Source organism: Nicotiana sylvestris, chromosome 4 (assembly GCF_000393655.2).
Source record: "Nicotiana sylvestris chromosome 4, ASM39365v2, whole genome shotgun sequence".
NCBI classification, from domain to species: domain Eukaryota; kingdom Viridiplantae; phylum Streptophyta; class Magnoliopsida; order Solanales; family Solanaceae; genus Nicotiana; species Nicotiana sylvestris.
The window spans coordinates 153,352,882-153,424,814 of record NC_091060.1 but is presented as its reverse complement, the minus strand read 5'-3'; the positions used below and the strand labels follow the sequence as shown (position 1 = coordinate 153,424,814).

Here is a 71,933-nt window from a genome sequence, read left to right as displayed (position 1 = left end):
TTAGGATTTTAATTCAATTTAAAATTATGTACATATATAGTATAGTATAGTATATATATATATATATATATAGAGAGAGAGAGAGAGAGAGAGTATTGATTAAAAATAAAACGTCTCGACTTATATCAATTAATATGTTATAATTGATTCATCGACTTATAACCTAGTGATGAATGAATGTAATTCATTAACTCTGTTACAATACAAATAATGAATACAGTATCATGTACTATAACATGCTATATATGTAGTTAAAGTAGCACGAAGTGTGTGTGTTATATATATACACACACTAACATATACTATAACAAGTTATATAAACGTTATAATATTACAGTGAAGTGTCTCTCTCTCTCTCTGTGTGTGTGTGTGTGTGTGTCTATATGTATGTATGTGTGTGTGTGTGTTTCAATGTAATACTATAACGTTATATATATATATATATATATATATATATATATATATATATATATATATATATAACACGCTTCGTTTTACAATTTTAACTACATATATAGCATGTTAGAGTATATTTTAGTGTATTCATCCCTTGTATTACAAAAGTGTTAAAGGATCACATTTATATTATTTAGATAGTAAATACAAAAGTGATTTTTAATTTTGACCAATGTTGACCTGAAAAGAGACCAACTTTGGTCGTTAATTATCCAGAAATTAAATTTAAATCAGATTTATTTATATTTTATATAATATTTAAAATAATAATATAATTGTTAAACGTTAGAACTGGGTCCCAGATTAGCGACCAAAGTTGATCTTTATCTGCTTCCCCTTTAGTAAGAGACCAACTTTGGTCGCTAACTTTGAATTATATTTATTTATATTTTATATTTTTTTTAAAATAATATTATAATTATTAAAATTTTATAATTGGGTCCTAGATTAGAGACCAAAGTTGGTCTCTATCTGCTTCCTCTTTCGTGAGCGACCAACTTTGGTCACTAATTTTAAATTATATTTATTTATATTTATATTTTTTTAAATAATAATATAATTATTAAAGTTTTATAAGTGGCTCCCACTTTAGCAACCAGAGTTGGTCGCTAATTTCAGTATTTCTTTGACCAAGCAAGTCTGACCAGTCCGGTCAATATTTTGACCAAATTATCGACTAAAAAGCGACAAAAGTGTATTTAGAATAATTATTTAATTATTTTCTCCTAACAAAATATGATCGATGAGAATATGAAACGTACTAACAAAAATAAGTTGTTTAAAAGTTCAGGTAAATGTTTACACTAAGTAGAGTTTCTTTGGTAATTTGGAAAAGAAAGTAAAAGAAATTTATTGGAGTTGGTAAATTATATTTGAAATACATTGTGGTCAAAGTTAAAAAGAAAATGTGAAGTATTATATGATTATATCATATTCTCGTGGTATAGCATCGAGCGATTCTGAGAGGACGACAAAAGTAGCCACCACGGCGCGATGGGCGCAAAGATTTTTGAATAAAACTATCTAACCACTTTGATGTCAAGTCAAACGTAAATTGGGATGGAGGAAATAGTATTGATGAGTGAGGACGACATCCATGAAAATAGAGTAGTTAGCTTCTAAGCTCTCCTTTTTCCTACAAATACCTAAAAATCTTGTTGATTTTGGCAGCATCATTTCAGCTTCTACATCAATTTCTCTACATGTACGTTACTTAGCAGGATGGAATAAAACTTGATGCTACTCTCACCAATTTACTCATGAAAATTTTAGAACTATTAGTCATAAAGATATATACCTACAAATTGAAATTATACTCAAAGATAAATAGTTGACGGTTTGATGTGGATGGACGTATATAGAAACAAAGATAGAAGCAGCCGTTTCACTGTCATTTCGGGTCATGATTATAACTCATCAGCTGCTCTACCTTCATCCTTCCTTTACTCTGCAAATTCATTTCCCACACGCCCTTGTTTAATAGTGGAGTACTACTTTTATGTTGAGTATGAAAACATTTAGAGAAATTCATAAAAGTTATTTTTACATGCAAATTTATACACAAGATTCCGATGAATTTGATACCACAACATTAGATCCGCCCCTAATGATAGATATTCATTTTACAAAAAATATTTGTCATTAGAAAGTTATTTAGTGTTTGGTTACCCTTTACCATAATGTATTTTTCAAAGGCACATTTTACATCAAAATAAAAAAGACGAGTTTACTTATTTGTGGTCAGAAGTTATTTTCCTTATAGAGTAATTATTTATCTTTCTTACTTATATTATTATTACCAGTTACAACACTTTGACATTATTATTATTAATTTTATTATTTAAGCATTTCATAAAGAACTCTTCAATTTGCTAATATCATTATTAATTTTTAATTTACATTTTCCCCATGTTTTATACCAAATAGCCCAAGTACTATACCAAACGGATTCAAAATGTTAAAAGATTTCGCAAAAGATCATAAACCATGTTCACTCGTAAGTTTTAACTATCCATTGATTGAGAGTACTAAATTATACGGATTTACTATTCAGATTTGTATGCAAAAATAAAGAAAAAGCAAAGATGAAAAAGGAAAAGTGATAAAACCATATCTTTACCCAACCAACCAGCCAATGAAAGCGTAAAATAACAACTTTTCACTCATTTCGTCTATACAGTATATTTTGGAGCTTAATACTGTGCTTCTCCTCCTTCATACGTCTGTGTGTGTACACCTACCTGGCCACTGACACTTCACCCCACCCAATACACCTTTCTAAAATGACATGTTTACCCTCACATTTGTTTTTTTAGGTTTTAACTTTTCTCCAACTCACACTTCCAAGTAAAACACTTTTTACTGGAGGTGATTTCGTTCCCAGGCTTCAACTTAAAATCTCAAATTAAGGTTGCACCTTCACCGCAACCTTTGGTAATTAATTAATAGTACCTCATATTTTACTACTAGTACTAAGAAGGAATTTGTATTGTTTGACTCAAAAGATATTGGAACCTTTTAGAATAAATTAATCAAAAAAAGTGAAGGGGTAAATCTTAGTTAGACATAATAAATTCCAGATCAATGAGCTAACTGAATAAGTAGTACTACAGGGTAACCAATCTTATTGGAACTTTCATTGTGTCTCTCATTAATCAATTAATCAATGGGGGGTTGTTTTACATATCTTCCTTTGAAGATTGCTAAATTCTTCCCTTTGTTTTTAGGAAGATTGCAGAAGAGGGAAGTTATGAGAGAGGGAGAAGCCCCAGCCCCTCTAACCGGAGGTTTTTCCTTACTATATATAGTCATGGGACCTTTGCTATTTTCTTGGTCCAACGCTCTTACATTATGTTTGTCTCGGTCGTCCTCTAAACATCGTTTCTTCTAGCTCGATGGGTATCGAGAATGCTTGATGTGGAATAGGTCATGTCGTTTTTCACCGCCTTGCCGCCTGGACGGGACGTTGATCAACTTGACGGCAGCGGTCAAATTTTGACCAATACATGTATATCAATATCGTTACTTTAGTTGGTTTCAATGAGTTTAGTCTATAAACTTAGTAATTAAAAATGTAAAGAATTTTCTTTCTATGTATTTGGTGAAGAAGTATAATGCATATCATTCATTCACAGCTGGAAGAGACTAGGATAATAATTTGATTGTTAGTAATTTGTGTTCAAAACAAAAAATTCTACAAAATAAAACAAAAACAAAAATGCATAGGAAGAATAAAACTAAATCCAAATCCATTGAATTCACGGTGTGTCTTTAAGAAATTTAATCTTCTCCTAATACCCGAGGTTTAGGATTATTTCCTTTCAGGATAGAATGGATTACCTATACTGGTATAGCGGTAGCGGATTACCCACATTGATTTAGTGGTACTTCAACCCCAGTATGTCAACGAGCGCAATAAAATAGAACAAATCACACATGACACTTATATTTTGTTTTGGAAACAACGCAAAGAAAATGGAAGAAATTTCAAAATTTTCAATGTATGAAAAATAAGGCAAATCCTCTATATTTATAGAGAAGGGAGGGTGAGATAGAAAGGTGCAATTCAAAATATGCCTCCTTCATATCCCATTCACACGTTTTAGAAAGAAAAAAAACCCAACATTAATAACATTAGTAAACACAATCTTTGTATGAATTTCGAATTTCTTGATATTTTTTCCTAACTCAATAATAATCGTTTTAATAAGGAAAAATAAAACATTAGATCCTAAGGGTAGATTTGTCATTTCAATTTATTAGTGTAATAAATCTAGGGAATGATGAGTAGATTAGGAGTGCCCCTAGAGGTTCAAACTTTACATATTATACGCTTATATAAACGCAAAAGCATGGAAATGTTTTGCTTCTTCATAACGGCATACCCCTCCCTACCCCCCCCCCACTACCCTTTGTATTCTTCTGCTCTCTTTAGTTGCCTTTTTCAGTGAGACCAACTAGCAAACACCTTCTCTGCATATCTGCAGCATCTACATACTCTCCCCTCTCAGGCTCCTTATTTGAGTCTTTTCTACTCACTTCTCAGTGGGGTTTTAGGAGCACAAAATGGAGAAGAAACAAGGGTTTTTCTCAGCACTGAAAGATGAGGTAGTTAGGGGATTATCACCGGCTAAGTCCAGAGGAAGAAGCCCATCACCTTCGGGTTCGGGTTTGCTCAGAAGGCGGAAGGGAAGTCACGCTCCACCACCGGAAGTGTACATTTCAAGATCGGGTAGTCTCAGGCCATGTGTTGAGACATTGTCGCCTTTGATGGAGGGTCCGGATCCGAACGGGTCGGAGGTTGGGGACTCCAAGTCTGAGAGGTGGTGGATGAAAGGTCAGCTATGTCGGGCGCCTTCTGTTTCAACTTCTGGGTCGGGTTTACAACGGTCGGATCTGAGGTTGCTTCTTGGTGTCTTGGGTGCGCCGCTTGCCCCGGTGCATGTCAGCAACAATGACCCTTTGCCTCATCTCAGCATCAAAGACACTCCCATTGTTAGTATCTTTTGCTCGCTATTTCCTTATTAGTCCATTCTTACACATTTCTACATTTGGTAACAATTAATTTTACACTTTCAATTTCCAAATTAATTTTACATTTTCACTTTTAACCTTAATGAGAAATTTCTATAGTTACACATTTAAAAGTTTAAGTAGCAATTTAGATTACAAGTTTCAAAAGTTTTCATTTTTTTTTGTAAAATATCTTTTTATGCAGTAACAAAGTTTGGCATTTAAAGATAAATGTTTCTGTTTCTTATTTTTGTGTTGTGGGTGAGATATGACAAAAAAGGTGGTTGTCAGTGCTAAGCTGTAGGTTGTAAAATGGTTCAATTCCAACAATTGTTGTTTTCAGTTTTTTTCTAAATTAAGTAATTTTTTGGACTTCATTGAATTAATAACTGTATGAAACTGAGACATTTGGTGTATACTCTCCTGTCATTTTGTATTTTTACCGATTTTAGCTGTTTTGTTGGCTTCTCTTTGAATGCGTGATGGGGAAATTGATTGTGCCATTTTTGTTGGGGAGTCTGTATGTGAACATAAATTCTTTTAGATAAAGGAGGAGTTAATATTTTTATTAGCTACATCTTGCTACATCCACATTGAGTCCAAAAACAAGAATGGGCTCCATTGAGTTCTATCTTCTTTTCTTTCTTTTTTTAAAATTTTCATTTATGTGTTTTTGTGGGCTGGACTGACTATCTGGATGTAACCTCTTACCTTAGTTGGTGGACTATCAGTCTCTTCATTTAATGCAATGTGAGGATAATTGTGCATAGTATCGTGATGGTCTATGTTGCGCGGACTCTCCAAAACAGCTGCGGTACCCGTGTCGGATCCTTCGAAAATGCACTATTTTTGGAGGATCCGTCACGCACCCATCGACATTTTCAGAGAGTCCGAGCAACATAGGTGATGGTGGTCCTTGTTTGAGTTCTGCCGTTCTCATTTTTTTTGCCAATTGATTAAATATGTGTGACTATGAATTTATTTTGGATTTAGGCTTAGTTAATTGATGGACTGTGTGTTGCTTTAAATTTGCAGGAGACTTCTTCTGCTCAGTATATATTGCAGCAGTATACTGCGGCGTCTGGAGGACAGAAACTTCAAAACACGATTTATAATGCTTATGCGATGGGAAAGGTGAGGATGTTGGCATCAGATATTGAGACGGCAACGAAGGTAATAAAGAGCAGGAATTCAACTAAGACAGCTGAATCTGGGGGATTTGTGCTCTGGCAAATGAACCCTGACATGTGGTATGTGGAGCTTGCGCTTGGTAGCAGTAAGGTTCATGCTGGTTGCAATGGGAAACTTGTGTGGAGGCATACCCCTTGGCTCGGTGCACACGCTGCTAAGGGACCAGTTAGACCATTGCGACGTGCACTTCAGGTATATTTTGGAATACAGCTTCGTTACGTTCTTTTGTGGTCCCTTTAGTTTCAGTAAATGACCCCTGTCCCTAACTGTACTTGTAGGGACTTGATCCAAGAACTACTGCAAACATGTTTGCTAGTGCAAAATGCACTGGAGAAAAGAAGATTAATGGTGAGGATTGCTTCATCCTTAAACTTTGTGCTGATCCACATACATTGAAAGCCAGGAGTGAAGGACCAGCAGAGATCATTAGGCATGTCTTATTTGGGTATTTTAGCCAGAGAACAGGGCTTCTTGTACACTTGGAAGACTCACATTTGACCCGAATCCAAACAAATGGGGGCGATGCTGTTTATTGGGAGACGACAATCAATTCATTCCTTGAAGATTATAGGCCTGTCGAGGGGATCATGATTGCTCATTCTGGGCGATCAGTTGTTACTCTTTTCCGATTTGGTGAAACGGCTATGAGTCACACTAAGACCAGGATGGAAGAAGCATGGACAATTGAGGAAGTGGCATTCAATGTTCCGGGTCTATCAGAAGAGTGTTTTATTCCTCCTGCTGAGCTAAGATTTAGTTCAATTGGCGAAGCGTGTGAGCTTTCTCAGGGAGAAAGGGTAAAGACTACTGTGGCTGCCGCTGCAGCTGCAGCTTACCGAGCTAAGGTTGCTGCTCTGGATAAATCACGTGACGGCAATGTCAATAACATTGTATTGAAGATGAATTATTAGATCTGCTGCTAATTTCTTAAGAGTTTAGGTCTTGTTGGTATAAATAGGCTGACAGAACCAGGTAAAGTAGTAGTAAGCTAGGGGTCAGATGATTGAGGAATTTTGAGGTTTTATACAAGTGTATCTCAATCTGTAAATATTCATAGGATATCTTCTTGTTTCAATTAAGATTCCCTTTGTGGAATCAACTCTATCAATCTGCATTTCCGGCTAATAATGTAGGTCTTTTCTTTTTCCATTTTTTCTCCTTATGTGAAGACTTTGAATTGTAGTAACTCCATATCATGTACCATAGGTTGTTGAAAAATAGTATCCAGTAGCATGCGAATGTTAAAAGCTACATGGTGTTTGTCGCTGGCCCACGCTTAAGGTCTGAAACTCAATTCTTGTTCTTTTGGATAGTGATGATTAGTGCTGCTAAGAAAAGTATGGGCAATTTATAATTTTGCAGTAGGGTTGTTTGTAAACAAGCCATAATTATGAGTGATTATGGTAAGGGGGCACGCTTGCTGCTGGATCTTTTTTTGCATTTTAGCTGCAAAATTCTAGTAATTTTCCATTTTGCCTTTTGCTTCTGTTCTGTGTTGAGAATCTGGACAAAAGAAAGGAAGAATACAGTGTCTTTCTAGAGGTGATGATTGCATTACTTGAATGCAAATGGCGCCCAGTATGCATTGAAATTGGACCATAGGCTCACACGTATGCGCAGTCGCCATCATTCATTAAAGGCCTACTGAGGCAAATTTTTCCTTAAATAATTAGCATTAGAATGCTTGCATTAGGATACACGGTTAGGGTGTGACTCTTTCGGATCCTCCATAAACGCAATTAGCATTAGAATCTGAAAGTGAAAGCTTGCTAGACGATTAGGATATGTTTATACCATTTTATTTTAACAAGTTATTCACGATACTTGAACTTTTTAAGCTTGTTTTTTGTGACAATGAGCAAATATTTGGCCTCAAATTCCTACTTATTTAGACCAGTGGATGTAATGGCATAGACTAGTTATTTATGACAATGAATGGGAACTCAATATTTAGTTCAGTAATGTTAGGAGTAGAAAATAAATAATAATAGTAATTTTATAAACAGTAGATTCGCCCGACATCTGACCACCTCTTTTTCTTTTTTCGGCAGCGGTAAACCTTGAAGTAGACACATCACATGTTATTCTTTATTCCAAAAAGAAAAAGAGTAAAGGTGAATGAATAAGGAGTAATACTTCACTTTCCGCAGGCTGTAGTAATGTATATATGCTGATAACTGTGGGGCTGCAGCCTGCTGTGAACTTAAGATTTGCAGCTTAAAGCGGGGGCTGGACACTTGGAACCCTGAAATATAGGAGACGAGGAGAGAGTTTTAAGTAGGTTTGGAACTCGGAAAAAATACTCACTCTTCGTGTTACACCAACTTAATATAGTATAACATATCATATGTATATATTCACGTACACTGTCATCGTGTTACACCAACTTAATATATATATATATATAACATATACTGTCATCACCGAATCACATTATTTTACCATGTTCAATTGATATGTCGATTAACTATTTAAAACAAAATGACAACATAGATAGATGATCTTTAACTTTTGGCCTTTGGGCAGGTCACCTAACCATAAGTTTAAAAGTCAAAAAATTTGCAGATGACAAGTTCAGACCAGCTCTTTTCAAGGTCATTTGTGAACTTCACTGTAGAGCAACGATCCCAAAATTCTGGCTCTCTAGTGTACATGCGAACTTGAGAATCTTTTCGGTAACTGTGAGATGTCTTGGGCCTATCTTCATCTACTTGGACCCAAACAGAACCATCTACTTGGGGAGAAATTCAAAAATAACCACATTTATAAGCGGTCATCCAAAAATAGCCACAATTTCAAAAGTAATTGAAATTTAGCCACTTTACATGTTAAGATAAATCTGAACGAAAACAATGTTCAAAATCCGAAAAAATACTCCAGTATAATATACTGGAGTTGCAGCATAAATATACTGGAACTCCAATATAATATACCGGTGCAGTATATTATACTGGAACTTTCCGCGTGTTGGAGTTCCAGCATAATATGCTAGAAGTTCATACATAGGAGGTGTACCAATCTCCAGTATATTATGCTGGAACTTTCCGTGTTGAAGCAAAATAGTGGCTATTTTTTAATAACTTTGCAAAAGCTGGCTATTTTTGAATGACCAGTCTGAAAACTGGCTAGCCCGTACTATTTTTACTCTACTTGGTTTATGTCATGTTGCTTAACTTGCTATTGACCCGCGTAAATGCATTAACTTTTTTGGTAAAACTTAAAACTTCAAGTTATTCTCGTATTTCTGATATCTTTATATATATGTGCAAGTTGTAAAGTGTAAATAGTCATGAATAATCGCCTAGACAAGAAAGCTATTAGCTTTTCTTCCGTTGTTTACGTTCCGTGCATGCCAATAATGAAAGCTATACCTCAATCTAAAGTATTTGCAATTTTGTATGGTTTGGCGGTAAGTGAACTAGAACAGTCAGTTCCATTTTATCCACATTACCTGCGAAATTTTATCCTTATTTTTAATCTATTAGGACTTTCTTTATTGAAGGGAAAAAGACTCATAAAAGAAATAAATTTCCTTCATATGCCTTATCATTTTCTTGGCGGCAAAGTTTTGGTCATCTACAAATTGAGGATCTTTACTTCTCAAACAACAAAAATATCCACAATATAGTCATTAAGATTAAAGGAGTATGCTCGTTTCGTATATCTTCTTTCTTATCTGATTTATCGTCCACCAAGCTTTGTATTATTAGCTTCCGCATGCACCATATTATTTCGATACCAACAAGTAGAATCAGAGCCAATGGTTGAACGAGATTAAGACAGGATCAAGGCGCGGGTTCAAATCAAAGCACAACCAATTTGACGATAATAAAAATTCTCCAAAAAGTTTGAACGTGATGCTACATGTGGAAATAAATTACAATCACAAATATTCAAAACTCATGTTGCTGCATCATTATAGAAATAAAACTCTTTTTAACCCATGTTTGGGCCACTTTTAACCAATGACGGTTTCAACTCATGTTTATTTTTAATGCATGAGCTCCTTTTAACCAATGTCAGTTTTAACCCATACTTATTCTTAATGTGGGGGCTCTTTTTAACCGATTCTTGGGCTTCTTTCAACCAATACTAAGATTTTTCAACCTATACCTATTTTTAATCATGGCAAGTAGCAGTGATGAAGATTATGTGAAGAAAGTGGATCAAGTTTTGTTTAGATAATTCAGCCTAAGGGGAGAACTGTTATGATTTTGTCCTAAATTTTTAATTTATTAAGACTCTCTTTCTTGATGGAAGCGAAAAAGACTTCTGAAAAAAATAAATCTCCTTCATATGCATTATCCTTTTCTTGATGAAAAAATCTTGATCAGCTATAAATTGAGGATCTCTACTTCTCACAACAACAATACAACCTCCACAATATAGTCTTTTAAAGAGTTTTGTTTAGGGAAAAAATTTATTCTCTCAATAAGTTTTTTTACATTAGTAGATTGAAGTAGTTCACTTGACTAAATCATTTAAATTATAGTCTTTTTTGATATATTTGTTTTATGTCTGATTTATCGATATTGTATATGGGTAAAACCGGGGCTAGTGAGCACCCTAATTTTTTGGTGGGATCAGATGAAGCAAGGACATAACTATGTGAAATCGGGACCGAACCTAAGAACCTCTCGTACTAAGGCCCGAATGAAACGTTTACCATCGGGGCCATCGAGACAACGCCCCCGAATTCGGTAGGGCTCCAAGACCTCGGAAGGTACAACTAAACGGTTGTACACGACTAACGAAAGGCCATGATATCCGCGTCTAACTGGATATCACGGCTAGATCTCGGCCCGTATCGATTGCGGGTCAATGATTAACGAAAAAGAAGATATTTACCTTTATTAGAATTGTACTTAGGATAAAATTTCCCTACTATATAAAGGTGAAGTTTATTGCTCAATAGGTACATTGTAATACGTACATCAAGGCAATATACATTTATTTTCTCTACTTCTAAAGTTATTCAAATCTCTTATTTTTGCTCATAGTCCTTTATAAGTATTTGGCTTCGAACCGAGGGTAGACCAATCACTAAGTTCAGACCCGAGCTCGTACCTGACATCACAACTGGTTTGGTCATAATTATTTCTATCTTTAATTCACTTATTTAATGTTATTGATCATTGTCGCGCCCCCTTTTTTCCCTTTTTGACGGGGAAGTCCGGGTTTCGACATTCATGGGGAATAACTCGTTTCCTTTTGGGAATTGGGTATTTGAAGAGTCGCCACCTAACGAATTATGGTTCGTTAGGGCACCTAGAACGATTAACTCATGAACTAGTTTGAATTACCAGAGATTATAGTAAGGGCTCGAAATAACCTTGAGGGAAAAGGTGTTAGGCACCCCTCGCGGTCTACAACGGTGGGTCCGACTGGACTTAAACTATGTGAATTAGTCATTTTATAAGTAAACAATTTCAACACATATTCGCAAATAAAGGCATGTTTTCACATTCTAAACACATATATGATTCAGGTAATTGAGGCAAGGGAGAGGCTTGAACAACTTGCACATGTATATGTAAAGAAAATGATGTTTATAAAATTTAAACACATAGGAATTGGGAAAGGGAAGTCCTAGGTTAATTAGCATACATGATCACATCCATGCAATGCTCGGTAAGCACTCCTCAATGAGGGGCTACATGTGACATTAGCGCGTATTCATCATATCCTTTTACAACCCATTACCCTCCCCTTAGTGGTTATATAAGTGAGTTTAATTTACGACCTCTAAGTGTGCTGCTACCCGTCCCTTCCTTATAGTCCTGGAGGAATTTGGGACCTCTAAAGCTGGACAGTTCTAAACAGCCTAAGGTTCGTAAAAGGTAAAAATCTAGGCGTCAGGCAAGTAACACATAGGACAAGCAAATAAGGACAGGCAATTAGAAGACTCATATTTACCTCCGCATGTATATAGGCAATCAAACAGCACGTCTAAAATACAGATTTTCAAAAGAAGTTCAGAAATCCTAGGAATATGATATCTAGGTGACCATCACAAAACAGAATATGTAGCATTTATTTTTAAAAGAAAGTGGCAGGATCCTAACCAATTTGCCTACTGGTTTTATAGCTTATTAAGCCTCGATAGTTTCACATATAAACAGAACTGATTTCACAATTATTTAACGTCTTGCCTAAGTGCGTATATGCAGTCACAATTCTGGGAAGACATTTTGAAGTCTTTTATCCGATACGCATGCTTTCTATTAATTAACACAGCGTTGGAGGCTATTAAAGAAACGAGTGGGATAATTAATAAGACTGATTCAAGGCTTACAAGAGTGAGTTAAAATTAAACTGATTTTAGATCTTATAGGCATGATTACTATAATCAAAGCTGATTTTAAATCCTATAGGCATGATTTCTAAAGAGACAAATGTCGTAATGAGAACCGAACTTTATTTATTTTATTTCCTATAGACATGGTACCTAATCATGTAAAGTAAAGCAGACAGAATATATTTCAACCAAAGTAAACCCTATAGGTAGGTTGTCTAACACAGTACATGTAAATCAAAATAAATCCTATAGGCATGTTATCTAACATAAACCAAAAATAAACCCTATAGGCATAATATCTACCCAACTTTACCCCACAGTATACAACTACCCTCCCTTTTTCACTAGGCAACCTAATATTTGGGTACAATCAATTATTACAGACAAAGAATTGAATAAATTACATAAATATAAATACACATTAAGCTATAGGGAGCCTGAAGTAAGCCCAACGTAATTTCCAAGCCTTCAGTAGTCTCAAATGCTCAAAGTTCCATAGTTAATTTCATGTCTAGGGCGTGTCAGAGTTCTCTAAGGACCTCAAGGATCCCGGGCAGTGCTCACACCCAGACCTTTCTCAAATAAGGACTGATTTATGTGCAGTGTGGAAGAGCTAGCCCTGATATGCTAGAGTTCAAAGAGATCTCAGGGACCTCTAAGCAGTACATATACCAGAGGGGCAGAACTTAATAACCTAAGAATAAGTGAGAGTGCTTGACATGATTTGAAAGAGTTTTGGTAAACAGTAGAAAGAGGGCCTTATGAGTGAAGAGATTTTTTGAAACCAGTACTAGTTAGGGTGGTAAAACAGTTTGAGAAAAGCATGAAAAATATTTTTTTTGAAATCAGAATGCAAGTCACAAAACAAATAGCTTCAGAAGCATTTTGAGGCAAACAGATTCCACACATGAAGAGAGGGGGTTGGGGACACATAGAATACACCCTAGTGTATAAGCAAACATATGCACAAACTTTTCAAGAAGTTGTAGGATTGACAAGTTAGTTACAAAGATTACAACAAAGACATATTGAGAACACATAGATCTTGGACATGACCAATACACATAACTAGAATACTTGAAGAGCTAGATGACTTAGCAGGATCTCATTAGTAAAGTAGAGTAAGCAAGATTTAGATGAACAAACTAGGCATGCACTTCATAAAAACATTCATAGTTTAGAAATACTAATCACAGATAGAACAAGCAGAACTTAGACATACTGGGTGAGACAGTAAACAAGCAATGTAGCTTGGACATGCTAATGAGCAAACATGATGCATGCAATTATTACAAGACAGGATTGTGCATGCTAAACAATAAACAGATCCTTGTGGGTAAATAAACTAGTCAGAACAAACTCCAACATGCTAAGTGATACAGTAGTTAGTCAGTGTGATCTAGGCATGATGGTTACACATTGAGCAACATGATAGTAAAACAATAAATAAGATGGTAAGTCACAACTAATGAACTGAAACAACAAAGAAACACATAGTTTTGGAATTTGAATTGAATTAGGACATACCAGTTAATGAGAGAGTATAGAGTATAGAGCAGAGATGGTGCAAATAGCCAGCCTTGGCTTACAGCCGGCTAGGTTAGTGAGAATTGCAAGTAACAGAAGAGAATAGAGATCTTTTGAGAGTGTGAGAGTGTTGATGAACTAAATGTTCGTGTCCAGAAATGAAAATAAAGGAGAGTATATATAGCAGTTTAGGAGTGGAGCGGAATAAGGTAAAGAAATCATAATTCAGCAATCAGGGAAATTACACAATCAATCACTCACGAAATTAGCATAGTCTTCCATCAATTAAGGACAACTACCCAACGGTTAAAGGACAGGAGTCACTTAAAGAAAGAAATCAAATCAGACCTAAGTAAAGAGGTAAATAAACAGAAGTTTAATTAAGGAAATAATCGTTAAAAATCAGTAATATTACAGACAATAAGGTAATAAGAATAATTAGAGTTGTAAACAAGGGAATAAATCAAGAATCAGCACATAATTTTCAACTAAGCAAATCGGTAAATCGAAATTCACAATAACACAGGTTTAAAGAAAGGGAAAAATATTAGTTTTCCACAAATAGATGAGTAGGCTAAACAAAACTTCATAAACACACATGAATTAGACAAGAGATCGAATAAGAAACCCTAGTAGAGATGAACTAGGGTAGAAGTCACCAGATACTGAATTGGACTAAGGAAAATCATGAGAGTCAAAACACAGACCAAACAATGTAGCCAGTAACATGGGAAGAATCAGAATTGAAGCAAAAATATAAGAAATTAGGGCTTTTAGCATAAATCGACTAGGATCCAAACAATATTAACATGAATCAGTCAGTAACACTTAAAAATCACGATTAAACACTCAAAAATCGGAAAATCTTTAAAAGAGTGAGTTCAGTGAACCCTAGTTTTAAGGAAAAACAGAGAATAGATTAAAAACCATAAGACTTTCGTGAAAACATGTGAAATAGACTCGATTCATCTCTGATCTGGACAGATCTGAGAAGATCAAAGGATAAAAATTAGGGTTTTTTTGGAAAAGCAACAGAGACATGCACAGACTTAGGGAACCACAGATCCAAGATGAAAAAATGAGAAAGATCTTACTCAAGATCAAGCTAAATAGCCTGAAACCAGCAAGAAAACCCAAGGTGTAAACAAACCGCCTAGGTCCTTTGAGGATCTTTTCAAGGATCCAAAAATGGAGACGTTATAGCAAACAAGAGGCTATTAGAGGCCTGAGGTGGTGAAGAACCACCATAGGAGAGCAGTAGGTGAGTGACGGAATTTTAAGATTAGGGTTTAGGTTAAGAACATTTGAGAGAGGAGAGGAACAAATGATGGCGGTGAGAGGAGAAGAAATGATTAGGGTTTGGGGGGTATAAGTTAGCTTAATTTAGGTAAAGGGAGATCTGGACCGTTAATCAAAATGTTCAACGTCTAGGATCTAACAAGAACTGGGTCGGGTAGACTTGTTAGGGACAGATGGGATTTGGGCTGGTTTGAAATTGGGTCTTTTCTAGGGCTATATTTTAAATACTTGATTAATTCAGTAAAACAATTTTATAAAATAATTTATAAATGATAAAAATGTAATTTGTGTGTGAAAATGTTTGAAAATACTTAATTATTATTATAAAAATATGAAAATCCATTTTCTATATGGATAATATAATTTTTCATATATATAGGTTATTGTTGCAAAAATACATAATTCTAGCCTAAAAATGCAAATGTGATTGTAAAAATATAATTAAAATATTTGAACACTTATATGAGCATAAATAATGAATTTAGATGGTTGAATCATCATAAATTAATATGAGGTATAATTATTGAATATTTATATAATTAAAAATGCAGAAATAAATTGATTTAAGGCCTTTAAAAATTATAAAAAAATTGTAAAAATACTTGTGCATGTTTGTAAATGCATGTACAATATTTTGAAAGTATGTATGCATATTTAAAATATATGAAGAAAAAATTGGGCATCAACAATCACTTGCATTAAATTAGTTCACGTATCTTTAAAACCGCATATAAATTCAATTGTTACCCATTTTTAAGGGTAAACAGTTTGGCGCCCACCGTGGGGCTAAGGATAATAATGGTGATTTGATACAAATCTCCATAATACACTCTATTTTACGCTTGTTCTTTAAGGTCTCGAATTTAGGTCTGCTTGAAAATGTCAAATTCTCAATCCGCTCACTTGAACGTTGAGGACGGATCTGGCCATTTTTGCGAAAACAACAATCTAGTGCCTCGCAATGAGGTGCCTCCTGCTGATCCCAACGAGGTCCCAGTCGTGGACCCAGTCGATGTTATCTCACGTGTGGCCATCGACACCAACCTTCCTACTAATCCCAAAAATAACTTTTGTGGAAGAGCCCGACAAACGGCTCAGGGAGCACCCGAAGGTGAAGGCGACGTGGCCAGTCTACAATTGATCTTCAAAATGATACAGGCTTAGCAGGTGGCGATAACACAGCTGCAAAACCAAAGTCGCACCCCCAGCAGAGTTGAGCCTGAATTGCCTCGGGAAAACACCTGAAGAAATGAGCAGATCACCGAAAGACCGAGCGAAGTTGAGTCTAGTGTCAGCCCTAAAGTGATGAAAAGGAAAGAAGCATTATCGAAACAAGTGGAATCTGGTGAAAAGAAAATCGAGGCAAATGACAAGAAGGTGAAGACATATAATTCTCGATTTAATCAAATCCCAGGAGCACCTCCGATATTGAAGGGCCCGGACTCCAAGAAGTTTGTCCAAAAGCCTTTCCCTCTGAGCGCGGCACCGAAACCAATCCCGAAAAGGTTTTTTATGCCCAAGATTCGGAAACATAACGGAACTACATATCCAAATGAGCATGTGACCTCTTACACATGCGCCATTAAGGGAAACGACTTGGAAGACGATGAATTCGAGTCAGTGTTGTTAAAGAAGTTTGGGGAGACTCTATCGAAAGGAGCGATGATATGGTACCACAACTTGCCTCCAAACTTCATTGATTCATTCGTTATGCTCATGGATGCTTATGCAAAAGCTCATGACGGATCCATCAAGGTCGAGACCAGAAAATTGAACCTTTTCAAAGTTAAGAAAAGGGACAACGAGATGCTTAGGGAGTTCATGTCAAGGTTTCAAATGGAATGGATGGACCTGCCTCTAGTTGCGGATGATTGGGCCGTTCATGCATTTACTCAGGGACTCAACTCTCGAAGCTTCTTGGCTTCGCAGCAGCTGAAGCAAAACTTGGTAGAATATCCGGTAGTAACTTGGGCCGACGTCCACAACATGTACCAGTCAAAAATCAGAGTTAAGGATGACTAACTCACAACCCCATCCAGGTCCGTTTATCCTATCAGAACCGATGACAGGCCTAAAAGAATCGTCGATCATGGATCAAGGCCGGCCCAAGATCGGTATCAACCATACAGTGCAAATCGAAGGATTAACGGGTCTGGGTGCAACTCTACAAGGAAAAGAGGAAAAGCAATCAGGGGCCTAATAGCTGAGGCCAGATGAGAAAAAATGGTTTTGACAGACCGCTCAGGGGAAGCGAAGCTCCGAGATTATCAAAGTATAACTTCAACATCGATGCAGCGAGCATCGTATCTGCCATCGAGCGCATCAAAGAGACCAAGTGGCCTCGATCATTGCAGTTTGATCCTACCCAGAGAGATCATAGCCTGATATGTAAGTATCATAGCACTCATGGCCACATGACCGAGGATTGTAGACAATTGAGAGAAGGAGATGCCCTGTTATTCAATAACGGACCCCTGCGAGAATTCCTGAGTGATCGAGCCAAAAACCACTTTAGAAAAAGGTACGCCAACAAATAGACTGAACCAGAGGAACCCCAACACGTCATCAACATGATGATTGGAGGGGTCAATGTCCCCCAAGGGCCGGTGATAAACGCACCAAAGTGTTGATCACAAGGGAGAAGCACACCCGAGATTATATCGATGGGACCATTTCATTCAGCAACGAGGATACAGAGGGCATCATACATCCTCATAACAATGCACGGGTAATTTTCGTACTTATCAACAAATCTCGAGTCAAACGCGTGATTATTGATCAAGGTAGCTCGGCCAACATCATTAGATCGAGGGTCGTAGAACAGTTAGGGCTACAAGATCAAATAGTGTCGGCGGTCTGGGTGTTGAATGAATTTAACATGGCATGCGAAACTACCAAAGGAGAAATAACTTTGCTGGCAAATCCACCGGGACAATTCAGGATATCAAAATTCCACGTGATCGAAGGGGATATGAGGTATAACGCCTTATTCGGAAGGCCTTGGGTTCACAACATTAGGGCAGTACCCTCGAAACTACACCAGGAACTAAAATTCCCCACACCAGGAGGAATCAAGACGGTTTACGGAGAGTAGCTGGATGCAAAAGAAATCTTCGCGGTCGAAGAAGTTATCCTGATGCTCACGCTTTCGACATCAAAGAACACAGAGTCGATTAGGAAAGAAGAAACAAAATAGCAATCACCGATACTAGCCCCCGGCTGAACTAGAGGAGCAAGGACCAAGCGAGGATGATGATTACGGAGTACCTAGGTCGTTAATTGCCCCTAATAATTCTGATGCCACTAAATCAACGGTCGACGAATTGGAGCAAGTAATATTGATCGAACACTTACCCCATCGGAAGGTATACCTGGGCATGGAGTTAACTTCAGAGCTCAGGAAAAAACTCATTGAACTCCTTATAGCTAACATAGATTGTTTCGCTTGGTCCCATCTTGATATGACAGGGATCCCACCATAGATAACCACTCATAAGTTGAGTTTGGACTCGAAGTTCCACCCGGTTAAACAGAAGAGAAGGCCTCACTCCGAAGTCAAACATGCGTTCATCAAAGATGAGGTATCTAAACTCCTTAAAATAGGTTCCATTCGGAAAGTTAAATATCCGGACTAGTTAACTAACGTAGTGGTAGTGCCTAAAAAAATTAAAATTGTGTGTAGATTACAAAGACTTAAACAAGGCATGCTCTAAGGACTCTTTCCCTTTGCCTAAAATTGATCGCATGATCGATGCGACGGCTGGGCACGAGATACTCAGCTTTCTCGATGCCTATTCCCGGTACAACCATATCCGAATGGACCGGGGCGATCAAGAAAAGACTTCTTTTACCACTAAATTCGACACTTATTGTTATAACATAATGTCGTTCAAATTAAAAAATGTCTGGGCCACTTATCAACATCTAGTAAACCGGATGTTTGAAGAACAAATAGGAAATCAATGGAGGTTTATATTGATGACATGTTAGTCAAGTCCCTGCAAGCAGGGGACCATTCAAAACATTTGCAAGAAACCTTTGACATATTGAGGAGATATAATATGAAGCTCAACCCAGAAAAATGCGCATTTGGGGTTGAATCCGGAAAATTCCTTAGGTTCATGGTGTCCAACCGGGGGATCAAGATCAATCCCGATAAAATCAAAGATATAGAAGACATCACCGTGATGGACAATGTTAAGGCTATTCAGAGGCTTACTAGGCATATAGTGGCCCTGGGCGTTTCATATCGAGGTCCTCAAACAAAAGCCATCATTTCTTCTCACTATTGAAGAAGACAAATAAGTTTTCTTAGACCCTGAGTGCCAACAAGCTTTGGAAGAACTCATACGGTAGCTTTTGAGTCCAGCCCTACTCCATACTCCGAATTCGGATGGGCAGCTGTACCTTTACATGGCGGTATTCGAGGTGATGGTAAGTGGAGTCCTAGTCCGGGAAGAGGGAGGTACACAATTTCTTGTTTACTATGTTCGTAGAATTTTAGGCGAGGCCGAAAAAAGGTATCCTCACCTGAAAAAATTGGCGCTCGCTTTGCTAAGTGCCTCCAGAAAGTTAAAACCATACTTCAATTCCATATCATATGTGTCATGACCCCATACCCATTGAGGAACATCATGCACAAGCCCGAGCTCTCTGGTCGGTTTGCCAAATGGACAGTCGAAATTAGCGGGTACGATATCGAGTATCGATCCCGAACCACCATCAAATCACAAATTTTGGCAGACTTTATAGCCGACTTTACGTCAGCCTTAATACCCAAAGTCAAAGGGAACTATTATAAACCTAGGGGATTACCTCGGGAGTTTGGACCCTCTTTACGGATGGTGCTACGAAGGCAAAGGGGTCCGGGCTCGGCATCGTGCTGAAACCACCTACGGGAAACATAGTTAGGCAATCTGTTAGAACTATGAAATTGACGAACAATGAAGTCGAGTATGAGGCCATGATTGCAGGTCTCAAATGGGCTAAAGACTTGGGGCCGATGTGTTCAAAGCTAAGTGTGACTCCCTCCTTATGGTAAATCAAGTCAATGGCACATTCAAAGTCAAAGAAGAACGAATGCAAATGTATTTACACAAGTTGCAGGTAACGTTGCATCAATTCAAGGAATGGACCTTGCAACACATTCCAAGAGATCAAAATAGCGAGGTTGATGCCCTGGCTAACTTACGATCATTAATTGTTTATGACGAATTCAGTTCGAGAACAGTCGTACAACTCATGAAGTCGGTGATGGAAGAAGGCCATGCCGAAGTAAACTCGACAAGTTTAACTTGGGATTGGAGGAACAAATACATAGATTATTCAAAGACTGGGAAGCTGCCCTCGGATCCTAAAGAATTGAGAGCTCTGCGCACGAAAGTGGCCAAGTTTGGCCTATCTAAAGGGACTCTGTTTAGAATAACATTTGACGGCCCGCTCGCTATATTCTTGGGACCAGGAGATACCGAATATATCTTAAGAGAAGTTCATGAAGGCACTTGCAAAAATCCTTCGGGGGTGGAATCTTTGGTTCGAAATTAATCAGAGCTGACTATTACTGGATCGACATGAAGAACGATGCAAAGGACTTTGTACGAAGATGCGACGACTGTCAGAGACACACACCGATGATCCCTTAACCCAGAGAACTACTCCATTTGGTCTAGTCCCTATGGCCATTCATGAAATGGGGAATGGACATTTTCGGTCCCCTGTCGTGGGCACCCAATTCATATTGTTTATGACCGATAATTTTTCTAAATGGGTCAAAGCTCAAACATTCGAGAATGTCCAGGAAAAAGAAGTCATTGACTTTATTTGGGACCATGTGCGACAACAGGAAGCAATTCATCGGCAGCAAGGTAAACAAGTTTTTCGATGACCAAAAGATTACAAAGATACTATAGACACCCTATCACCCTAGTGGGAACGGACAAGTAGAATCTACAAACAAGATCATACTGTAAAACCTGAAAATGAGGTTGACCGATGCCACAAGAAAGTGTAAGGAAATTCTGCCCGAAGTCCTGTGGGCAAACCGTACAACTTCAAAGCACTAATACCGGTCAAAGTAGAAGAACTGAGCGTTAGGTTCCAATATGCGACCGAAGAATCAAATGGGAAGGCCATGAGCACGAGCCTAGAACTATTAGATGAAAGGCGTGAGGCTGCCTTAGTCCAATTAGCCGCCCAGAAACAACAGATAGAAAGATATTACAACCAAATAGACAACCTCTGACAGTTCAAGATCGGGGACTTGGTGTTAAAAAAATAATACTGTATACCCGAAATCCGAACAAGTGGAAGCTGGGACCGAATTGGGAAAGACCATATCAAGTCGTCGAAGTTACCGGCAAAGGCTCGTACAAACTCGAAGTAGGAAAAGATACACAGCTAGCGAACAATTAGAACGTGATGCAGTTAAAGCGGTACTACTACTAAGGTATGATCTCATTTATTTTTTTATAATTTTATGAATCGGACTAATAATTGCTGGTAATGCCAAAGGAGAATCTGACTATTAGGTCTGAAAGCACGTGTTGCACTCTGTTATCCTTGAATCTGTTTGTCCCAAATAGGTTTTTTGGCAAAGTTTTTAATGAGGCAACAGTAAATTGTGCTAACTTAGATTTGAAGGCCAGTCTTAAATCAAAGCCACTGGGCGCATCAATAGTATCTGAGCCCTCTCAAGATCGACCTCGAATATTGTGGGCCATCACCCTCGGGTTAAGGCTCTTAGCAAGGAAAGAAGGAAACTTTGTACTTGAACAGCTTAGATCGGTGGTTAGGACTTATTGTAAGGGCCAAACGGTCAAGTGTACCGTACCCACATAGGCCACCTCAGCCATAATACAAGCTTTTAGAAATGAAAGAAAATTTTCACCTTGCTATTATGCATTTTTGCCTCTTAAAATATAGATCCTAAGGGCTCAAGGACTACTCCTATTCGGGGACTATCGAGCTTAAGGGATACCCCTATTTGGGGACTATCGAGCCCAAGGGCTACCCCCTTTCGAGGACTGTAGTCAGAAAAATGATCGGGAAACTTCGGCTACCAAATTCCGGAGGCACCAAACCTATTAGGTAGTGCCTAAACACAAAGGCTACGGCCACCCTAAAAAATAGCTCGGAGACGTCCGAAGCTCGTAATCAGAACATAAGGCCTTCATAAAAATTCAAAACCTGCTAAAAAGTTACCCTCGACAAAAGTATCGTCTAAAATCACTTAAGCATCTTGGGAAAACTTCCGATCACACCGAGTTTTAAAAGCCTCGAGCAAATAAAATTGCATTGAAGTCGGGCTCTGTTCGGACCTCTGAAAAATGAACGACTTATTACTATATTTGATTCTATGCTAAGGCATTAGAGATATTTGCAAGAATAAAAATTATAAAAAGATGCTAAAAAAGTAAAGACTTGAAATTTCTAGAAAGGAAATTTTTATATATTCCGGAATATATTTACAAAGGCCCAACAAAAACGGCCTCAAAATAAAAAAACATATACAAGACAAAACTAAAAAGGTAAGGCATTCATCCCTGATCTTCATCGCGGCCCATCTCATCGCTGGAACTATCGGAGCCTTCGGATCCCTCAGAACCCTCGGATCCTTCGGCACCTTCAGGCTCGGAAAGTTTCTTTGCCTTGTTATCAAGCTTTATCGCTTCCTTAATCTCGGCCGACAGGTTAAAGCCTCGGGCTTGAATTTCTTCGAGGGTCTCCCTTCGAGATAGCCTCATCATATATTCGGCATAGGTCTTCGGGCGGGCCTCGGTTGCTTCAATATCGGTCTTGTATTGGGCCACTATCTCCTCATCATCGGCAGAGGTTGTCTCAAACTTGGACTTCATTACCACATATCTCTTGCAAAAATTGAAAGCAGTTGGGTCTACCCGGCCCAGTATGAAGGGGTAAGTGTAAACACATAAATACTCCTCCACATGGTTAGTGATAGCATCCTCAGGCCCGGGGACTACTACGTCCTTGCCTTCCCATTTACAGTCATCTTGGACTAAGGGAAGGACATCTTCGGTAACAGAGCATATATACCTCGATGCTCTTTTACCCCGGTCCTGTTTGGATGAGGGTTTCTCGAATTTGAAGTCATATGCGATTGAGCAACCCTTGTGTATAAAACTTTTCATGGGAGGCTCGGGGCAGATGCCCTGGAGGCAACCACCTCGGAGCGGCCACCTCGGGAATAGCCGCATCGAAAGCAGCTACCTCGGCACTCATGGCCGGGTCGGAAGATGAAGAGGCGGCCTGTTGGGGAAATGATTTGGAAGTTTTAACCATTGCTATCTGATAAAATTTGAAAATTTGAAGAAAAGTATAAAGGTTTAGAAGAACAAGTTTGAAGGCTGAATAACAGGGTATGAAGATTTGAAGAAAATCAAGGTAAGGACCTAAGAACAATTATGAAGATTTGAAGACCAAAAGAAGAAGATATGAAGGTTAGAAAGAAGTTGATGATTGCTAGAAAATTCGAAGGTGGAAACTTGATCGGAAAGTGGAAAAAGAACAAAGGTTAGAAGCTTTTATAGGGGAGGTATGCCACGCTTCGCATTCGGAGGCAACCAGTCGATGGTTGACATGTGTCCGAAGTCAGAACAACACGATTGATGAGGACGTTTTAACTTCTTTATCGTTTCGGTTGTAACGTACGAAGGAAGGAAGGAACCGGAGAACATCTGTCAGTTCTCATTGTTTCGGCAAACCTACTCTCTAAGAAACGAGGGGACTATCTGTATACGAGTAAAACCGGGGCTAGTGAGCACCCCGATTTCTCGGTAGGGTCAGATGAAGCAAAGACATAACTACATGGAATCAGGATCGAATCTAAGAATCTCTCGTACTAAGGCCCGAACAAAGCGCTTACCACCGGGGCCATCGAGACAACGCCCCCGAATCAGGTACGGGTTCCAAGGTCTCAGAAAGCACAACCAAACGGTTGTACAAGACTAATGAAGTGTCGTGATATCCGCACCTAATCGGATATCATGGCATGGATCTCGGCCCGTATCGATAGTGGATCATTAATGATTAACGAAAAAGAAGATTTTTACGTTTCTTAGAATTGTACTTAGGGTAAAACTCCCCTACTATATAAAGGAAAAATTTGTTGTTCAATAGACACATTCTAACACGCACGTCAAGGCAATACACATTTATTTTCTTTGCTTCTAAAGTTATTCAAAGCTCTTATTTTTGCTCATAGTCCTTCATAAGTTTTTGGCTTCGAACTGAGGGTAGACCAATCACTATGTTCAGACCCAAGCTCGAACCTAACATCACAACTGGTTTGGTCATTATTTCTATTTTTAGTTCACTTATTTAACGTTATTGATCACTTGTATTAAATTAGTCCATGTATCCTTAAAATCGCATATAAATTTAATTGCTACCTATTTTGACATCAAAGTTGTCTTTGTTGGCTTTTTATTTCGATCTCAATACATGTGATCTATAGGTCACGAATTCGAGCCGTAGAAGCAACCACTAATACTTGCATTAGGTTGGACTATCTACATCACATCCTTTGGCGTGCGGCTCTTTTTCGAACCATGCGTGAATGCAGGATACCTTGTCACCGGACTACCTCTTTTTTAAGATATGAAAGCACATTTACGTCTATAAAAAAGGTGTGTTCCTATGCCGAGTCAATTCTAGTCTTCTTTCATGATAGGTATTTAGTTTAGTCTTTTAAAATTGTAGATCAAAATGATCTAAGAAGTGGAATTGAGTTATAAGACAAGTGAGTACCAATCAATGTGTAATTGAATATCAAAACAAACGTACGCACCACTAAAAAAGAAAACTCATGAAAACAAACATATTTGAAGTTGAAAACGCAAGAAATGAGATTTCGGTAAGTCATAAAAACGGTAGGTAATTGTTAAAGCTTGTTCTAATTAGATAACGTCCCAATTAAATAGATTATATAGATGAGACTCCTTTATCACGAGTTTAGGGTTAAAAGCACTTATAATTCACGCCTAATTATTATCATTCATATAGATTAAGAAAGTCTAATTTATGGTTCCCAAGGAAACAGATGTCCTCCTCCGAACTATGTGTTACTACTAAATCATCATGATAAAATGGCACGAGTGATACAGGTTTAGTAGGCAAACCCTAATTGTTTATGCAAATTAATATAACCAAGATTGCTTAATTACCAGCTTTTTGTTCTAATTCATCTATTCATATTAGCAGCCGCATTTTCTTGAGACATTCCCCTTTTGTACTTGATTCCTTTTGTTATCTGGGAATGAGGGGACCACAGTCTCACTACGGATATAAAGGAATTCATATTCCTCAAAATTATGTCGATAAGAATATCTTTAAATGATTTATAATCGTTGGAAGTTTGCCACAACTTTAAAGGTCTGCTGTATCATTAGAACTTTATACAAAATATGGTCAAACTTCTCTATAACAGTCTCGTTTAATTTGTTTTGATATTTTTTGGCTGCTACAATGAAGTGTTGTTATGCACAACATATATTATAACATAACATAAAATATTAGTTCCAAAAAAACTTGACCATTATAATAAAGTGTTGTTATAAAGGATCACTGATATAGAAATATTTGATTGTATATATGACCTTTTTACGTACATTTAAATTTTCGAAATACTTTATATTCTAACAGTTCATTTACCATGGAGAATATGTTGCGTTAGTGATAGGTATTTCGCCTGCTGTTCAAAATATGTAGACGTATACATTTACTTATTGAATTTTAATATAGGGGGTAAAGATTTGCATCACCTCTCATCACTTCCTGGATAATTTTCATTTTAAAATGGTTTTTGTAATCACCAAGCAGCTTGATGGGATAAGTGAAATTCCTACGTCCTCAACCAAAAGTCTTTAATTCGAGTCCTAAGAATACAGAACCTCTTGATAGGGAGGGCTTCATCCCAGTACTTAATAAGTCTATCCTGTGCAAATCCGACTTAATAGGGTGTCTAGGCTCAGAATACAGGATGCTTAACCAAAATACATTTTTTCAAAAAATGACATTGTATAACAGGCTCTTTAAATAACATCCGATGCAGGCTAAAAATAATCTTTTCCCTATTACTTTTTGTTTTTGTAGTCCATAATATGACAAAGCTCAGAAACAAGAAGCTGGTAAAAGGTTACCTTATCATGTTGAATTGTGAAAGTTGGGTATATTTTTATCTTTTTCTTAAATGGGTCATGAGATTTATTTCCTCATTCTCGTCAAGAATTTTACTGCAACTATGAAATGATACCTGAAGACAGTGACAAGAATCTTATATCAGAGTATAAATTCAGCAACTAGCAAAATATATAAACCAAATTGTAATGGACAAGATTCACAACATTAGAAACCCAATTCCTGCCACAATGATGCAGATTACTGTTTTCTTGTTTTAATATTTTGTGTGAATATAGAAGATTCACTTTCGAGCTATGCACGTTTCCCCATTATTTATGCATAAGACAAAAAAACTTTTATCATACCTAACAGGAGAAAGGTAAACAAAAGCATACATTCACAGAACTAAAATATTGAAAATTATGTACGAGCCAATTTTGCTAACGGCAGCACGAGGCACTTCAAATGGAAAAAAACTTTTGTTCAATTATTATATGCGATTCAAAAATAATTGCGTACTGTACGCTGAGTAACAATAATTGAAATAAAATAAATTAAGCAAAAACCAATAGTCTTTTGTAAGTTGATTGACTAAAGCTAAATTCACTTGAAATGAAACTTTATTTGACGGGGTATATTAAATAAGATTTTTTAAAGCTATATGCACGATACAACGAAATTTTCAACTATCGATGTAATTTAACCGGTTATTAGTCTTCCAGGATACCATATCATCAGGATTGATATATATGAAGAATTACCGATTGTTATAAGTTAACGCGATTGTATAAAAGATCTATATACAGTCAGTATACAATATTTATAGTCTTAAAATTGAAACCAAAACTGAAAAAGAAGAAGAATAGCGCACATGCAATTGAAACCCTACTACAAGTTACAACAATAACGACGACAACAACAACAACAATAATAATAATAATAATAATAATAATAATAATAATGATAACAATAATTATGCTTCACTTTCAAACAAGTTGAGGTCGACGGTATGAATCAATTACTTTTTTTTATTTAAGCTCAACCCATATCATCTCAACAAATAAAATAGAAGTAAAGATACTATTACAAGTTACTGCTTTAATATAAAATCTTCTCATGCTCCGGCTGAATGTTTCCACTTTCAAAAGGCCACAACTTAGATAAAGTTCCTACTGAGCTACTTATCCTTTATTTGTACTAACTTGCATAGTTCTACACGTAAAACCCTGAACCACAACACACGCACACGCACACGCACACGCACACGCACACACACTAAAAAACCCTAGACTGAAAGTTCTCTCTTCTTGCTTCCATGAATTCTCTCAAGAAAAAAGATAAAGTGCCAAACACCAATATGCCTAGTGTAAATGAGAAATGCTGCTACAACCCTGGTGGTTGTTTCTTTTGCATTATTAAGGAACCAAACTCACCAATCAGGAGCAATGGAATCAAGAACTACTTAAAAAACATGCCTTTGATTGAAGATCAAGAACTTGTGCTAGTATTAAGTGGCCTTTGGACCATGGCTATGTCACAACCTAATGACAAAGAGCTTCCATCCCTCGGTATCTTTGAATGCATGGCAAGCCTAATCAACAAAGGTACTACTTACAAATCTTGGATTAATCAAAATCAGAACATTTATATTCCCTATTATGCAGCTCATATTGTTGGTTCTTATACTATGAACAATGTTGAGTTTGCTATTAAAGCAGTGGATTCAGGTGTCCTAAAACCATTATTAGAGCTTTTGAGAGGGAATATGACTTGGGTTGAACAAAGGGTAGCTGTTAGAGCAATTGGTCATTTAGCAAGCTATGATAAAACTTTCAAAGATGTGGCAATTTATGAGAAAGAAATTGTTAAGTTGGCTATGAAATTAGCTTCCACATGTGTTGAAGTTGTGTACAAAGAGTTTGTTGGAGTGAAGGATTTAAATATGAGGTTAAAATATCATTGTGATTTGTTGACTAGAGGAGTTGGAGGTCTTGAAATGGAAAACAGGAAAGCTGAGGAATGGGCTAGTCAGCTTCAATGTTGGAGTTTGCATCTTCTAAATTGCTTTGCAATTAAAGAGAGGTGCTTAAATCTCATTTGTGAGCAAAAATTTTTGAAGGACTTGAGTGAAATGTGGGGTGGATTGACTAATGATACTTCACCAGGAGGGGTTGGATTAATTAGAGTTTTGTGTTATAACAAAGATGGAAGAAGATATATAGCAGAATCAAAGGATGTAATCAAGAATCTTTGTAATCTTTCAAGATCTTCAGATGACTGGCAATATATGGGAATAGATTGCCTAGTACTGCTTCTCGACGATTCAGGTACTGTTCAACTGTGTGACCACCTCATCATCTAAACGTTTAAGCTGTTAAAAAGAGCACCCTTTTCACTATTAAGTTATATTATGTTCAACATGCACACCACCTCATCTAAATGCATAAGCTATTAGAGAAATTAAAACGCGCTTCTAATTATTTACTTATATTATGTCTCAACAGGTACAAGGTACAAAGTTCTTGAACTGGCTTCCATGTGTCTTGTTGACTTGGTTGAACTTAAGACCCTTGGAGGCAAATCAAATGTTGGTAACACAATCACAAGAACTCTTCTTGCAGATTTCAAACAAAGAAAGGTAAAAATCAAGAATATTGGTGTTCAACAAGTTCTTGAAGAAATATGGGATTTAAAGGTAGATAGGAAGAAAAGGGAGCAAAATATGAGTGATGAGAAACTTGAAGAGAAAAGGGTAATGGTAAGTCTAATGAAACAACAAGGGAACCATAGTTTTTGGTTAGGAAAAATTGAAGAAGCACTAATGAAATACAATGAGGCATTGGAGTTATGCCCATTAAGATTTAGAAAAGAAAGAATTGTGCTTTATAGCAATAGAGCACAATGCAAATTGTTGTTAGGAGAGGTTGATGATGCTATAAGTGATACAACAAAAGCTCTTTCTATTTCATCTCCAACTAATTCTCATGCCAAAAGTCTTTGGAGAAGATCACAAGCATATGATATGAAAGGATTGGGTAAAGAGAGTTTGATGGATTGTATTATGTTTGTTAACTGTTGTTTTAAGATGGATTCAATGAAGAAAAATATGAGAATCCCTTATTATGCAGTTAGAATGATTAATAAGCAGATGGAGTCAACTTGGCTTTTTAAAAATGCTCAATTGAAGGCTTTTGTTGATCTCAGTGAAAAACCAAATCAACCACATGAAATAAGCCAAAAGGAGCAGAAAAATGGCAGAGTTACTGGAATTCTATTGCAAAGGAAGGGTTTCATGGAAGGTATTTTTCAAGATTTTATGTTGTGGGAAGTTATAAAAATACAGCCACATATTTAAGTTACATACACTTGAAGGAGAGCATTTGGCGTAACTGGTAAAGTTGTTGTCATGTGACCAGGAGGTTATGGGTTCGAGCCGTAAAAACAGCCTCTTGCAGAAATGTAGGGTAAGACTGCATACGATAGACCCTTGTGGTCCGGCCCTTCCCGGTCCACGCGCATAGCGGGAGCTTAGTGCAGTGGGCTGCCTTTTATACACTAATAATAAAGGACAACCTAGTGCACTAAGCTCTCGCTATGCGCAGAGTTTAGGAAGTGTCGTACCACAAAGATCCATTATATGCAGCGTTACTATTATATACACTAATAGTGTAACCTGTCAGTCGTTGTTTTGTTAGGTTACTTATTAAATGTTTAACATAGAGATTTACCTGTAATTACCTTATAAAATGACATGATTATATAAACATATTTTTCACCGTCCGAGAAGTCCAAATGTGTTTTAAAAATGCAACCATTTTTGCAGCTTTTCAAATTTATTATATATGTGAGTATATATGTGACTGACATAAATTATTTCTGGTAAATTGATGGTACATGTGAACTTTTTTTCTATTTTTCAATCTTTCAGGGCTGTCCAGTATCTCAGAAGAACCTCAGATGTTTGGAGAGGGTGACATAATTAGCAGGAGAAAGCTGGAAAGAACCAGAGAAAACAAGAAAGCTGTATTTGCTCAGTCAGTTTAGTGAAACTGAACATTAATTCCCTTGAATTATTGTACCTAGTTTAACCTAATCATCATATAATCAAAACTTTTTCCCACCTTCAATATATTAATATATTTTCGAATATGATCATTAAAAAAATATTTCCAATTCTTATTGTTTCTAATTTAGAATTTTTGTGTTTGTATTCATCTACTTGGGAGGTTGATCCAGTGATAATCCAGGCACGAATTGCAGTATCAACTAAACAAATTTAGCTTTTGTGTACTAGAAACTATTTGTTTTCGTTTTTGGCCATTCTGAAGATGGTGTGATCAGCAATGAGTGGGAAGGACCACATATCCACATTGTATTTATTACTACTTGAATTAAAGAATTTCAGCTAATTAAAATGAAAACAAATGCTTATTATAACTAGTGGAGTAACTTTTTTTGCAGTAGTCCTCACAATCCACTATCTCGATGATCTTAACTTTTTGTATGTACTTTCCATTGGTAACAGTACTTTTCTTATGGATTTAACTTTTATACAATTACCACACCACGCAGAAGAATATCATTTTCAAGTCGTTTAAAAGATAAATACTAAGTTATTAGTCTATAATATGTGGGTTTAGTAAGTTGAAATACAAGGCAAGTTTTCTACTATAATGAGTTAAATTGTATTGATATTTGATAATGCAAAGTTTATTTATACAGGTGAATATAAGTAAAATTATTAATTTTCTCTCGGAAAAGAAAAAAGAAGACTAAACCCTATCCAAGATGCCCCACCAATCAAATAAGGCACTGCAGAGCCAGGCCCCAAAGTACGCTTTTGCTCGCTCCACAAGCGATCGAAAACACATGCAGATTCACACAAGAAACAAGACTTTAATCAAGCTCACCATTATTTATTTTTCTTTTCCTTATTTTCCGGGTGAATTAACATATAAAGAACTCTTAACTATTTCAAACAGATAACAATTAAATTTGAAAGTGGTTTTAAGGATACGCAGATTAATTCGATACAAACGATAAATTGTGTTAGATTAAACAGATAAAGAAATAGTAATTATCAAACCACTTGAGGAGGAGGATTCCAGCCTTAATGAAATATCCACCCTCGATCCAAACTCACAATGGCCAACATTGATGAACACGAATAAAAACTTTCAATAACAAAGAAAATAATAGTATATTGCCTTGGTATATTGCTTGCGTTACAATGTGTTCAATGAGTAATTAGACTCCCCTTTATATAGTAGGGGTGTTTTACCCCAAGTATAATTCTATAAAAGGTAAAAAATCTTATGTTTAACTAATCACCGGTTTTCTATCGATACGTGCCGAGATCCACGCTGTGATATTCGGCCGACCGCAGATATTACGGCCTTTTGTTGGTCATGCTCGGTTGCCCAACAACGCTCTCCAAAGTCTTTTGGGATTTGGACCGATCCCGGATCATGGCCCCGATATCCTCGAGGGTAGGCGTCATGCCCCCGGACCCTGGCTCGATGAAACCCTTGCCTCGATTCTGGTTCCTTGTCATCACGTCTCTAGCTCGATTTACCTTATCGGAAACCGGGGCGTCCCACAAGACCGGTTTCACCCGTATACACCTACCTTGCATTGCAACTCTCTTGGAAAGAAATTCATGGAAATTGAATGACTTCTGGAAGCCAATATTTCTATAATAACTCATGTACATGTGAATTTCTAGCTTAGCTTATTCAAATTGAATATGGTGATCAGGGGCGGATTTAGGGGGGCGCAAGGGGTTCACCCGAACCCCCTTCGCCGAAAAAATACACTGTATATATAAGGCAAAATTTGTTTTTTACCTCTATGTATTAAGTTTTGAACCCCCTTAACATAATTTAAAAGTGTAGTTTAGTGGTCAAGGGGGATCAAAATCTACATAAGGTCATGAGTTCAATTTCCATTAGATACAAATTATTTTTTGAACCCCTTCGTGGAGATCCTGCCTCCGCCGCCACTGATGGTGATGTCACCTACCTTTTCACCTTAATTCTCCGTCAAAAGCGGAGTTTAATTATCTGGACGTTAAGTTAGGCAGGTTTTCACCAAGAAGATAGTGGTATAGTATATATCAACAATTGTAGACGCAACGTCTGACTTTTGTGCTCTTCCAAATTATTTAAATCCTTCTTTTTGAGTGTATGAATAATAATTGACATAATTTATGGTAAAAATGCAATAAATTGTAATATTGAACTCGCAAACGAGTACTTACTGGAATAAATAACATTACTTGGAAGAAATTGTGGTCCATTCTGGTCTCTCATTGTTTTGATAATGCTTACACCTGGCATTCCATTATTAATCAGTGACAACATGTATAATAATAATAAATTTTGGTGTTCTTTGGTTTTTGAAGCCACCAATCGATGAGAAATTATTTTATGCTAAGTCCTCAAAAGACCAATTTCAAAAGAAAAATCGATCAATTATATGATAGGAGAGACATTATTGCATCTGTTGGCATAAATTATTTATAACAATTAGCAAACGGATTTAATTTTCCAGAGAATAGTTGTTTGATCTATCACAGTAATACACAAAAATAAATAGAAAGGTTGACTTCATTTCTGTTTTACGAAGTACAAAATTTAGGACAAGACTCCAGTATTTTGCAAGTGTATCATGATTCAAAATTAGTTCTGACCAATTTAAAGTAACACTACGTAGTATTTTCGTGCAGTAGAAATTCTCCAATCTACCATTTGTCTTTCAAATAAACGAACATAAAACGTCGTCCTTCAACGAAAGTTCACAGCAGACTGTCTCAAAGTATAAGTCCTGGCTCTTAATTGGATAATGAAGCACAAAAAGAGCATGCTATTGACTATCACAACAGTCACAAGTGCATAATTTCAACTAGGACACATTTTTTTTCCTGCCTTATTCTGTAACTAAGGGAAAATATAACCATTCGTCGTGATCTGGCAAAGTTCAACTCTATCTGGAATCAGCAAGACAATTTCTTGACAAAATTCCTTTGTCAGCTATAAATGTTAGTACTAGTTAAAGCTTTCAAAAGCATGAAAACTGAAACGGGATTTAGATACTCTCACCAAAATTAATGCCTTCATTCTGTCTTGGCCTGAGCAATGGTAAATCCAACCTGCTTGTTTATCTATGTTTGAAAACTCAATATGCATCCACCATAATGATCTAAGTTCCACCTCTCCTTTAATCCTCTTCTTCTACTACTGGAATGTACCACGACGGTATGTGCTCCGAATTGCTCAGTCTGTAGTTCAGCAGAACCTCTTCATCACAAATTGCTCTAGTTGCAACAAAAACAAGTGTCTTCAGAACAGGAACCTCTGATTCAATATTGCTGGACTTCCACGGTTTGAACCTGAAGCTGCCTAATCTCCTCATCTCTGTTTCTTCACCATTCCCAAATGAAACATTAGGTATATAGGGTTTCAGGTCCTTCTCGAGGAGAGGAAAATCATAAGGGCATACCATTACATTAGGGACCATTCCTTTGGCTGGATGGTTGGCGAAATGAGCGAAGGCAAGAGGGTTTCTCCTTTCCAACACTTCACGGTTACCTCCAACGTGTGTTTCATCTAACGGCTTGCTGAGCATCCACCCAACTCTGTCAGAACCTTTTGCATCAGGTTGCATAGTGTGCTTAGGTTTGGCAAGACTAGTCCAATCCCATATTTCACGAGATTCACCACCAACACCCCAAGGCTGTGCATTGATCACAGTCCCATCATACCGTATGATCAAATGTGAATTTTGGGCATCAATTCTAGGGTATCCAGGAATATAGCGGTAATAAGCAGGAGAGTAAACTACTCCAGGATAGAATGCTACTACAGAACCAATATTGGCTTCACCATGTAAGAATAAACCTTTCCCGGCATCCTCATGAGGAATTTGAGACGGTTTGACCTCGAGAGTGTAGCCCATAAGATCCTTTAACCTCTGTGAAACCTCTGTGCACTGCAATGCCTTGGTTTCAGGTACAGCTGTGCTGAAAATTTTATCAGTAATCAAAATCCAGCGCGATGCATGCAGCTACGAAGCCACTGCAAAGAGCAGATAAAATATAATTTCTGCTAAACCACCATAGAGTCTCATGATATGTGATTTTATGTTATCGCCTATGTTGCAAAGGCTCAAATTTTTACATTACCAGAACTGTCCACCAACTTTATTACGAATAATGTTTTTTAATAAATAATTCGAAGGAAAAATAATAATGACGATTCGCCCCTCCCAAAATGAAATGAAACAGTTGAAGTAACATTCAACTGGAATAGTTGCTCCATTCCTTAAGCAATTTATGTCTAGCTCTCAGTAGCCATATTCTTGGTGTTCTAAGCTGAGCGTTAGATGTGATCTACCTAATTCACGTGGAGATGTGCACAAAGTAGAGCATACTGAATAGTTCCCGAAAAGATAAAATGAAGAAGAGAAGTTTCACTTTTGAGGCATTACCTCCTATTAAAGAATCCAGATTTAAGCTGAGCTATTCCTCCTTCTGTTTGTATAAAGAAGTGCATATCCATCTTAAAAATTCTAGATACTTGATCAACTTCTACATAATTCAGTAATATTCTAAACCAGAAATCTCAAGTAACTCAGTGATTTCCGACCACATGAGACAAGAGACAGGAGTAATATTTCAGCATCTACCTCAATAACAAACATGTCCTCAACATTGGTTGAAGGCTAATGGTGTTTAATTTAAGAATGATAGGACAAAGTAGTAGCATTAACGATATTCCCAGATATATCCTGGAAATATACAGCCAAAGAAGTTGAATGACAGCATGAAGCAAGGTAAAGTAATGTCATGACAAAGAAGAAGCAGGACATCCAATGGTTGCCAACACTGAAGTAGGTTACAAGTCAAAATTCCAAACAAGTTTCCACAACACAACAACAAAGAAGTGCACAGAAAATTAAGTTTAAGATGCAGGGGATTCTTACCAGTGTCAACTTGTAGTGGAGAATTCCGCCCAACAGCAACCCCGAGACCACTGCTATCAGGAGAAGAACTTGTTGTTATAGGTAATGTGGCCTGATTGTCTTTGAACTTATGATCAGGGAGTAATATGTCATCCATATGTCCGCAAAAGCTTGTGACCTGAGAATGCACATTCTCTTGGACCTGCTTCTGTTGATCAGCTAAGGAGGCCTTGTTAGCCATATTAATAATCTCCTCCGCATCAGCTTCATCAGCATTCCTTCCTAAACGGTTGTAACTGAAAGCAAAGTTTATCATGGCAAGACGAAACTACAGTAGGCTCAACCTTAACTATTCAAAAAGATACATTTAACCGCAATTTTTAAGACTTAAAAATATTTAGTTACTTCAATTATTTCAACACGGCGATAAACCAAGAGTAAAATAGGAAAAATGACACTATATAGCCGCTCTCAAAATAATAGCCAAAAATATATATATTTTTTGTATATACATACATTTTGTATGTTATATACAAAATTTATACAAATTTTATACATTTTTTCGGCTATCGAATGTTAATAGTTTCTGGCGCGGGCTAAAAGTGAAAAAAGCGCAATAAAATATCAACCAATTCATGTCCAAACGCCTACTTAAAGGAAAGGAAATTTTACCTCCTATAGCAAACCATTACACCCTATTTATTATAAACCAAAACAATTTCGAAATATTATTACTTATAGCTACCTTTTCTATTTTATAGCAAAATAGGTATTTATTTTATACCCTACCATTGAGGCGTGAAATATGCCAGTTATGCTCTTTCTCTCCCTCTATCAGCAAGATTCTCAATCCTCTCTCTTCTCCCTCAAATCTCTCTCCCTTTTCCATCAAGGCAGTCGTCGTAGCAACCATTTTTGGTGGCGATGGTGGACTTTCTGAAGCGAAGAAAATAGATCTGAAGCGAAGAGGAAGTAGGCAAACAGATCTGGCCATGGCCACGGATTGAGCTTTTGGAAATCTGAAGCAGAGTCACCGGAGAAGATTTGAGGGCCGGGTTTTTGTTTGTCTCCATTTTTAGTTTTAAAATACAATATATACAGTTTTTGCTTGGATGGAAAACACCTATCTCTGGCGAACTTTTTTCTCTTCTTTACTATTGAGTCACATACAATGATACAAATACACTCAAATACATTGTATTTGTATAAATACATTATTTTTTTCGCCTGTATTTTATGTATTCTGTAGGTCTGTATTTTTTGAATATAGCCGAATATCACTGTTAACTTTCTTCTCTTCTTTGTTATTGAGTCACATACAATGATACAAATACAATGTATTTTGTACAAATACCCTCAAATACATTGTATTTTTGTATAAATACATTATTTTATCGCATGTATTTTATGTATTTCGAAGGTCTGTGTTTTTTAATACAGCCGAATATCACTATTTTTGTGATTTTTTGTTGTTTGAATACAGTTGAATTGAATACGGTGAATTGAATACAATGAACAATAGTGAATAATGAATATCAGTGAATTGAATACAATGTATAACGTCAAATTGAATAGAAAGGTATACACCCTATTTCTTGATTTTTTGTTGTGTTAAATACAACTGAATTCCATATACTGAAATTGAATACAATTCAATATTGCGCTTTTTGTTATTAAACACTCGTAATCACTATTTTTAGGCGTATTACCTTACTGCATTTATAAATACATTCGCGCGAATACATGGAATACAGAATTAAACAGCTATAATCCCTACTTTTTAGGCGGATTACCTCATTGTATTTATATAAATACAGTCACGCGAATACATGATTAAGCACAGTAGCAACGATTTTTTTGTAGAATTTGATTTTGTTGAGTTAAATTAGGAGTGATACACGCTAATTGATTCTCATTCCGTTATTAAACAACTGGACTCCCTAATTATTAGGCGAATTCCGCGACTGTATTCATGAATACAGTAGCGCGAATACAGCGAATACAATCTGGTAGCAACGAAATTTTAATGATTTTGTTGAGTTAAATTAGGAGTGATACACGCTAATTGATCCTCTTTCCGTTATTAAACAACTGGACTCCCTACTTATTAGGCGAATTCCGTGAATACAGCGAATACAGTCAGATAGCAACGAAATCTTAGCTATATGAAGTAAATATGTATATGGTAGTTATAGAAAGTTAATAGCCACTAAACTATAGTGGTTTCTGAAAATTCTTCCAAAGGAAGTGCTTATAAAACTGTATTATTGCACCGAAATGACAAATATATAGCAACTAGCCAATTTAACTATTTTCAAATTGTACAACCCCCCCCCCCCCCAACACCCTTTGCCTTTCACTTGCAATAAGTAAATAAATCTTACCTAGTATAAAGGAAAAGGAGATTTATGTCAGCTTCAAACTGAAGATGGTTTGCCTCTCTAGCTCTGGCGAATGTGGGGCTTTTAGCAAGAATTTTCACCGCCTGAAAATTGTGTCCCGCAGCAAAAAGAATTCAACTTTATACAATTAACTGTGTCAATTCAATAAGCAACCCCACATTATAAATGACCTCAAGATGGTCATTGACAAAGAACGAGAGAGCAAAGAAATGAAGAAGAAACAACACAGAAGCAAAGTATAAACATAAATTGTTTTTCCTGTGGGGGGGGGGGGGGTTGGGGGGAGAACCTCTTGAAATTTGTGGAAGAGGAAAGCCATGGAGAGGTAGCTCGATCGTTGCCTCCTGATGTTCTTGACCGCTGCAGCTCAACTTTGAGGCTTCGTATTTTAGAAAAGATCAAGGTCCAATTCCAAAAATGGCCCCTTATGTTTTGAGTAGATCCAAATAGTCTGTTAAATATATTTGAACAACTATTTGTCCCCTTCAAATTTTTAAGAAATTATGATTGTTAGATTTGACGAAAACTATAAAAATTTAATGGGAACTCATATTTTTCTTAAAGACTACAAACAACTCAATGTAAATATCAAATGAAATAAGATTATATCTTAAGATATAAATAAGGGTAAAATAGTTAAAAGTCTCTCATAATTAATATTTTTAAGGGACGCGTAAAAGAGAACCACGATAGCAGAAGGAGTATATTACTTTATTTTTGTGTCTGATGCATTTTTTCTGGAATACTATTCTTGGTCTATTTCTGATATTTTGTTAGATTTTATTGTAAAATTTTGGGATTTGACAACATTTTCTTAGTGTTTTCAATTATGATTTTTACCGTTCTCGTTAAATCTAACATAAATTCTTATTAAATGTACAAATATCAAAAGTACTCATTTTTTATAAACTTAAAAGGTAAATATTTCTCAAAATCATATTTAAGAAATTATTTTTAACTTATTTTTCTCATTTTCTCTAAAATATCACAATCGGTATTGTGATTAAATACCAAAGAGAATAGAGAGAACTTCATTTATAGCCCATCGGGCAAAACAAATATCATCAGGTAGCCCAAAATTATAATATGCATTTTATAGCCCAAAAGTACTTCTAGTGGCTAGCCACCGAACTATATATCAGACCCACAAGCTCTGTAAAAAAAATGGATCTTACAAAGGAGATTAAATCTCCAGCATAACATTTCATAGGTTCACTGGAGAAATAATTTTCGACCCGAAATGATTTAGCCGGAAAACTTCACGGTCGTCGGAAAACTATATACTGGCCAGATCTACCGAAATTCAAATTAGCAAGCAAACCATCTTTCAGATCTAGATTTTTATAATATCAAAATCCCCAAAACAGTAAATAAAATGAGAAGAAAGAGTCGCCGGATTTAATGGAGGGTTGCCGGTGTTTGAGTTTCCGTCCAGATCTAAAGCCAACGAGATCGAGCACAGTGGGTTAGACTGACTGAGTTTTGATTTCAATTTCACGATAAAGTTCGGTTCTTCCATCCAAGATAAAGCGTCCCTTTTTATGTTTTTACAAAGGTGCAAGTCATTCGGTTTCTACTTGAGTTCAATCTGATGGCTTTCCTTCTCTCCTTCTTCCTATTTATTTACCTTTTTATGTTTTTGAATCCACTAATTGAAAACCATTCACTTGTTTCACTCATAAAATCTTGTCACTCTCTATTCTCATTGCTTTTTTATTAGGTTTTAATAACCTTTTTTTTTCTTGGGGTAATTCTTATCTTCCCGTTTCAACAAATTCTCTTGTTTTATCTTCACAGTTAGCTTTCACTCTTAACACTTCCGTAATTATTGTCAAACAAAAAATTACATATGCAAATCTCATTTGTGTTATTTTGTCCAATGTAGAGGTAGACCATGTATTACATTTTTAGACTGTATTAAATTGGAGAGCGGATTTTTTTTTTGAATATTGGTATATTACAAAATATATACAAAATAGACATTCACTATACAAAAATTATATAAAATAGACTGTCACTGTACAATTTATATATAATAGACTGTCACTATGAAAAAATATACAAAAATAAATTATCATTATACAAAAAATATACTAAATAGACTGTTACTATACAAAAAATATACAAAATAGACTGTTATTATACAAAAATATACAAAATAGACTATCACTATACAATTTATATACAATAGACCGTCACTATATAAAATATATACAAAATAGACTGTCACTATACAAAAATATACAAAAATAAATTATCATTATACAAAAAATATACTAAATAGACTGTTACTATACAAAAAATATACAAAATAGACTGTTATTATACAAAAATATACAAAATAGACTATCACTATACAATTTATATACAATAGACCGTCACTATATAAAATATATACAAAATAGACTGTCACTATACAAAAATATACAAAATAGATGTAACTGTACAAAATATATACAAAATAGATGAAACTATACAAAATATATACAAAAAAGACTGTCACTATACAAAAATATATGATACACTCCAAATACACAGTGTGCACACATTACACATACAAAATTGTATGTAATTTATATACGTTATATTTACATATAAGAAAATACACATTATATACAATTTTGATACATTGTTCAGACAGATTATACATTCACGATACAAAATACATTTGGGGTACACAAATATATACACTTTAGATACACAAGAACACTCGAGATAGGCTCAATATACACTAAGGACACACTGTCGAACTTAGGATACAATATTTATACATTGCAAAATAATGTTGGATTACTAACACCTTCTCAATATACACCTTCTCAAGTTGACATAGTAAAATATTGTAAATACTGTCACGCTGAAATCTCAAGTTGGATTTGGTCGAAAATCAATCCCGAGATTGGTGTCCATGCTTCACTCAAGTTCGATAGCTTAAAAGAAGAGAAGAGCCTTGCAAACCTCATTATTATTTAATTATTCCATCATATAAAAATAAAAAACTATCATGATAGCATATCTTGAAAACAAGCTACACATGAAATTTAATAATCTAACATCATGTGCAGGCAAAATAGTATATAGCACTCAGCCACCTTCTTAGTGTGTGAAAAATGACCTGCATTATATATTTCATTCAATTGTTAGCTAATACTTATTAGAGCCAGAAGTACATTTAAAAGGGCAAAAAAGGGTTGCTCTATCGCGCCAGGTAGGGGTCGAACCTACGACCTTCAGCTTAGGAAACAAACGCTCTACCCACTGAGCTACAGATGTTTGTGTTGTCATACTCATTCTTTTCGGCTACTATATGCAATACGTTTGGGCCGAAGGGCCATTTTTTGTAAGTAGGACAAAATATGGGCTATTAAAATTTTGAGGGGTTATAAAGGTAAAAATTGCACGGGGCGCCCTATTTGGTCGCCCCCATTTAATCTATACCCATTTTTTAAAAACCTTTTAACTTGTACCCACTTTTTAAACAACTTCAGCTCCCTTTCTCCTCCTCCTTCTCCTACTTCATTTTCTTTTTTCTTCTTCTACAACGACGACTTCAACATTGCTCTCTTTGATTAATGAAGTTAAAGCAAATATACCGAGGACTTCCATTTGGATTATTATAACATTAAAAACCAGTTTCCTCATTGTCTGGAAACACAACTCCGTCATCCATTGCTGGAAATTTACTTTATACCGTGAATGTTTCTGCTCCAGCCTTTTACAACAAGTTTCAAATTCATTCTTTCCCATGCACATGGAGTTTGTTCTTCTTTTTCTTTTCTCTTTTCTTTAGGATGTCATATATTCAGAAAAAAATAATATCTTCTACAAAAAACTTAAAAAATAAATAATTTTACTGGCTTGTCCAGACGCCCCAGATTCGACGTTTCTGCCTTGGCATCATGGTTTTGCGGATTGATCAATTGAAAAGCATCAATTACCACCTTCCTTTTAACACTCTGAATTGGATCTGATTACGTAAAATTTGGGTGAGTTATCAAAAACTAGAACATCTTGATAGTGGGATTCCCCAGTTATAAAGACAAAAACTTCAGCTCTAGAGCGGAAATTTTTTAATTACAACACAAAAACTTTAGCTCTAGAGCTGAAGTTTCCCAGTTACAACACAAAAACTTCAGCTTTAGAGCTGAAGTTTTACAGTTACAACACAGAAACTTCAGCTCTAGAGCTGAAGTTTCCCTGTTACAACACAAAAATTTCAGCCCTAGAGCTGAACTTGAGGCCCGGCTACTAGAATGTTGAAGTTTTGCGTGATTGTCTTTGCTACTTCAGCCCCGTATGCTGAAGTTATACGAAAAAGCGGATACGCTTGCAATTTTTTTTGCAAAGCTAACACAAGTTAAAATGTGACACAAAAAGCGGGTATAGATGCAAATACGCCGCTGTAGAGGGTAGTTTTCTCAAGAGAATAACACTGGGCCTTATATAAACGGGCTTCCAAGCCCAAACCGGCCCTGGTGACACGGACTCGCACAGTGACACTGCTCCCAATCTTCCACCGATTGGTACTTCGTTCGACGGGTAGCAATGGTGATGACCAACTTCAATGGTACTGGTGTAGGTTTCGGTACGATAAATCTTCACTCGCCGACTGACTTTAGTTCTTGTCTTTCTTTATTTTTGTGTACTTTCATGTACTGATGCAAAAAATAACAAAATTTGGATATTGTGTTTAGGTGCTGGCATTGGTTGCGGTTTTGGAGTAGGATGGGGATTCGGAGGTTTGCTTCTTTCCAATCTCTTACTTAACAGTTTTATTGTGTTTGCATCAGCTAAAACAATTTTCACTTAGTACCAATCAAATGGTCCAGCTCGGACACAGGGAAATATGTGTTGTATATTAGGAGCTTACTGGGGTTGAGTTTTTTTTTGTGTCTCTTATATTGATTCTCAATTTGCTTTGATGACTTCTTATAATTAGTAGTGAGACAGTGATTAAACTATGGTATTTCAATATTAGTTGAGTGGAAAAATTTTCATCTTTATTACATGCCTGTGAATTGGGGTAGTATGGATTACACGACTCGTCAGCCATGAAAATATGGTATTGCAGAAAGGGCAGTACTTAATCCATATTCTTGGGCACCAGTTTGGTAGATCTTGAACATAGATTGAAAGATTGTACATGAAAGTACATGATTAGTTAATCTGCATCCAAGTGCATGATTTCTCTAGTTTATATAGCACTAAGGTGTTTGGTAGAATTTCATACATGTAGAATGCAGATGTCAGAAGACCGTGAACGTATGTTCAAGAAAATCTAGAACACTACTTAATAATGTAGAATGCGGTCATTGTTGCTGGAAATGCATATAAGATTTTTTGAGGATAGTAGCTGCTGTGTTGTTTCTTATTAATAAGTAAAAAAAAAAAAATATTTGTAAGAATAGTTAACGCTAAGATAGTGATGGTAGTTAGAAAAAAGGGGGTATCCCCTCCAAAGACGACGACAACAACAACTATGCCTCATTCCTAAACAAGCTGGGGTTGGCGATATGAATCTTCATTCCTTTCAATTAGCTCAATGCATATCGCCATCGTTACAAAGACACACACCTATAAATTATAATGAATTGAGCTAATAAAGTCTATTGTCCTATCTACCTCGTATACATTTTCTGGTCACACCAGAGAGCTATCAAGCTCAAATACATATTTCAGAATATGTAGAGCAGTTGGCTTTTCCCACAATGCATATCTGGTTCCTTTCTTTCCATAAAACCCAACAGATGTATGCTGGAATTGTCTTCCTCAGCTCTTACTTTCCTTTACAGCTAGTGGCATTATCTGGTTTATCCCAAACATGTTCAAAACAAGCCCCAAAGTTATTCAGCAATAGAATAGTGCAGAAACAGATGGCTGTTGTCTTTAACCTCTTTTAAGAGGAATTAACCAAAAGGAAAGATCAGTACTTTTTGGCATCTTCTTGGAAGGGAACATGTTAATGCTTCTATCCTCATAGAGAAGGTTGTTTCATGGTAGTAGCTATATCAACTGTGCATTTTGGAAGTTACGAAATCTATAGATTTACCTATTGAAAGCAGCGATAGCTAAGGAATAAATGGACCTGAGGAGACTTCTGAAGCATGTTTTTTGTGAACTATGTCGACTTAGAAGCTGCTACTGTTTCAGTTAAGCTGAGGTTAAGGCAAGGAACAAATGCATCTAAACAAGTCTCCGCTCTAAGCCTTTAGACGTGTGATCTCCAGTATCCCTTGCTATAGATAATCCCCACCTTCTCTTGCTTTCGCTAGAGCTTAAGTGCATGGATAGATGTACCAGTAAACAATATATGTTAGTTGACTAAGATGTCACTTATCTATTATTTTAGCGCCATGTGAGTGGTAGATTTGGGAAGCAAGCATTCCTGGAGATACCTAAGTTTCGCTGTTGGTCCCAGTCTCGAGCACGGAAGACTGGTAGTTGGCATGATCTGCCGCAATTTGCTGGTGCAACCTTTGTCTTCTTGTTGATTTTCAGAGATTGGCTGTGCCATATCGGCACCATTGAGGATTCTTACTCCCAGCTTGGTTATTCAGGACCTCCCAAGAAATGGAGGAAATATTTGAATATTCTATACGTCTCAGCACATATTAATTCTTCATAAGGATCTTTGTCTGCTTAAAATCATACATTTACATCTCTCTATCCACATTTCTCAGTTTCTTTTTCCTTGTTCCCTTGTGTCTGATTGTTCGCAGGTAAAATGATAAACTTATCATGTAATATATCGTTATTTTATGAAATAGATTTTCCTCATGTTTCTAGAGAGAAAGGAATAGGAGATTATCTTTGACTATCTAGTAGGTTAGGAAGGCCGTTGTTTCTAAGTTTTCAGACATTTCTTTGTCCAAACATCCGAGCTTCCCCCCCCCCCCCTTCAAAAGAAAAGAATATGCACTGTTCTGCATTCACTTATCTACAAAAAAATCTTATTTGCTTACTCTTTGCGTAATTTGTTCATTTGCTTTTGTTGTCAGTCCTCTTTCTTTTTGCAAAATATTCTTCTTTATAGCATCACCTAACCAAATGTTTAATCTTTCCTCAGGCATGCCTTTGAATTTCTTGGGTCTTGGTGTAGGTAAAAACTAAATCAAAACCATGTTTTTGTGGAAATAATTCTGTGCGTCCGAATTCTTGATGACATGTTTCACAATTATTACTTATAGGTGGCGGCTGTGGGATTGGAGTAGGCCTTGGATGGGGATTCGGCACTGCCTTTGGTAGCCAGTACAGGAATTCAAGAGTTACATTTGACGGCACGGATTTTGTTACTAAAGAGCACAATGAAGAAAGAGATGCAAAAGATCTATTCAAAGACACTCGAAAAGCTCAAGCTTCTCAGTAAATATTGTTACACATTTTCTGTTGATGCACTGATTGTCCTATTTCTAAATTGGTCAAAGTTGTAGTATTGTACCATCAATTCCATATGTAGTAGTGACTAGTACCATTTGACATCACTTTTTTCCTTCAGTGTGTAAAATTTGTTTGCTTATGTTGCTTGAGAAAGTACATAGTTGGTATCACTACACAACAGCAATAAATTTCACAAGTGGGGTCTAGAAAGGGTAATGTGTATTTGACATCACTATAGAGTAGACAAATTTTATACTATTCGTGAATATAACTCAAATCATTTAATCAAAAAGTATGTCATTTTGCACCACACTTTCTCCTTTTTTTGGGGGGTGGGGGGGTGGGGGGTGGGGGGTTAAGAAGATAATATTACCTTATTACTCTTAATAAAAATAAATAGAGGGAATTTTATTACACCCACCAACTCGTCTCCAGGTTGTGGAGGAGAAACAAAATGGTAGATAATGATCACATGGGAAGAAACCTACCTACCTTTCTTCACTCTCTTTTCCTTGCGAACTAATAAATCCCCAGATGTCACTATAAATACTAAAATATTTATTCCACCTCATGAACCTCAGCTTTAACCCCCAAACAAAATGGACAAAGAAATAGTCTTTACTCTTTCCCAAATCACACAACACAAGTCAAAGCAAGATTGCTGGATCATCATCCATGGCAGAGTACTGTTAACCCCCCCCCCTCCCTTTTCCCTTTTTCCGGCCCCTTATTTAGAGACGAATCTAGAATATAGAGTCAGTGGGTTCAAAATAAGTGTAATTTTATTATACGTACACATTTAAATATTTTTATGCATATAGTTCACACCTAAAGCAATAAGTTTAGTTAAACCCACCGACAGAGGCGGACCTACATATATGGTAGAGGGGTCACGGGACCCCATAAACATCGAAAAAAATTATGTATATATATATATATTATATGTATATATACCTTGAGAAATGACTTTGGGGCACTGGTCATAAGTGTTACTTACCTTTGCTTCCGTAACTGTAGCCTAGACTTTTTATTTATTTATATCTTGCTTTTTTAGCTTAGGATTCACCCCACCCCATCCCCCAAGCCTCCTTTTTTTTTTTAAAATTATTTTTTCAAATGTTTTTTGTTTTGATTAAACCCCAAGCCTTAAAAGCTCTAAATCACTTCTCTCTTCCCTTTTCCCAAATTTCATACCCAACTTCACCTCCTAACTCACTTATATATGTCAGTTATTACCGAAAGTTTCTCGGCATCCGGCGGGACCCAACAACTATTGGTAAAGTTCTCCACGAATAATGCCCCGTCATCTTCAAATCCTGGGTCCGCCTCTGACCACAGAACACATCCTAGATTTGCCGCTATCCCTACTCTCATATTTATACATGCATGACAATATAGATACATGGTTAATGTAAATATATGCTATGTTTTCTTCAGGTGTTAGATGTGACAAAGTTTTTGGAAGAACATCCTGGAGGAGAAGAAGTGTTGATTGATTCAGCTGGAAAAGATGTTACTAAAGAGTTTGAAGATATTGGGCATAGTAAAGCTGCCAAGAACTTGCTCTTAAAATACCAAGTTGGATATATTCAAGGCTACAAAATTCCAGATGAGTCTGAGCTTGATCTCAACTTAGTTACTGATTCTTTCAAAGAACCAAAGGCCAAAGAAATGAAAGCTTTTGTGATCAAAGAGGATCCCCAGCCCAAGTATATGATTTTTGTTGAGTACTTTGTGCCATTCTTGGTTGCTGCCTTTTTCCTCTATTATCGCTATCTCACTGGAAATCTTCAGCTTTGAGTTCCCATAACAAAGGATTATAACGTGTGTTTATCATCAATAATTTATTGTTTGTTTTTTTCCTTTTTGTGTTTTATGTTAACCTCCAAAAAGGGAAAAGCATACATTGCAAATTGTGTAAAAAAAAAAAAAGAAAAAAAGAAAGGAGGTTTTGGGTTGTTAAGAGAGAGGTGATTTGGAAAATTGTATTCTTAATTTATTTATTGGTCATCCAAGAAAGCTGGAGTTAGTTAAGTGTGATTCTTGTTCAGCCAGTTGAAAGTACACCATCATTTTCATTTCCAGAGCTTATAAAAAAAATTAATATGAGATGATAGTTTTGCTAAAAGCTTAATGTTAACAAATTGAACACGCAACACAAAACTATTAGGGGTCGTTTGGTAGGATGTATCAGAATAGTACTAAATATGATGTTTTAGTAATGTTGGAATTAGTAATCTTGGGATTAGTTATGCATTGTATTTTATTTTAAAAATACATGCATGTTTCTAATACGCCAAACCACACAGCCGGTAAGAAATAACCCAGCATAACTAATCCCAATTTATATGGCGGTGTTTGATTCGGCATGGAGTTTAAAAGAAAGGAAAATTTTTGAAACTTGTGGCCTAGAATAAACCATACAAAGATTATAAATCATCTCATTAAGGATAAAGTAGGAAGTTTGAAGTTAAATTATTTCTAAATAAAGAAGTATGCATTCTATTTGGCAAGACAAAAGAGGAAAGTATGATATATAAATTGGGAGAGAGGGAGTATTTGCTTACAAAAATACCCTCCACATTCTTTGAAAAGAATTTCGAAAAGGTTTTGAAGAGCGGTTTTGTCTTTATACATGCTTATCCATGTATTAAAAATCATGATATTGCTAATACCATGATTTGATAAGAATAATCTTGAATATATAGATCAAAAAACACTATCAAACCAAGGATTAATAATACTAAAGCTAATACATGTATTATGTTCTCTAATACATCCTACCAAACGACCCCTTATTGTATTTACGACTACTATTACTTTTTCTACTTGCTAGATTTTTTTATTTTTATTTTTTGGCTAATGACCCCTTGTGTACTTATTTGCTAGTTGCTAATGCTTGTATTTTTATCAATGGAGTATACTCAGCAAAAATAAAAGAAGCGTTGTGGAATGAAATCGTACACTGAATGTGAGTCCAAATTAGTCGCAAGACATTCCATTAAAGATTTTAGGGACCCAGGAGCAACTATATTCATATTGCCTCTATAATTATATCCACCCAAGAATAATACTATTATGTTCAGTTTTATACGACATCAGGAATATGTACCTGCGCACAAGCACAATCAAGTTTACCACACATCTCCCCCACCCCCAAAAAAACCCCTCTCCTCAACAAATATGAATAAAGAAACAATATACAAGTGCATTTATGTGTTTAATTTGCTTGGACATGAGCAATATGCACAATTGGCATAAGAATGGTAAGAAGTTTAAACCCTTAAAGGGAAAGAAAGAAAAAAAGCACATTGTAGAAACATACAGAATCAATGGACAATACAATAATATACATGATTTAGCAAGTCAAATACAACTAAGCTCTTTCATTTTTGTGGATGCAGTATTGAATCAACACCACCTGCAATCCACAACATTCATATCATAATACAACAGAATTTGGCCTCCATTAAATGGCAACGCCGATGAGGAGCCAGGAAAGAGGTTAAGGTATTAGTACAAGTAAGTTGAGATACCAGCACCACCTTTGCCATGTCCTGGACATAATTACACCTTTCCTCTTTAAGGTAATGCCAAAACTGATCGCGCTAGGCCATTCTCCTCAGGTTTTTTCAACGCTGCAACCTTATTGATTGCGCGGAGACAAACAATGGCTCATCGCTCAGATTGTATGGACTGCAACTAATACTGCAGCAGGAAATAACAATTATTCAGCCACCTAGCTAGCAAATGAAACTCAGATATATGTGTGACTGAGACACGGTTTCAACGTAAAGCTGCTGTAACAATGCATCACCAATACGAGCATACACTATATATACAAGGCCAAATATTGTAAAATATACATGACATAGCTCTACATAATACTATAGAATTCAAAAATAAAGAGCACACTATACCAGAGATGTTAAGGTAGGTTGGGTTATACTGATTAGTATTCAAAAAAGAAGTGGCAATATTCAAAACATCCTACCAATTTTCAAATTGGTTGCTTCAACAAGACCATAAAAAGCTACTTTCTTTTCTTTTTCATTTTTTCTCAAGAAAGGTGGTACCTGGGCCATCTTACACGCGCCTCGACTACTTGACCGGGTACCTGCTACCTCCCAACAGCACGGGTACCGGGTAAAGAGCTACTTCTATTTCTTTTAACCAACACATGTGGCTGAGAAAATAGAATGGATAACAACCACCAACCAGAAGATAAGCACTTGGTGTAAGGAGGGCTATAGTCTGCCCATGCTCAACACTCTAATTTAATAGGTCAACATGGAGCACAAAATGAGTAAAATAAAGTGTATTACTCCATTTTTTTTTATGAAGAAAATGTATTACTCCATTGGAACAATGAGGGAGAGACTAGCAGACAAAATCAATCAAGAAAAAGCATACATCATAGTTTAATCATTAATGAGCACTGTGTTGCAAACATGTATAAGTAAATTAGATAGTGGTGGTGAGGTTGATGTCTGAGGTAATCCGGAATGAGAATTTCTGCACCACTGTACTTTGCATCAATATTTTATGATGCTCTTTTGGTCCTGTTAGGGGGAGGCGAGAAGGCAAGAAACAAACTCAATAACGTATTGAAAGATTCAGTGGCATTTACTACAGAGACAACCACAAAATAATGATAGTTGGGATCCCATCACAGATGTGGCAGTCGATTTGTGAAGTCACTAATTGTTTTGGTGTCTGCGGATACTGGCTGCTATTCTACACAGGAAATAATGCATGTGAAACTACAAAGCAGGTAATCTTTCTTCTTTTTCTTTCTTTTGGTTGGAAGGAGTGGCCGTAAGGAGAACAAGGTTTTCTGTTCAGTAGACCTCTCTATTGCGGAATATCTATTAGGGGCCTGTAGCAGAATCAAAGAAAGGAGCTTAATTAATGGAAAAGCTGCAATCCAGTAAAATTACGGGGATAAAAAAGGTAATTACCTTTTGACTAATTTCCTCACTCTCTTGGTGCAAGTACCAAATTTATACAAAAGATATCTAAGTCCAACTTTTTGTCTTCCTTTATTACTGAAACTTTCTCTCAGAAACCTCACTGTGTTATCTTGCTGCCTCTTGTACATAAACAAGATGTAAATCAAGTTCATTCCGATTATCATTAGTCATACTGTGACGAAAAGAAAAGTAAAGGAGTGGAACCCGTGAAAGCTTTCACCAGAAAAGAATAAATAAAATCCAGTTTATCAAATTCTAAACAGACGATAAGTATACTTCCCAATAATGCAAATCTTGCTCAAAAGAGAATGACACTATACACTTTGAGAAGTTTTTCCCTTTCTAGTGGAGACAAGTCTGGAGGGAGAGCCTTTGCATAACCCTAGAGTTGCTCCTTTGGTAACTTATAGGCCATGGGTTCGAAGCGTGGAACAACTTCTTCATAGAAATATAAGGGGAAGTTGCATACGGCATACACCCACTCCCCCTTTCAGGCACTGGGTAAAACTTTATTAGCAGAAGACAAGTGTAAATGCAGACTGAGCTCTAACACCCTTCACTCCAATCCATAAAAATTTTGAGAAGGCAACTTTTTTTAGAAGGCCCAATCAATTAAATTTTTTGTAAGGGAACTATTATAAATGAACGGTACCAGTGATAAAAATAAGTTAAGAAAGCAACAAGCCAGTATTGGCTGATATATGTCACGAACTTAATCACTACAGTAAGACTTCAGCCAAAAAGAAAAAAAGAAAAAATGCAAGTTATATAAATGAACAAACCAAAAAAGGAAATTCAAGTTGTTACTCGAGCTATTATGTAACTGAGCATGAAGAGAAAAAATTTGTGGTTGATTTTAGATTAGATGAACAAATACCATCACTACAAGGAAAGTCGGTTCTTTGTTTTGGCAAAGGCTGCTAGGTGGAGGAAAGCATCCAGCTTTTATGACAACTGGCTGTGATAATTTGCTGTAAATGACTTTCAATCCAATATACACTTGAGAGAAACGGCCCTCTTATTTTAATAATTGTATCCACATAGATCCCACTTGGAGCTTTTTCATAGTAATTAATAGTTCTATATGTTGTATATGAATGACTTCTATCCACTGGGAAATAGAAGAATGGGTAACCTAAAATAATAATCCGCAAGCAAGCTCAAAACAGGGAAAAAAGGTTTGAAACTGAAGCATCTATGGCACAGACCACAAGTTATCTAGTCTAGCTACCGAATAGGATCTTGTGATCCAGAAATCTCAACAATATCTATTGATAATTTTCTCAATCCAGAAGAAATGAAGATAAACCTCAGCAGCGAGAGAATACACAATAAAGATTTATTTTTCTTAGTTCTTCAAAAGCTGTTTCTAGGTGAAAGAATCAACAAAAGGTTAAATTGATGAAAGAAGAGTCAGTTAGCAGACTCACCAATCAGGAAAATGAGAAGAAACACTGAGAAAACTATTCGAACAGGTCGACGATATTGCATGTAATACTGAGACCTTTGCAGCTGGCGCTGAATGGCACCATACCAACCATAGAGTTGCTTATCATAACATTCATCACAACCATCAAGGCAACTCTTATTCCTCTCATAGCATGTGTTTATGCCCTGCAGTAAAAGCAATATCTCATTACATTAACATCATTTATTGATATAAAAAATATAAGACTATTTCTGGATCATTGTTAAATACTCCACTTGTGCCAACTGATTGAATATAGTTCTTTTTTAACAGTCCAACTGATTTTATATAGTTTGGAGCTTTAAGTTAAATCGTCAAAATACTAATCATTATCTTTTATGGACATACTTTGAGTATATATAGACAGGGTTATTTTGTAGTTTTACTTGTTCAGATTCCCATTTTCAAGTATTGAACTAACTGATATTAATAACACAAAATAATGAGAATTTCGACATTGTAATAATATAAAATGGTCCAAAGAAAGTCATGTACTCCAAATTTGGATACTGTAAGAACAATATATCACCCTTGTCAGTGGCTGAGTTCGCGGCAATATATTGTCAGCTTCTTGGTGATAATCTTGGTTGGACTTCAACTTTCTGTAACCATTCTTGGACCATTTTAACTCCTTAACAGATTCCACGGCATTCAACAATCCCTGGTAACTGGGCATTTTGCGAGGAGGTGGTGCAGGTTCTTTGACGGAGATATCATCACCGACTGCAATCTGCCATGCACCAATGTCAGCACTAGCACTTGCTGTTCTCCGGTGGCCCAAAAACTTCTCGTCCATGGCCTCACCTCGAACACCATCCACTGAATGAGTAGGATTCTCTGAACACTCTAGCAATGATTGATTTGCAACCTCTTCGGACTTGGCTGTTTGCAGCTCTATTCCATGTACTTTTGCATAATTTATGTCCGCAGAAGAAGTGGACGGCCCAGATAGAAATGCAGCAAGTTCATCGACTTCTCCCTCATCCAAGCGCACCCACGGAAGTGGTGGTTTGCCTTGTGAAACAGCTGATTCGTTAAGAGAATTTTCAACTTTTTTAATCTGACTATCGATTGCAATAACAAATTCGTGGTGTCTATCTCTTGCATCATCAGCAGAATTACTATTGTAGCTCGATCTAACTGCCCGTTCAAATTCCTCCAACTGCATTGCAATTCCATCAACAAATTAAACTAAGCTCTCACCCTTTATGCACGTACACCAATAATATCCCTTACACAAGATATGTGCACAATAAAATCACTTCTTGACTTCATTTTTTAAGGGGTTGGGGGTTCCTACCTGCCATTTAGCAGTGCCAAGGGTAGTCCTAAGGTCCCTGCGAAGCGCGTCGCAATTCCAACTGCCTGAAGTATCCTTCAACGCATGAATCCATGTCCTATAAGTTGATTCCATTCTTGAAAATGAAAACAAAATCTATGTCAGTGAAAAATACAAAACCCCACATGTCAAAACCAATAAAGTTTAAACCTTTGCATCACTAACCATCAATAATTCATAGATAATACAAGAAAACACCAACTTAAATGATGATTCCAACAAAATCAACGCAGACCCACTAAAACAAATTAGAAAAATATGGGAATTAAAACGGAAAAACAGTATTTACCTGTCGGCAGATTCTTGAACCTCTTCTGCAGCAGAAAAGAACGGATCTTTCTCCCATCGATCAAAATGCGATGCCATATCTTCCCAATATTACTTCCAATAATTATCACCAAAAAGAGAAACTTTACACCCAAAAATGAGCAAAATTAATTTTCCCAAATCAATAAATCATCCAATAATGAATGAATCCAGGTGTACTTTCGATCTGCACATGCTGGGATCAACCCCCAGATTAAAAAAATCTTTTCTTTTTTCCTTAATTAAGATATATCTGTCGATAAGAAGGTGCTTTACCCAACAACCAAAAAAAAAGTGTTGGCAAGAAGAAATAGGTAAAAAGTAAGCGTCAAAAACAGAGCTGTTTGTGGCGCACGCCCGGAAATAGAGCTGGGGAGAGTTTCCAGGAGAGACGGGTTACATGTGGAAAGAAACGACGTCGTTTGAGGAGTTGTGCAAAACAATAAGGAATTTGGCGAGTTGGTTTGACTCGAGCTGTCGATGGCCAATGGATTTATTGAAGAGTGTTCCACTGGCATTTTCTGGTTGCTAGTGGAAATCAGCTAACTAGAAAATCCATTTAACATAAGCCTATTCTCTAGGAAAACTATGCGATTATGTTTTTATATCCGTTTTAATTTATGTGATATGATTTGATTTTATAAAAAATTAAGAAGAAAATATTTTTAAAATTTATGGTATTAAATATGTCACAATACTTTTGTAGTTATAACTTATAAAACTTTTGTAGCCTTAACATTTTATACAATATTTGTATGGTTAAAATCTTTTTGTTTTGATTAAGAATAAAATATAATTTAAAGTTAAATTATTCAGAAAATAAGAAATAGTCATTCTTTTTTATGAGGCCACATGTTTGGAGCTTATAAAAGGAAGCAAAACTCAGAATTCTTGTTGAAAATCAACACAAGAATTTGAGTACATACTTTTATTATCTGTTTGAGATAAATGAAACGCGATGTTGGGTTTATATGGACGCTAAATATGTCAAAATAGCTAGGTTATAGCCGGTATTTAAACCGGTAATTAAAAAATAGCTATTATTTGTCAAGTCATTTAACAATAGCAATTATTTTATGCGGAGAAACAAATTGGATAAAAATACGTTAGCTGAAACATGGAGAGTTTCAGCATAATATGTTGGATTATGAAGCTCATGCGTATAAATTTCTAACATATTATGTTGGAATTCCAGAACATTATGAAATTCTAACACATTATATTGGAATCTCATATGTAAAAAAAAATCGAATCTCAATGTTGGATTTTTTTCGAATTTTTAAGGGGTTCTTTTGTTCAGTTTTATTTTTACATACAAAAGTGGCTAAATTTCGATTATTTTTAAAATTATGATTAATTTTTAATTAGCAGTTATAAATCAAGTTATTTCTTATATTAGCGGGAGAAATTTGCATTTAATCATTAGATATCCACTATTCGAAAGGGAGGAAACTTGAAATATTATCAAATTAACGTCATAGAGTCATCCTAAAACCATTCCTTTTATTGTGGCAAAAGCTTTTTCTCTTTCAAAAACGAATAAATAGACACTTCTACGTGTGAAAGAAAGGAATGGAGGGCATCTAAAGCAAACAAGATTAGCAATAACTTTGGTTAAAAGATTTATGGGGTCCTCCAATTTCCGTGAATGTGTCAATTATGTTCTTGGACTTTCTTTTTTTAATCTTATCTTATCAACCATGGTCTCACCTAGCTTTATTCAACCACCTTTTTTATATATAGGAAAAGAAATACTACCTTTGTCAACTTTGTTTGAGTTGACCGCTGAAAAGGAGAGAAGTGTTTTGCGCAAAATCAAGTTGCTCTATAATTGGTTTGACATTGGAGAATATATTAAAGAAAGCCAAAAAAAAATCTTATTAGAATATTGAAATCTCAAAATCGTGAAAGTACAATCTAACTGAAGTAGAGAACATCTTCAAAATAAGTAAATAAAAAGTAAACTTAGGTGATATTCTAATCTAATTCATTGCATTGGAAAAAAATTATGTCAAAATTTCACAATTTTAAGCATAAATTGTTATTCAAATGTAGGGATTAAGAGTAATCCGAGGTTTGAATATAGCCAACTAGGAGCTGAAACGGAAAAAGCTCGAAGCTCAGTTATGATGATGAAGAAGAATCGATGAAGAGAAGACAGAAAGAGAGACTGCTATTGAAAGAATTGTAGTTGTTATTATTATTATTTCCAAATGTAATATAACCACTTGTATGTAATGAATTGAGCTGAAATGAAAGATTCTCTTTTAACAACTTCTCAACTAACTCTAACTAATTTTTGGCTCCTAACTAACTTCCAGAACTGACTTAACTGCTGCTAACCAACACCACTAACTGTTACTTCTTCTTTATTAGCTAGCTCACTTATACTAATTGCATCACTAATTACAACTGATTACAATTTGTATAATAGTACATCCTCAATAAAAGAGATCCTTGACTTCAAGATCAAAGTGAGGAAATCGAATTTTAGCTCATTGTAGTACTCCCATGTAGCATCATCAACTAGTATGCCTTGCCATTTAACAAGTGTAAAGCCCCAGAAAAGTTTGCTAAATAATTTAAAATTTCGTGGTGCCAAGCTAGGCTAATTATTTTATTTTGTGTGCAAGTGAGGATTCATGATATAATGGATATCAATTGGATATGTTAATAAGTGTATAAGTCATATTATAAGTTATTTGGGGTCTAAGGAGAGGCCTAAGTCTAAGTCAAGTTGGAAAATTTCATAATGGACTAAAGTTGTGAATGAGTACGCACAAGACCTCACTTTGGACAATCATATCTCCAGTTATATAAGGTGTTGTGTGATGCACAACCTATCAAATTAAATCTCTTTGAGTCTAGTTTCTAATGCATTAAACCGTTTGTCATTTGGATGTGTATACAAAAAGTTATGACCATTTTACCGGACTTGTGGCAGATGCGCGTCCGCGGCGCGACTGAGGGAAAACTGATAGTTTCTGCCTCCGAGTGCGGCCAGACCGCATTAAGAGCGCAGCCACCGCGTCCCGGGCGCGGTTTGATCGCGGTCACGCACCTAACAGCCCTATAAATACCCCAAGACCGGGTATGGAGAGTCTTTAAGTCATTTTTTGAGCTAGGGCTTGCTCTATCAAGGGGAATCCGTCTCATACTTCCCTCATATGATCCAAGGTAATATTTTTGGAGTATTTTGAGTTGATTACTACTCCTAAACACTTATATTAACAAGGATTGATCTTGAAAATCCATAGATTCTCATTCAAATCCCTAAAAAATTGGTCAAGAACACTACAAGTGGGGATTCTCAAGATTCTTACTACAAGAGGTATGTCTATCATCTCTAACTGCTCTATGGTGATTATTTATGTATGATATATGCGTTAGAACTCATGGGATGGTGATTGGAAGCCACAAGTGCCTAACCCAGGTTGTGTTGGTGTTGTATAGATTGTGAAATGGGTTAATTAAGGAGGTTGATGGTTGGGTGTAAATGGATGGTCATACATATGTTGTTGGAAGTTATAAATTGGTTAGGAACGATGGTGGAATAAATTGTTGGTTAATAGTGATAGTTGGATGAACTAATACTACGGTCATGTGATGTAAAGATCTATACCTACAAGGTGTTTGATAATATGCCTAAATGGCATAAGTTATGAAATTTATTACTAATATTGGCCCTATTGAATGTTGTATTATAGATTGAAGTTGCTTAAGTGTATTGGATCATTGTAGTATCATTAAGGGGCAAATTTCAGGTATGTATGGCTAAAATCCCCTCTTCTTAGAAATTGAGCTCCCATGGTGTCCCTGCATATGTTGTAAGTCCGGAATTTGATTTATGTAGTATTTGTTATTTCAAAGGATTTGGTGTTGCAAGAATATATGTGAAAGGTATGTCTCAATGTGTTCAATGTGTTATTCTTGGTAATTGGGGATATGTGAAGAATGTGAACTATATGCTAAATTACCTAGATTTCAAGTCAAGTTAAATTGTGATTATTATGCCGAATCATGAGGATTCCCCTCTATGCTTATAACTTGAATTGCTCTTGTATGTGCCCATTATCTTAAATTGCAAGTTAGATGTTGAAAGTGAAAGTGATGTGGAATGAGAGTTATGAAATATGACCTAGTGCCAAGTATGATGTGATAATTGTGGCCCTAAGTGCCAATGAGTTGATATGATAGATTTGAAATAAAGATTCAAATGAGATGATTAATGAGAATAGAACAATGCCTAGGTAAGGCGGCCTAGCCGATCGGGCCATGATCGGACACCATGTCGCACACATGGTGGTAATGTGCTAATATTGAATTCCGAAAAAAGGGAAATGAAATGGTGATTGAAGTATATGTCTCAAATGAGGCAACCTAGACGATCGGGTCGTGATCGGACTCCGCTCAAGATAGCGGTGGTATTGTGAACAATGTTGAACTGTATGAAATGTCACAAACTAAAGGCTATGGAAAGTGAAAATTGTATGATTCTTTTACCTTGATAATGTTGTGATCGTTTAAAGCTTTTGAGTTATACTTGTGATTTCCTTATTTTTGTATGAAAGTTCTTTCTAACTAGATGGTGTTTAGTTATACATACTAGTGCTATTCGATGGTACTAACATCCCTTTTGTCGGGGGCGCTATGTCTTTAAATGGATGTAGGTATTTCTATAGCAGGCAGTGTTGGTTGCAGCTAGTGTCGTATCATCCTTTCAGCTGACTTGGTGAGCCCCACTTCGTTTCGTGGTCATGTTTCATCTGTTTATCATGTACATTGTATTTGAGGTATAGCCGGAACCTTGTTGACGATATTTTCATATTACTCTTCAGTTGTATTTAGAGGCTCCGTAGACAGGTTGTGAGTAGTGTCGGGTATTGGAATTAAAGTGGAAATATTGATGTTTGGCAATGTTGTATAAAACTTGTAATATCTTCAAAATTTGTGAACAAAGTTGTTAATGGAAATGAATTGGAATTGTTAATGACATGTTTATAGAATTTGATTAATGGTGTACATTTCCTCTTTATTTAAAGACGAATTTGGGTAGTATGAAACCTAACAGGCTTGCTCAGTCGGGTTTACTCGGTTGAGCGCCGATCACGCTCCTCAGATTTTGGGGCGTGACAACAAGCACATATGCCACAACCTTATTCCCTTTTTTCACCATTCTTCTTCGCAAAAGCAGCTCTGGTTCTGGGCACTGAGGGTCAGCAATGTCGAGTACTGGAGGATAAGAAATATGATCAGGAATAACATGACACTTCTTCATCAAGGACACATGGACTATTGGATGAATTTTGACTAATGCTGGAAGCAAGAGAGTATAGGTTACATGACCTATCTTCTTGGTTACTTGAATGAGTCCATAAAACTTAGCAACTAGCTTGGGGTATGGTTGAGAAGATATGGTTATCTCCTTATAGGGTTCCACCTTCAAATACACCCAATATCCCACTTGAAAAGATCTGTCACTCCTGTGTTTGTCAGTCTGATTCTTCATCCTTAGCTGGGCTCTAGATAAATGATGTTTGAGAAGTTGAAGTTTGATATCCCTAATAGTGAGGATGTTGTCCACTTCACTTGTAGCTGATTCACCAAAAATGTAAGGTGGGTGAATAGGAGGAGGCCTGCTATATAGAGCTTCAAAAAGAGTAGTGTGTATGGAAGAATGATAATTGGTATTGTACCAATATTCATCCATATGGAGGCAAGCTAACCAACGAGTAGGATCTTCTGCACAAAAACATCTAAGATAAGTTTCAAGGTATCTTTTTACCAGTTCTATTTGACCATCAGATTGTGGGTGATATGCTGATAACATGTTGAGTTGTACTCCTTGTAGAACAAAAATCTCCTGCCAAAAATTACTCAAGAATATCGTATCTCTGTCACTGGTTATGGCTTCAGGGAAACCATGTAATTTCACAATGTTGTCTAAGAAGGTCTGAGCAATAGTTTGTGTAGTATAAGGATGTTTTAAGGCAAGGAAGTGAGCATACTTGCTCAATCTGTCTACAACTACCATTATAACTCCATACCCTTTAACCTTTGGTAAACCATCAATGAAGTTCATACTAATTTGAGACCAAACTATGTCAGGTGTGGGAAATGGTACTAATAGACCAGGAGAAGCTGCTAGGTCAGCCTTGTTCTTTTGACACACATCACAACCTTGTATAGGTCAGCCTTGTTCTTTTGACACACATCACAACTTTGTATATAAACCTTAACATCATTCCTAAGGTCTTTCCAATAGAACAATGTTTGTAATCTTTTGAAAGTAGCTTCTACTCCTGACTGGCCTCCGTGTAAGGTATTGTGCCAGTGGGAAATGATAGTTTGTCTGATGGATTCCTTGTCTACAACAAGTTTACCTTTCCTTCTTAGCTGCATATGAGACCATGTATACTTAGGGTGTTTGGTGGACTCTGCCTGTAAATCTTCAATTAGCTTCTTCACATTTGGATCCTAGTCCTAGCTAGCAAATAATGGACTGCAACATTTTAGAAGTTTGAGGAAAGACTACCATGGCTAATAGTTCAGCATTAGTGATTCTGGAGAGTGCATCAACCACCTTGTTTTCAGCTCCTTTCTTGTATTCTATGACATAATCAAAAGGCATGAGTTTAGTTAGCCACCTCAGTTGACTATTAGTGTGAATTTTTTGCTCCATCAGAATTGTCAAGGCTTTTTTATCAGTCCTAATAATAAATCTTAGGCCCTATAAGTATTGAGATCACTTCGTTACTGCATGTCCAATAGCAAGGAGTTCTCTGTCATACGCAGACATAAGAGTTTTCTTGTGAATTAAAGCTTTGTTAATGAAAGCAATGGGGTAACCCTGTTGCATCAGTACTACTCTAATGCCATACCCACTAGCATCAGTCTTAAACACAAAAGTCATAGTGAAGTCAGGTAAAGCTAAGACATGAGCTTGAGTTAATGCCTTCTTAAGCTCATTAAAAGCCTCAGTAGCTTCTGACCATCTGAAACCTTCTTTCTTTAGGAGATCAGTTAGTGGTCGAATAATGATGCCAAAACTTCCAATGAACCTTCTATAATAGCCTAATAATCCCAAGAACCCTCTCAACTGTTTAAGGGTGTAGGAATGGGCCAGTTCTGCATAGCCATGATCTTCTGAGGGTATGTAGAGACACCTTCAGCAGTAATGAAATGCCCTGGATATTCAATCCTTTGAACTCCAAAAGAACACTTACTTCTCTTAGCAAATAACTGATGCCTCCTTATTTATTCAAATATCAGTTGTAAGTGTTGTAGATGATCTTGTATACACTTTGTTGTATATCAAGATATCATCAAAGAAAACCAAAACAAACTTTCTCAAGAACTGATGGAATACAAAATTCATAAGACCTTGGAAGGTAGCTGGTGCATTAAATAAGCCAAAGGGCATAACAAAGTATTCATAGTGTCCTGAATGAGTCCTAAAAACTGTTTTAAGAATGTCATCAACAGCCATTCTTAGCTGATGATAGCCTGGTCTGAGGTCTATCTTAGAAAAAAACCATTGAACCTCCCAATTCATCCATCAAATCTTCTACAATAGGAATTGGAAATTTGTTCTTGATAGTCTGTTTGTTTAGATCCCTATAGTCTACACACAATCTCCAAGTACCATCCTTCTTACATACCAAAACTACATGAGAAGTAAAATGACTACTACTAGGCTGAATTATGCCTCGATCCAACATCTGCTTCACCAGACCTTCGATAATATCCTTCTTTACTGCAGGATATCTATAGGGTCTTTTTTATAAGCTCTGTTTCATTTTGAAGGATAATTTGGTGATCAAATATCCCTCTAGATAGTGGTAATGCAGTAGGTACAACAAACAAATCCTTATACTTTTCTAGTAATGTTGTTAAATCAGGATTACTGCTACAATTTTCAACACTAGTATCTAATGAATACCACTGCATACTTCTATCTTCTACATACGGAATAACCTGAATCATTGCAAGTTGAGGTTGATTACTTAACAACTTAGCAACTTCCCAGCATTGGTAGACTTGATTTGTTTCTCAGCACTTCTGAGCACATGCTTTCTTCCATGGTAGAAGAATTCCATAGTAAGCTTCTTGAAATCCATCTTGATATCTCCAAGAGTAATCACTCATTCCACACCTAGTACCACATCATAGTTTGACACAGGTAATAACATGAAATTGGCTTCAAACTCAGCACCATGCAATAGCCAAGACAACCTGCAAGCAGTATTAACCTTCATGCCAGTACCATTTGTAGCAGCCACTAGCTAAGAGCAAGTAGTTGTTACAAGACACTTTAGCTGCTTTACTAATTCAGAATTGATGAAGTTGTGTGTACTCCCGATATCTATGAGAATGTGTCGGGGTTTCTTGACATTATAGCCAGTAACTCTCAAGCATTTGAACCCCATAGATCCATTCAATGCATGAACTGAGATCTCCATATATGTTGTTTATTCAACCAATTCCACTACCTGTTCTGAATCCTCAAAACTCTCAGCATCTTCAGAGTACTCGGGACTCATCAGTTCTTCAACTTCTAATGCATAAACCTGCTTAAAGTTCTTGCATTTGTGACCCGGCACATACTTCTCATTGCAGAAGTAGCACAATCTTTTGGCCCTTTTTTCATTGGCTTCTTCAACACTTAGTCTTCTTCTGTTGAATCCTCTATTAGAAGTTGGTTGTATATCCTTCTTTGGAGCAGGTAAAGCCAACAATGGCTTGTTTTGGAATATTTGGTCCACATTCCTTTTAAAATTGGTAGTTTGAGCAAGATAATGGTATCCTTTATAAAATCTCCTTCGATTGAGCATATGTAGGCTTCTTACATCCTAGCTGCCTTGAATACTTGAGCAAATGATCTGGGATTGGTCATTTTCACAACTATGTTAAGTTGCTCCTTCAGTCCCCCTATGAAACAGTTGATTGCATTTTCCTGTGATAAGTTCACCCGTGTAAAACTCCTTTCAAAACTTGTCTGGTATACCTTCATATTACCAATTTGAATAATTAATCCTTTTCAATTCCTCCATCGGATCATCATAATTCTCCCCAAATTTTTCAGTCGAAGCCATAACACGCTTAGTCCACGTAGGTGGTTGTGTGTAAATCCTATACTTCATAAAAGCTTGATGCCACTCCATAGCTTTACCTTATAAATGCAAAGACGACACCATAACTTTCTCCTCATCTGGCATTCGATTAATTTGGAAGAACTGATCTGCCTTGAATATCCATGACCTTAAATTATTATCAAAAAATTTAAGAAATAAAATCCGTGTAAACTTGGAATATTGCCTACCATCTGCTTGATTTCCTTCCTCTTCAATATGAAACCTTTCAGACGAATCCTTGCTGTTAGATCTAGATTTAGATCCACTAGGTCAATCGCAATATCTTCATTTATTTTTGTAGAGTTCAATATTTTCTCCTTCAATTTGCCAACTGCCTGATCCAAACTGATAGAATGTATGGGTCCACCAACTTCTATAGAGAACTAGGTTCTCTATTAGGTTTGACAATACATACACACACACACAGAGAACAGAAGTTAAATGACCGGAGGAATTTTACGTGGAAAATTCCCAGCTCAACGGGATTAAAAACCACGACCTACCCTTGTAGGACTTCAACTTCACTACTGAGCAACTTTCAGATTACAACCTATGCAATCTAGGAATTAAACTCTTAATCTCTCACTAACTTGTAATACACCTATTACAAGCCACTTTGCAATAACTCAATTATAAAGACTTTAAAACTTGACTAACTCTAGCCTACACTTAAACACATAGGTTTAAGGTTTACAAAGATGTTCCTATAAAGTGCTTCTAAATAAGTTGGATAGGAATTATAGTTTGAAGAACTATTACAAAGTTACAACTTAACTAAGGATACACAATAACTCGATGTGGGTACTGGTCCGTAGTTGCTTGTTCTTTATTCTTGAGGCACTTGAAACTTGCTAGCTGAATAGTCACGTGAGCGAGCTTGTGTGTGATCTCTAAGTGATCAAGTATTTTATTTTATCTCCCTTAAATGCATATATACATGTGTGACATCACATGTAATGATGCAATCAAGGTAGGTAAAACGTCTTCCCTAGAAAGTTGAATGCAGTACTGTTCCTGCACTGTAGCGTGTGCAGGCAGCAACAGCTGCAGAGTTGACTTTGTACGGTCTCCTCGGGAACTGGTAGGGACCTGGTCCCTCAACTATTCCTTCCACTCTGAGTATTTGAATCATATTCCACGCTTAATCCCAACCTAGAATCTTGTGAACTTGAGGTCTTGTAAATGTGTATCATGTTCCTTATCTGGTTCTGGATAGTAAGTTTGTTAGATCGTCAAAACATAAAGTAAAGTACTTATAAATAAAGTACTTGTAACTTATCAATTTTTCCTTTTTTGATGATGACAAACCTATAATTGAAAATCTTAGAAGGAGCCACAAAGGAACCAGATTGTGAACCAGAAAGACATTAAGTTCCCCCTGAAACTCTACATTCCCCCTCTGTTAGTACCTGAACTTTGTGAGTTTCCCCTGAAGGAGTTTTCCCGAGTCTGTATTTTGTTTTCAGATTATTATTCATTCGTGAGCTCATATGCACTCTCTCATTCATTCATTCTTTTATTATTCAATTAAAATCTTCTCCCTTTTGGCATCATAAAAAGCACAGAACAGGTTAGCAGCATAAAAAATGTAGCATAGGTCAATCATGCCACTTATGTGCTCACAACATGATAGAAGACAGAAACAGAAGAGCAACAACATAGATAGCAAAAAGAAAATCACTTGCATTAACCAGAATTAGACTTTTACAGGCGGGAGCAGATTCATTGTTTTCATCCACAATCTAGAATAAACAAAAAAACAATTACCAAAAATAACAAACCACCAAAAAAAGACAACTGAATAAGACAGCTACTGGAAACTGGACACTAAGAGGATATTCTTTAAGGGACACTGGAGGAAGGGGGATTGGAAGAGGAAGCAAGAGTTTGGAGGACAAGATCCATGCGAGCGTTCACGGATATTTGCTAATTGAGTAGTCTTTCTTTCAGGTCCTCCACCTGTTTCCTTAGTTCAGCATTCTCCTTTGTTAGGCGTGCAACCTCTTCGCTGTGAGAACCATTAGAACCAGGTGCCTCTTGAAACTAACTGAGCTGACTCTCAAGAATCGCGTTCCTAACCTTTAACTTCCGGATCTCCTTTGTGATACTATTCTAAGCATTTATCAGTTGAGATATTATGAAAGTGCTTCCAAATCCTCTTACTTTGTAAATACACTCACACTCCTCCATATTAGTTTTTAAAATGATTATTTTTTGGTGCCCACTTTGGCCTGTCCTAGAGGTACTTTGAAAAACTCAAAGACCTTTGTGAGAAGGAACCTATAAGGCAGTCCAGGATTCCCATATTTAAGGTTCTCTACCTTCTGCATATGCTCAATCATTATGGCAGGTAAATTGATGGAGTAGAAATTATCCAAGGTTTCCATAAGGTATAGGTCAGCTTTGGATGCAATAGATCTTCTTTCAGCGCGGGGAAACAATACCTTGTTAACTATCTCAAATAGCAGCTGATAAACTGGAAGGAGTGCCTTCTTTTGCACATGTTCCCCATGTTGTACTGACTTGTCCTTGACAATGGCATTTTTGAAGTTTGGTGTGCAAGCACCCTGAGCAGATGACACTACTTCGGTAGGAACACCCACAATTGACCCCAATAGGGTAGAGTCCATCACTATGTCCACCCTATTTACCAACACACAAATTTGATCACCATCTACTGTGAAGAGACTAGTGTAGAAACTTCGCACCTCGTCCTCATACACTATAGGAGCCTCACTTGTAAACAAATAGGTCCACTGTTGAGCATCACAAATATCCAATAATTATCTCATCCCAGATCTCTCTAGAATGTCAGAGGCAAATGTACGACCCCACATCACTTTCTGATTCCCCAACTTTCTTTTCTCATACCTCAGAGTTACACTCACTTTTCCCTTCTTGACGGAACCAGGTTCCTCATCATCACCCCTCTTTCATTTTCCTGACTTTCCAACAGACTTTTCCTTCTCCACTGACTTGCTCTGTCTATGTTCACCAGATTTTTCCACTTCTTCCTCATCAGACTTGTCACCACGCTCCTTCACTGTCTTGTCACCAGAACTTTTTACTGGAACCAGTAACAACACTCTTGGAAGAACTTTCAACACCCTTAGAGGTGTGACTTTTGGATTGAGCGAGAGAGTGCTTCTTCCTTGAAGGCTTGTGGGTCAGGGAACTAGGTTCCTCTTTGGTTTCCTCATCCACATCTACTACAGGAACATCTTCTACTTGTACAACTTTTCTATCTTTGACCAACCTTCTCCTTCTCCGACTCCTTTTACTCTTCTTGAGGGCAAACTTTAGAGCCTCCTTTTTCTGCAACCGTTTAGTAGGTCTCTTAGGAGGAGGCTCTGAAGTTACCACTGGCTTAGTCCTAGCCTTGATAAAACTAGCATATACCAAATCATGTGTGTCTTCTTCACTATCAGGATTCATCTCAGTCACCACCATATTCAAAGTCTCAACATCAAAGTGGGGAGAGGGAGCAAGATCAATACTGACCTAGGAAGATGACTCCTGACCTGGATCCTCCATGGAGGTATAAGGTTCATCATTTGGGACCCCAGTAGTATCATCTTGTGTCGGTTGTTCAAATGGCACAATTTATCCCTCTTCTTCTGTCTTTTCCCCCTGAGGCTCAGACCCTCCTGCACATTCTTCTATAATGACCCCTCCTGACGCAATGGAAAACACATTCTCTATTCCCTCCTTTTCTTGTGGTTCCATGGCGATCTCAACAGATGAAGGAGTGATACCTTCAGAGTCACAACTTGTCCTGGTGATCTTAGTCTCTTCATGACTAATCACCAGATCTTCACTCAAGAGCTCAGCCATGGATATAGTTGAAGGTTTATGAATAAGGTTTCCTTATTTACCATGTTAACTCTGTTTGACTGGTGATATTGGAAGAGGACAAACATCTTCAGACTTGCTTAGATGAGGAGTGGACTCGGAGGGGGTAGGAGAGGGAGTGGAGTGTGGAAGATACTCTTATTTAGGGTTTGGACCAGTGATTTTGTTGGGAGAGAGTTTCACCTCTAAACTACTGACTCGTACGGACTCAACCACAGTGTTATCTGGCACACTAAAGGTTGCTTGATTTTCAGACATTATGAGATTATTCTTAAAGGACTGTGGATTTGAGAAGAGAGAAGACAAACAGAGAATTCTTGAGTTTGGAAGAGAAGGGATTGTGATGTTGATTTAATTATGACGAGGGACCAGTTCTGAAATGGCAGCACCCTTTTGCTTGGAATATGTATCTTTTAGAAAAGGAGTGACGTTTGGGATGTTACGTATTGGCTGAAGAGACACGACTTTAAAGAGACTGTCACGCTGATGATGATGTAGCATTGTTTTTGTCCATTTTAAATTGTGTATGAAAGAACAAAGAAACCACTAGCCTGTGTTAGAGAACTAGGTTCCCTGATAGGTCTGGCAAGTGAGTTTTATCCCCTTATTCATCATGCACTGCAACATTTGCTTCTGTAGTCATCATGCGTGTCTACCTGTAATGGTATAGAGGTGGGTTAGACTTAGCCAAAAAACACTTTAGCTAGCTTTTACCTGACTATGACTTTCATAACCAATAATGAGGAACTAGGTTCTCAGTTGGGTTTCATCATCCTCCAGTGCAAGGCGATCTTCCTCAGAATGCTTTCTTCCCAGGGCTTTTTGGTGAAGATGTCTGCAACTTGATCTTCAGCAGTCACTGTATTTGGCCCTCTTGAGTTGGACTCAAGTTCTTCCAATTTGTTGCTTGGTCCACAACACTTGACCACAACATGATGCTGATTATACATATTATGCTTCAACTGTTGAGAGTGCTATTGAATTCTGCTTCCTTGAGCCTCATGAGACAAGGCAAGGACTCAGAGACTATTCGAATTCAGGCAAGATTTTCCTATCCATTACTTGGAGGACAGTAGAAAACCAGGTTCTATGTTCTTTTGGGATACCTCAAGATACTTACACCATCCTTCAGATGAGAATCCTTTGGATTTGACTGAGACCTTGCGCTAAACCCAACTCTGACCATGATGTCTAGTTTACTTGCAGTGAGATACAAGAGTGATTCAGTGATGTCTCTATGCAAAAGCCCTCTTTCCAACAGCTTGTTTTTTTAGCTTCTGTTATTATAGACGCAAGACCCAATTCCTTGCTGGAATCAATAGGCGTTCTCTACCTTGATCAGTATTTCTATTCTCTTTTGAGATGAGTATGTTAGGAGGATTCCTTTATCTCTTCTACTATCAGATTTTCAAGGCTTACCCTTCCTATTGTTGAAAACATAACAGTTATACCCATATATCCTCAATTGAGTCAACAACTTTTGTCAAGATGTTTGCAAACCCTTCATTAATTAATATTGATCGTGCCTAAATTTTCAAGAGTCCTTTTCTTCTTTTCAACAACTCCATCTGAGGTGGTGTTCTTTGATCTAAGTGGTTAAGTAGTTCTTCTTTCAACATAGCATTCATCCACTTATGGCATTATCCAAACATGTTCCATGATTTAATCTGATGCAAGCCACATTTGTTTCTATTGGTACCTGGATCTTCTTGACAAAAGCCACAGTTTCTTGAAAGATCTCATCTTTGGTTCTGAAGTGTTGTCTGCCCCTTTTTGGGCTTGAATGAAGATCTGACATGCTTTTCTTTTGTACAGGCATTGCACACTTCATGTTACTTATTACTCAACTTGATCAAATCACGAACCATGTTCTTTAGATCTAGCTTGTTTAGAGATAGACAACGTGCAATGATCCATACTTTGTCCCATGATTCAGTATTGTTTTCAACAACTTCCAACCAACTTATTTCTCCACTCTGCAGAAGCTCAATCACAACAACATACGTACTTTTGTGTCCTTTTGGCTACAGCATCACCTCACCAGTCATATGAGTTAAGATTGTGTATATCCTGGACAAGCATTCCACCTTATTTTCTTTGACACAAATTTTCCAACTCCTAGAGTGTACCACCTTTTTAACAATTTTCAAAAGGGCACACTCTCTCTTTGCAGGGCTTTTTAGTGAAGGAAAATTGATTGTATTTCCAATCCTGTCTTTTGAGTAGCCGATGTTCATGTGTCATTATTGGCTGCTTCCCTTCACTGCTCTCTCCATACGAAAATTAAGGGTTAGATTTAGGAACCTAAACGAGTTTGGATCCCTTGTTAAGAGAAAAAGGACGAATGAGTGCTCTCTTAGTCCAAGTAGGCAAAATGTGTTTCCTATGTGATGGTTTCCTATTTGATGGACCAGGTCCTCTTGCAGTAGTTGCTCTCTCAGCAAAGACTTTATTTCTCTGATGAGACTGAACCCTGGCCATGCAATTTTCCTTGAGGTGCTTATTGTTGCCACAGTAGGTACATAGCCAATTGTTAGGTATAGTAACATACTTGCTATGAGGGTTGTAGGGAATATTTTTCCTTTGAAACCCAATCCCCCGCCTGTTTCCCCTAGAGTTGGTGTACATGGTAGTGATAGCATCCGAGGACCAGGTCCACTTAAGAGACAACTCAAGATCACTTTTTACTTTCCCTAGTTCTTTCTGAAGCTATTTGTTTTTCTCAAGTTCAGCACACAGACTAGTCTTTACCAAGTTTAACTCATTTTCAAGCTTAATGTGTACTTCACTTGCAACTTCCTTTCCCTTTTCAGAGTTTCCAGGCCTATTTACGGTTTTAAATTCCTCAATTATTTCTTTCAAGTCCACTACTACCACTACTAGGTCATCTCTTTCTTGCTCAATGATAGCAACTCTCTTAGTCAATGTTTCATTTTCTTTACTTGCACACTCAATGGTTTCCTTTAAGTCCACCACAACCACCATTAAATCATCTTGTTCATGTTCTATACTAGTAATTTTCTCTTCTAAGGCATTCTTTTCTCTTTTCACGTTCTCTATTATTTCTTTCAAATCAACTACAATGACTACTAAGTCATCTCTGGTTTGTTCAGCTTCCCCTAGTTCCATAGTTAAAGTATCTTTATCATTGATAAGACTATGGTAAGCATCAATTAGCACATTTGCTAATGACATGAGCTTTTTAGGAGAGTAAGATTTCAGATTTCTCTGAACATCCAAAATTTGTATCTTATCGTCATCGTCATTAGAGCAAATATTGAATCATACTCAGTTGTTTCATTTTCCACTGCCATCATTGAACTACCACCATGGTCTTCTTCTTCTTCAGATTCGCTGGAAGAGTCTCCCCATGCAGCAAGAGCATGCTTTACAACGTTGTCAGCATCATTCTTCCTCTTGAAGCGTTTGTCAGGAACCTGGTTCCTCTTGGCTGCTTTATCAAAGTTGTTATTATACTGATCTTGCTTTTGGAAGGGGCAATCCTTGATAAAGTGTCCTGGCTTGCCACATTTATGATAAAGGTCATAGTTTCTAGGCTTGCTAGAGCTTCCCCTTTTGGAATGCCTCCATTCATGCGAACCATCTTCTGGAACCTTTTTGTCAAGTAAGCCATGTCCCCGTCTTCACCACTTGAGTCATTGTTGTCCGTCTTAAGGACCAAGTTCTTCTCTCTTAGGCTCTCTTCTTTCATTGTCCTTCTTCTTCTTCTTCTTCTTCTTCTTCTTCTTCTTCTTCTTCTTCTTCTTCTTCTTCTTCTTCATTTCATAGGTTTTCAAGTTTCCAACAAGTTCATCCATGGTCAGTGTCTACAAGTCCTTAGGCTCTGTAATGGCGTTAACTTTGCTTTCCCAAGAACTGGGCAGTATACTAAGAATTTTTCTGACATGCTTGTTTCTTGGAATACTTTCACCAAGGGAGTGAAGCTCATTGATGATGGAGGTGAATCGAGTATGCATATCTTGGATGGATTCATCATCTTTCATTCTGAATAGCTTATATTCTATTGTGAACATATCAATCTTCGATTGCTTCACCTAAGTTGTTCCCTCGTGAGCTGTCTGAAGAGCCTCTCAGATCTTTTTGCTGATTGACAAGTTGATATCATGTTATATTCATCAGGGCCAATTCCACACACAAGAATTTTTTTTGCTCGAAAATTCTTTTCTATGGCCTTTCTATCAGCATCATTGAATTCTTTCCTCGTCTTGGGAATGGATACAACTAGATCACCAAGGTTCTTTGTAGGGACAAAGGGTCCATCACATATTACATCCCATAACTCATAGTCTTCAGCCATGATGAAGTCATGCATCCTAGTTTTCCACCACCCATAGTATTGACCGTTGAACCTAGGAGGTCTGTACGTAGAATGGCCTTCTTTAAAGTTTGGACGAGCAACTATGAGGATCCTTTCTAGGTGTTAACCTGATACCAATTGATAGAATGTATGGGTCCACCAACTTCTATAGAGAACCAAGTTCTCTATCAGGTTCGACAGTACACAAACACATAATAGAAGTTAAATGATAGGAGGAATTTTACGTGGAAAATTTCCAGCTTAACGGGATTAAAAACCATGACCTACCCTTGTAGGATTTCAACTTCACTACTGAGAAACTTTCAGATTACAATCTATGCAACCTAGGAATTAAACTTTTAATTCTTCACTAACTTGTAATACACCTATTACAAGTCACTTTGCAATAACTCAATTACAAAGACTTTAAAACTTGACTAACTCTAGCCAAGACTTAAACACACAGGTTTAAGGTTTACAAAAATGTTCCTATAAAGTGCTTCTAAATAAGTTGGATAGGAATTACAATTTGAAGAACTATTACAAAGTTACAACTCAACTAAGGACACAATAGCTCAATGTGGGAACTGGTCCGTAGTTACTTTGTTCTTTGTTCTTGAGGCACTTGAAACTTGCTAGCTGAATAGTCACGTGAGTGAGCTTGTGTGTGATCTCTAAGTGTTCAAGTGTTTTTATTACCTCCCTTGAATGCATATATACATGTGTGTAAGCACGTGATTTTTGCTTCACGGACAATTGCTCCAAAAGAAAATAAAAATAGCGGCAAAGGGCTTCGCTGTACAATTTTTCGGTCTTTCCGTGACATGTTTTGTTAATCGTTTGTGAGTCTGTCCATTTTTGCACTTAATCATTAACAAACAAAAATACAAAATATGCATGTTAGGATGATTAAACCATAATTCGGTCAGTAAAAGAAAATTCAAAATATATATATATATGTGTGCATCGCTCGTTCTAGGCTTTTAGTTAACTTACTTAAATAATTTTTGTGATAATTGTGTTAAAATGTTGCATTGTTGTTTAGTTTTAATTTCGTTATTTTGTTATTTATTATTTTTATTTTTGTTTTAAAAGAAAAAATGAAATTAGAAAAACAAAAGAGAAGGAAATCGGTTTGGGCCAAAAATTAAACAAAATAACTGGCCCAACCAGCACGCAGGCCCAGTCCAAATCCGGTTGCCCAGACACCTCCTGAAACGACACCGTTTCAGGCCAATCCATCTCAGCCGTTCCAATCAATCCAATCCAACGGTCCAGGATCATTTTCAGCAACCCGTGTTCAAACCCGACCCAATAACCAATCCGATCCAATCCCCCACTTAAACCAAACGACCTCGTTTAATTACCAAACGACCCCGTCCCA

At 36.7% G+C, this 71,933-nt stretch overlaps 6 protein-coding genes across 6 annotated transcripts; 4 read left to right on the top strand and 2 right to left on the bottom strand.

The window, feature by feature from the left end:
- The first annotated feature begins 4,253 nt into the window (after positions 1–4,253).
- LOC104241996 (uncharacterized) lies at positions 4,254–7,308 on the top strand. The gene is made up of 3 exons (XM_009796972.2): positions 4,254–4,950; positions 6,004–6,351; positions 6,438–7,308. Exons 1-3 carry the CDS (start codon positions 4,522–4,524, stop codon positions 7,068–7,070), a joined length of 1,410 nt encoding a protein of 469 aa, XP_009795274.1. The 5' UTR covers positions 4,254–4,521; the 3' UTR covers positions 7,071–7,308.
- Positions 7,309–27,420: 20,112 nt separating this feature from the next.
- Positions 27,421–30,794, top strand: LOC104241987 (uncharacterized). The gene is made up of 3 exons (XM_009796963.2): positions 27,421–28,746; positions 28,924–29,718; positions 30,348–30,794. The coding sequence occupies exons 1-3, from the start codon at positions 27,735–27,737 to the stop codon at positions 30,461–30,463; spliced, it is 1,923 nt and encodes a 640-aa protein (XP_009795265.1). The 5' UTR covers positions 27,421–27,734; the 3' UTR covers positions 30,464–30,794.
- Positions 30,795–33,135: 2,341 nt separating this feature from the next.
- LOC104241976 (uncharacterized) lies at positions 33,136–38,230 on the bottom strand. Its single transcript, XM_009796952.2, has 4 exons — positions 38,072–38,230; positions 37,765–37,865; positions 35,402–35,676; positions 33,136–34,434 (listed from the first exon to the last, which is right to left on the bottom strand). The coding sequence occupies exons 1-4, from the start codon at positions 38,099–38,101 to the stop codon at positions 33,638–33,640; spliced, it is 1,203 nt and encodes a 400-aa protein (XP_009795254.1). The 5' UTR covers positions 38,102–38,230; the 3' UTR covers positions 33,136–33,637.
- Positions 38,231–42,236: 4,006 nt separating this feature from the next.
- On the top strand, positions 42,237–45,298 carry LOC104241966 (protein TRIGALACTOSYLDIACYLGLYCEROL 5, chloroplastic). The gene is made up of 4 exons (XM_009796943.2): positions 42,237–42,367; positions 42,477–42,521; positions 44,849–44,881; positions 44,970–45,298. The coding sequence occupies exons 1-4, from the start codon at positions 42,328–42,330 to the stop codon at positions 45,146–45,148; spliced, it is 297 nt and encodes a 98-aa protein (XP_009795245.2). The 5' UTR covers positions 42,237–42,327; the 3' UTR covers positions 45,149–45,298.
- A 421-nt stretch (positions 45,299–45,719) lies between these two features.
- Positions 45,720–47,199, top strand: LOC138889177 (cytochrome b5-like). Its single transcript, XM_070172302.1, has 2 exons — positions 45,720–45,842; positions 46,597–47,199. Exons 1-2 carry the CDS (start codon positions 45,759–45,761, stop codon positions 46,957–46,959), a joined length of 447 nt encoding a protein of 148 aa, XP_070028403.1. The 5' UTR covers positions 45,720–45,758; the 3' UTR covers positions 46,960–47,199.
- A 1,271-nt stretch (positions 47,200–48,470) lies between these two features.
- Positions 48,471–53,793, bottom strand: LOC104241952 (uncharacterized). The gene is made up of 5 exons (XM_009796928.2): positions 53,229–53,793; positions 52,901–53,015; positions 52,130–52,762; positions 51,563–51,746; positions 48,471–48,867 (listed from the first exon to the last, which is right to left on the bottom strand). Exons 1-5 carry the CDS (start codon positions 53,303–53,305, stop codon positions 48,842–48,844), a joined length of 1,035 nt encoding a protein of 344 aa, XP_009795230.1. The 5' UTR covers positions 53,306–53,793; the 3' UTR covers positions 48,471–48,841.
- Between the last annotated feature and the right edge of the window lie 18,140 nt (positions 53,794–71,933).

Excerpts from the sequence above, each read along its gene's own strand:
- LOC104241996 (XM_009796972.2), top strand. The coding sequence starts at position 4,522 with ATGGAGAAGAAACAAGGGTTTTTCTCAGCACTGAAAGATGAGGTAGTT. Across the intron at positions 4,951-6,003 it reads GCATCAAAGACACTCCCATT|GAGACTTCTTCTGCTCAGTA; the intron begins GTTAGTATCTTT and ends TTAAATTTGCAG. Across the intron at positions 6,352-6,437 it reads CATTGCGACGTGCACTTCAG|GGACTTGATCCAAGAACTAC; the intron begins GTATATTTTGGA and ends CTGTACTTGTAG.
- LOC104241987 (XM_009796963.2), top strand. The coding sequence starts at position 27,735 with ATGAATTCTCTCAAGAAAAAAGATAAAGTGCCAAACACCAATATGCCT. Across the intron at positions 28,747-28,923 it reads ACTGCTTCTCGACGATTCAG|GTACAAGGTACAAAGTTCTT; the intron begins GTACTGTTCAAC and ends ATGTCTCAACAG. Across the intron at positions 29,719-30,347 it reads AAGGAAGGGTTTCATGGAAG|GGCTGTCCAGTATCTCAGAA; the intron begins GTATTTTTCAAG and ends TCAATCTTTCAG.
- LOC104241976 (XM_009796952.2), bottom strand. The coding sequence starts at position 38,101 with ATGGCTTTCCTCTTCCACAAATTTCAAGAG. Across the intron at positions 37,866-38,071 it reads TCTTCCACAAATTTCAAGAG|GCGGTGAAAATTCTTGCTAA; the intron begins GTTCTCCCCCCA and ends CACAATTTTCAG. Across the intron at positions 35,677-37,764 it reads CTCCTTTTCCTTTATACTAG|TTACAACCGTTTAGGAAGGA; the intron begins GTAAGATTTATT and ends CTTTGCTTTCAG.
- LOC104241966 (XM_009796943.2), top strand. The coding sequence starts at position 42,328 with ATGGTGATGACCAACTTCAATGGTACTGGTGTAGGTTTCG. Across the intron at positions 42,368-42,476 it reads TGGTACTGGTGTAGGTTTCG|GTGCTGGCATTGGTTGCGGT; the intron begins GTACGATAAATC and ends TATTGTGTTTAG. Across the intron at positions 44,882-44,969 it reads TTTCTTGGGTCTTGGTGTAG|GTGGCGGCTGTGGGATTGGA; the intron begins GTAAAAACTAAA and ends TATTACTTATAG.
- LOC138889177 (XM_070172302.1), top strand. The coding sequence starts at position 45,759 with ATGGACAAAGAAATAGTCTTTACTCTTTCCCAAATCACACAACACAAG. Across the intron at positions 45,843-46,596 it reads GGATCATCATCCATGGCAGA|GTGTTAGATGTGACAAAGTT; the intron begins GTACTGTTAACC and ends TGTTTTCTTCAG.
- LOC104241952 (XM_009796928.2), bottom strand. The coding sequence starts at position 53,305 with ATGGCATCGCATTTTGATCGATGGGAGAAAGATCCGTTCTTTTCTGCT. Across the intron at positions 53,016-53,228 it reads GTTCAAGAATCTGCCGACAG|AATGGAATCAACTTATAGGA; the intron begins GTAAATACTGTT and ends TTCATTTTCAAG. Across the intron at positions 51,747-52,129 it reads GAACTCAGCCACTGACAAGG|GGCATAAACACATGCTATGA; the intron begins GTGATATATTGT and ends CTTTTACTGCAG.